The 71,105-nt window shown below is 43.1% G+C and overlaps 5 protein-coding genes, 2 long non-coding RNA genes and 1 pseudogene across 7 annotated transcripts in view; 3 read left to right on the forward strand and 5 right to left on the reverse strand.

Moving 5' to 3' along the window:
* Positions 1-2,641, forward strand: part of LOC144705633 (serine decarboxylase-like) — a 3,420-nt gene extending 779 nt beyond the window's left edge. The window contains exons 3-5 of the mRNA XM_078578406.1: positions 980-1,173; positions 1,247-1,380; positions 1,769-2,641. Of these exons, the coding sequence (XP_078434532.1) occupies positions 980-1,173; positions 1,247-1,380; positions 1,769-2,254 (814 nt within the window). The 3' untranslated portion in view covers positions 2,255-2,641. The remainder of the gene's footprint in view (positions 1-979; positions 1,174-1,246; positions 1,381-1,768) is intronic.
* A 12,295-nt stretch (positions 2,642-14,936) lies between these two features.
* Positions 14,937-17,634, reverse strand: LOC144705469 (uncharacterized). Its single transcript, XM_078578161.1, has one exon. It carries the CDS (start codon positions 17,420-17,422, stop codon positions 16,847-16,849), a length of 576 nt encoding a protein of 191 aa, XP_078434287.1. The 5' UTR covers positions 17,423-17,634; the 3' UTR covers positions 14,937-16,846.
* Positions 17,635-19,150: 1,516 nt separating this feature from the next.
* On the forward strand, positions 19,151-19,784 carry LOC144705550 (BolA-like family protein). Its single transcript, XM_078578289.1, has 3 exons — positions 19,151-19,239; positions 19,356-19,378; positions 19,491-19,784. The coding sequence occupies exons 1-3, from the start codon at positions 19,177-19,179 to the stop codon at positions 19,678-19,680; spliced, it is 276 nt and encodes a 91-aa protein (XP_078434415.1). The 5' UTR covers positions 19,151-19,176; the 3' UTR covers positions 19,681-19,784.
* LOC144705549 (Plastid-lipid associated protein PAP / fibrillin family protein) lies at positions 19,668-22,995 on the reverse strand. Its single transcript, XM_078578288.1, has 6 exons — positions 22,703-22,995; positions 22,178-22,293; positions 21,927-22,049; positions 20,191-20,289; positions 19,964-20,082; positions 19,668-19,888 (listed from the first exon to the last, which is right to left on the reverse strand). Exons 1-6 carry the CDS (start codon positions 22,950-22,952, stop codon positions 19,819-19,821), a joined length of 777 nt encoding a protein of 258 aa, XP_078434414.1. The 5' UTR covers positions 22,953-22,995; the 3' UTR covers positions 19,668-19,818.
* On the reverse strand, positions 20,502-20,556 carry LOC144706231 (U6 spliceosomal RNA; annotated as a pseudogene).
* A 2,031-nt stretch (positions 22,996-25,026) lies between the features above and the next one.
* Positions 25,027-36,342, reverse strand: EMB1974 (NHL domain-containing protein). The gene is made up of 17 exons (XM_078578347.1): positions 36,304-36,342; positions 35,777-35,891; positions 35,388-35,476; positions 35,079-35,241; positions 34,865-35,003; positions 33,868-33,961; positions 31,345-31,482; positions 28,497-28,597; positions 28,290-28,403; positions 27,952-28,172; positions 27,148-27,206; positions 26,907-27,074; positions 26,254-26,377; positions 26,114-26,172; positions 25,890-26,035; positions 25,607-25,771; positions 25,027-25,544 (listed from the first exon to the last, which is right to left on the reverse strand). Exons 2-17 carry the CDS (start codon positions 35,878-35,880, stop codon positions 25,272-25,274), a joined length of 2,157 nt encoding a protein of 718 aa, XP_078434473.1. The 5' UTR covers positions 35,881-35,891; positions 36,304-36,342; the 3' UTR covers positions 25,027-25,271.
* A 389-nt stretch (positions 36,343-36,731) lies between these two features.
* On the forward strand, positions 36,732-40,376 carry LOC144705824 (uncharacterized). The gene is made up of 2 exons (XR_013582120.1): positions 36,732-36,867; positions 40,130-40,376. It is a non-coding gene; the product is annotated as an uncharacterized LOC144705824 (long non-coding RNA).
* A 17,045-nt stretch (positions 40,377-57,421) lies between these two features.
* Positions 57,422-61,426, reverse strand: LOC144706151 (uncharacterized). The gene is made up of 4 exons (XR_013582184.1): positions 61,141-61,426; positions 59,252-59,351; positions 58,309-58,775; positions 57,422-58,189 (listed from the first exon to the last, which is right to left on the reverse strand). It is a non-coding gene; the product is annotated as an uncharacterized LOC144706151 (long non-coding RNA).
* Between the last annotated feature and the right edge of the window lie 9,679 nt (positions 61,427-71,105).

Raw genomic sequence — 71,105 nt, forward strand, 5'->3', positions numbered from 1 at the left:
GTATCTCTCTCATTCCCTCCCTCTCCCTCGCCCTCCCGTCCACCCTCCCTCGTTCCTTGTCCCTTTCTCTTTTCCTCCCGATTTCTCTCCCTTCCTCCCTCGTTCCTCTTTTCTATCTCTTTCCCTCTCTATCTCTCTCCCTCTCCCTCCGTCCCTCGTTCCTCCTTCCTTCCCTCTCCCTCTCTCCCTCCTTCCTCCATTCTTTCTCTTTCCCTCCTCTCTCTCTCTCTCTCTCTCTCTCTCTCTCTCTCTCTCTCTCTCTCTCTCTCTCTCTCTCTCTCTCTCTCTCTCTCTCTCTCTCTCTTTCTCTCTCTCTCTCTCTCTCTTTCTCTCCCTTTCTCTCTCCCTCCCTCTCCCTCCCTCTCTCTCTCTCTCTCTCTCTCTCTCTCTCCCCCTCTCTCTCTCTCTCTCTATCTATCTATGTATGTACCACTCTATCCCACTCTCTCTCTCTCTATCTATCTATGTACCGCTCTATCCGTCTCTATTTTCCTCTCTCTCTATGTACCACTCTATCCGTCTCTATTTCCTCTCTCGATGTACCTCTTTATCGATCCCTTCGTTTTTCCGTCAATCCATCTCTCTATCCACTACTTTCATCTGTACCTCTCTATACATCTTTATATTCCTCTCTCTATGTACCTCTCTATTCGTCTCTCAATCTCTCTAACTCTATGTACCTATCTATCCATCTCTCCTTATTTATGAAACTCTCCATCTTTATCCCCACTCTCTCCCTGTACCTCTCTATCCATATCTATATTTTTCTCTCCGTGTATCTCTCTATCAATCCCTCTATTTTTTGCTCCCTATCTGTATCGCTCAGTCTATCTTTTTAATTTTGTCTCTCTCCCTATATCTCTCTATCTTTCTCTCTCCCTCCCTCGCTCTCTTTCTTTCCGCTGTATGTACCTCTCTCTCTCTTCTCTATGTATCTAATTATCTATCTCTCTCTCTAACATTTTGCTTGGCTTTGGAGGCGGGAGATGTTCACGGATGGAGTCCTGTACGCCTCGACGGAGTCCCACTATGCGGTCTGGAAGGCATCAAGGATCTGCCGGATGCGCTGTGTGAAGGTGAAGACCCTGGAAACCGGCGAGATGGACTGCTCTGACTTCAAAGTAAAACTTTTACAGAACAGAAACCAGCCGGCTATCGTTAACGTGAACATCGGTACGTAACCGCAAGGGCTAGCCCTTTCTCTTGAACCATTGTGCTGTCATCTGAATACTTATTTGCCTCGCAGGAACAACAGTGAAAGGAGCAATTGACGATCTCGATCAAATCATCAAGGTTCTGGAGGAGTCAGGCTTCGAGGGCCGCTTCTATATTCACTGTGACGCCGCTTTGTATGGTCTCATGCTACCCTTCGTGCAACACGTGAGCTCCCTTCAAAAAATCTTGCGTCAGGTTCCTAATGAAGACTTGATAAATTCCACTGATGGTTGATTGATCTCGACAGGCATATGAACTTGGGTAATCTCATAAGAGTAGGGAGAGTTCTCAGATAAGCTCAAGCTTATGACCCAAGGACTGACCCCTTATCCTCTTTAGCACGTCCTTAGAAATCCCATTAGTTTAATTAGGATTACTTAACCTCCAGACATATTATGAGATTGGACATATTCAGAAATAACTTTAACCGCTTTACTGAGATCAATAAGAGAGCTTGTAAGTTACAACAACAAATATTACTTTTCATTGTCTGGAGGAAATTAAAACTCAACGATTAACTCTCTAGATATAATCAAGCTCTTTTTTCTCGCAGGCCCCGAAGGTGACATTTAAGAAGCCAATCGGCAGCGTGAGCGTCTCTGGCCACAAGTTTTTGGGCTGCCCAATGCCCTGTGGAGTACAGATGACGAGGAAGAGCCACATTAAGGCCATTTCTAGGGAAATCGAGTGGATTGCTTCTACAGACTCCACCATTATGGGCAGTCGCAGCGGCCATGCCTCTATCTTCCTCTGGTACGGGCTTAGTAAAAAAGGCCACAGTGGGTTGAAGGAAGACGTAGAGAAGTGCCTTGCAAACGCCAAGTACTTGAAGAACCGACTTGAGGAAGTAGGTATTGTGGCAATGCTTAACGAGTTTAGCAATATAGTAGTGTTCGAACAGCCACGGAGCATGGACTTTGTTCGTAAATGGCAGCTAGTTTGTGAAGGTGAATTCGCCCATGTCGTCGTCATGCCCAACGTTACTCGGGAGAAGCTTAGCGCCTTCATCGATGATCTTTTGGCAAACCGACTTGATTGATATGGCGGTGAAGAGGCTAGTCCATTGTGTCTGCTTGCTAAAATCGTAGCTCTGTCTTGTGGTGGCGAAAGGGTGTAATACATATAAAGTAAAGCTGAACAAATGTCCAATGCATAGAAAAATGTTTGCATAAGTGAATCTGTTGTTGGATTGTTAATCTTGAGTCAGTTAGAGAGTTATTTTTTGAACAATTCAAGAAATAAAAATTCAGCATAGTATAAGGAAGTGTGGAGGGAGGTGCTGATTTTGAGGAGCAAAAGACTGGTGTCTTTGAAGACTAAGCACATGGACAGGTGTGTGGTCAGGGTTTGTTTAAGTCCATAGGGGGGAGTGCCTATAAATATGTATGAGTTTCCTTGTTGTAGTATGCTGTGCGCATCAAGTGGTTCCTTCCTCTCTCAAAGTGTTATTTCTTCTTGTTTCTCTGTGTGAGATCAAGAGAGTGGGAACTTAAATCTTGTTTCTCTGTGTGAGATCAAGAGAGTGGGAACTTAAATCTTGTTTCTCTGTGTGAGATCAAGAGAGTGGGAACTTAAATCTTGTTTCTCTGTGTGAGATCAAGAGAGTGGGAACTTAAATCTTGTTTCTCTGTGTGAGATCAAGAGAGTGAGAACTTAAAATTTTTTTTCTCTGTGTGAGATCAAGAGAGTGAGTGCCTATGCTTCCCTTCTCTATGTGAATTGTTGAAGTGAGAGCTAAGTTCCAACATTTGTCATGCTATAAGCATCCAACTACAAGGATAAATCAAGGTCCAAGGAGTAGGCAACGTTGCCTCTTAAACAGGTGAAATACCAAAAGTTGTACCATCTCATGGTGCTGAATCTTAATAAAAAATTTGAGATGGGTTCTTGATTTTGGAATTTTCCCTCATCAATTGGGAAAAACACAGACGGAAGGACCCTATCTCATACTCATATGCCAAATATTTGGAGTGGGAAAAAACTCTGAACGAACCAGTTGATGACTGTTGTTTCATCTTCGTCATGAAAGACACTCGGCGAGTGTCAAAGTCTAACCATCAGAATATCATTTTACGTATTTTGAAGCCTCATACGGGGAACGCGTACACCTTGGTACGAGGATAAATTCTAATCCATAGTTGAGAAACTAAGAACAAGTTTCAAATATGTGACACATTGACCAATTGTGAATGGATCAATCCATTATTATTATTCAGGATATGTTTGTTTATATGACATTTTCTTTGTCCCTAAAATAGTTCATAAACCATATATATTAAAATAATATATCATTTAGAATTTGTTATTTCTATCTATCATATTTCTTTTTATCTTCACATCCCCTTCTTTCATCTGTATAGATTTTTTTGTTACTGCAATGTATTTTTGTCAAATTTTGGATATTATTTTGTATTAACAGTTTGATTCAACATTTCGAACAATGATTTGATGTGATTTTGATCTGCTGCTGCTGAGGCAGATTTTATGTTTTGTGGCCAATGGTGCCCCCCCCCCTCAATGAACGGAACATCTTGTTACCCTCATAGAGTAAGTAAATAAGATGGAACCATTGATGGTCATTTGGTCTCATCCTGAGTTGAAGTTGTGTGGACACCAGCAACATTTATCTGAAAAATCTCAGCCTAGAGAGGATTTTATGGAATTTTTTTTTGATGAAGTTATACCTTTAATTTTCTTAGAAGCAAAATCAGTGAAATCTTACAAATAAAAAAGAAAATATCATTGCAGGAGGCCGGTATCCCCAACCTAAGCTTGCAAGGGGAAAGATTACAGTTTAGTAGTGTGCAGACTATAACAATTCCTCAAGTTAAGCAGCCTTCAGCCAGAGTATCGACTCCACCCATGTGGGATCATAGTGCCCTCCCACCCACAATAGTCCTATCATAGTGAATCACACATCCTTAATCTTCAACACACGATGCACCTCGTTTACCCCTCTAAGTTTGTGACCTATGCACAGCATCTGGAAGTGTTGGTTCCAAGCATGTAGTCTCCCCACCCCTTGTTGACCCTACTCCTAGTTGGCTTGATATTCGTGCAAGATCAACATGAACTCTATGTTAGTCCCACCAAAGATCACATCAAACATTGTCACCCAAAGTTTGCATGTAATATGTTTGTGATGCAGCTGAATGCATGAGGCTAGTGGGACATGTTTGCTACACATTACCCTACCAGAGCTTGTGTGTGGGCTCGCAGTGCATACAATGGTCACTCTCACCCCTAAGAGTGTATTCCAAGTTGCTGTATCATTCATAACATTAAATTAAGTCTATACAATTGTGTTTTTAGACTTGATTTCTGCCACTTATGCCAAGGATTTTACTTGCATCCTTTGTCATGCAAGGATAAAAGTGAAAAAATTATATATTTTTTATTAATTATAATTTCTCTCTTTAATTGATTTTTTATAGTAACTCCACTTGAATCCATAGAGTTTATTGTTTTTTTTCAAAACTTCTTGGCATGTGATTTGAAATACAAGACATAGGTGAATCAAATTGTGATTTATGGATGAAAATGGGAGAGAAACAGAGGCCCAAGCCACATCTTGAACTAGAATAAAAAATTCAACCAATGGTTGTGGTACTAACCCATAAATTCTTATGTTTAAATTTAAATCCCCTGGGAATTGGATCAAGGATGGAGAAAAGAAATTTTAGCCCTCCAAACTCAGGTATTTAAATTGAAGGTCTAGGAGAGTTGATGAGGGATGACGTCAGAGACGTCGTACAGCGGGCACGTGATCCGCTCGTCCTACTCTGGGACGATAGTCTGGGATCGCACGTTCCGCTCAGTCGGAGGTCCCGGAAAGGTCCTGTGCGGGGTCCTCAATTCGATGATGCCAGGGGGTGTTGCCATCTCCACATGGTCTGCGCCCCACGTGGTAGTCGTCGAGGCGTTGGTAGGCCCGACGACAAGTGGGCGGGCAAATCCGCCGGCTTGATGACGAGACAACGGCGAACGGTACGGCAGCATACGGCGGCCGAGGGCGGCAGCAGGCGGCGGCCAAGGACGGCGGCGGGTGGCGGCCGAGGGCAGCGGCATGCGATGGCCAAGGCGCCGGCGGGCGGCGACCGAGGGCGGCAGCGAGCGGCAACCGAGGGTGGCGGCATGCTGCGGCCAAGGGTGGCAGCGGCGGCGGCTGTGGGCGTTAGAGGCCGAGGGCGGCGGCGGTGGCCGAGGGCGTCAGGGGGTGGCGGCGGGGGGCGACAACCGTGGGCGGCGGCATGCAGCGATCGAGGGCGGCGGTGGCGACGGCGGCGGCGGGTGGCGGCCGAGGGTGGCAGCGGATGGCATCCGGTTGGCGGCGGCAGGCAGGCGGCAAGGCAACAGTGATGGGGTAGACGCTGATGATGATGGCGGCGACGACGGGGGTCGCGAGGCAGTGGCGACGATGGTGGCGGGCGGCAGCCAGAGGTGGCGGCGGGCGGCGACCGTGGCTGGGGCGCAGACTGGACCGCAAAACTGGGTCGCGGTCCCTAGTGGGCTGGCCCCGAAGGCCAACTGGGCCAGCGGCTCAATATGACTGGCCCATCTAGGGGCTAGGGCTGACGTGGCAGCACCTGGGGATGCGTGCGGGGCGTCTAGTTGAAGCGACGCCTAGGGCGCAGGTTGCGGTGCCTCGGGGTGCGTGGTCCAGGCTGGGCTGGGTCTAGTGGGCCTGGTCGGTTGGTGCCAGCCCAATGGGCGGGTTGGCCCACTGGACCGGCCGGTGGAGCCCAAGGCGCGCGACAGCGCTTCCTGGGCTCATGGTGGCATGGCTCGGGGCGCTGCGGATCGACAATGCGGCGCGGTGGCACGGCTCAGGGCGTGGTGGCATGGTTCAGGCGCAGCAGTGCAAAGCGGGCGAGGTGGCATTGCTCGAGTGCGGCGGCGCAGCAATACGGTGCGGCAGCGCCACTCGGGCCGCAGCGGCGGCTTCACAGCTCACGGCCGCGGGCATGCGCGCGGCTGCGGGCGCGGCGTGGCACAGCGGCACGAGCACCGCGGGCTGCGCAGGCGCAGCGGGCTGCGCGAGGCGCGGCAAGGCAACGCAGCGTGGCGGCTTTAGCGCAGCGGCGCGCGAGCGGTGGGACGTCGCAGCGTGGCTGTGCAGCGCGACACGGCGGGCAGCGCGGCGGGGCTGTGCGGTGGATGCACGCGTAGGCGGTGGCTGGAGGGGGGAGCGTACGTGGGCGTCAGTTGGAAGGGGGTCGACGGCGATGGCGCCGCCTTCTTCAAACTCAGTCTAACTCACTCTTGTTCTAAAAAATTTCAATCTCAAAACTTTTCAAAACTTAGATAATTTGAGGGCTTCGTCCATCAATAGTCAGGGCACATCTATTTAAAATATTTTTCCCTGCCTTTGTATCTCATCTTTTTTTAGTATCCCAACTCGTTCTTGTTGACCTAGTGCATCATATTTATTTGATCTGTTCTTTTTCTAGTGAGTGCGGGCGAGAGGCCTTAATTTTGACTAAGATTCTTGGATCAAAGATACCATTCAGCCCTTGGGGAAAGTGACAACAAATTTTGTGTGTTCTCCAGCATGCTTGGTTTGTATTTGATCACCTTTTTCCCAATTTAAATAGTATAGCTGATAATATATATTACAAGCTTTTTGATGCCTCAAACCACACTAAAATGTCCTCATGTAGCAAAATTTATAGCATTTTAGAATGGATTTCACTAATTTATTTCATTTGGTGAAATTTATTCTTGGAAAGTATCTTAAACGTCATAAAATATAAATCATTCAAACATATATTTTAAACAAAATTGAATCTGTAATTACCTTGTCTTTTGGATTCAATCCTTACCTTATTCTAAGGAAAACTTGATAGTTATGGTTGCATAATTCAGAGACTTAAACAAAATATTTTAAGCATAATTTATGACCTAGTATCCATGCTAGTTGCAAGACATCTTGAAGTTCAGAAAGAGGGCTCCATGATGATGTGTAGAATGCCACAATCATACAATATTGAGGGAGCTTGGAGCCCCAATGTGAAGGCTGTACTTCTAAGGTACGGACAGGTGCTTACATAGTGGGGGTCTCACATTTCTAGAGGAGGAACACATGGAACACCAAATGTACTTCAAGTCTTTGACAGAGGTTAACCTATAGCCACACATCTAACTAGGGTTGGTCCTTTGGTGCGACAGGTGCAATTTTAGGCCGATGTGCGGTCTGGTTCAAATTTTCGGACCACACACCAGACAGCGTTATATTAAATCACACAGCACATCGGCCAAGGTCATGTGTGGTGCGATTGTATGGTTTTGGGCCAGCTTTTTTCTAAGGTTTTGAGTAAGGGATTAAGGGTTACGGCATCTGGTGCTCTTCTCTCTCTCTCTCGTTCCTCTCTCTGACACTCTTCTCTTTGTCTCTGGTGCTCTTCTCTCGCTCTCTTGTTCCTCTCTCTCTCGCACTCTTCTCAATCTCTTACTCACTATATTGCTCTTCTCTTTCTCTTTGGTGCTCTTCTCTTTCTCTCTCTCTTGTTCCTCTCTCTATCACTCTTGTTTGTCTCTTTTGGCCTATGGTGTTCTTCTCTTGCTCTCTCATTCCTCTCTCTCCCTCTTTTTTTGATTCTCTCTCGAGCTCTTCTATCTCTAGTTCCTTTCTGTTTCTCTCGTTTAAGACAAACGGACAACGCTTCTCTCTCTCGCGCTCTTCTCTCTCTCTTACTCGCTCTATTGCTCTTCTCTTTATCTCTGGTGCTCTTCTCTTTTTGATGCAGGACAACTACAGGGATGTGATGTAACACGGTAATGCCCGGATTGACGGCGCGTGTTACGTCACAGTGTAAGGTTCGATGCGTGCCAATTATGAAGATGAATGCACGTTCAAAGTCCTCTTAGAGTGACGAGGTCGGGCCGAGGGAGGGGCGATGATTCAGTATACCCCCGCGAGAACGCCTAGATCCAATTCGACTCCGAACGACCCGCGAGAACTACACAATCTAGCACGATGAGAGGGGCGTGTGACGGCCCGGAAGAGTTCACCTTCGACACCTGTGATCAGCTCGTCCATCTCAAAGAATCCTATCACTCGACAAAGGGGTGGCTAACCTATTCAGTTGTTGAAACTAGGCGGCAGCAGAAAATGACAGTGGACGACAGCAATGCAGGGAGTAATGATACTGTAATCGTAATGGGGGATGATGGAGTGGTACCTGGAGATGCTCTGATATCAACTGGCAGGCGAGAAGAACCCACGCCCGCTCACAGGTCAAACAGTCAGCCCAGGACGGAGGGCTGCACTTTGACCGGCGACCAAGGAACAGCAGTCCCAGAGCGCAGCCGCGGTGTCAACACAAGCGGCACGGTCGGCTGGAGCGCGAGCACGCGCGGCAACGTGGCCGACTCCCCATGGAGGGGGGGGGGGGAGGGGAAAGGAGGACGAGGTTGGCGTAGGCGGACCAGGCAGGCCAGGAGGAGGGTGGCGCCCGTGATCCAATAGAGGAGAAAATCACACATCGGCGATCGGGTTAAGCGGAAGACAACAACTGGCTCAGGCCAGGGGAGATTCCACCACGAGCGCGTGGAGGGGCACAACACACTGGCAGCCCTGGAGGTGCTCGTGTGCTGAGAGAGGAAGCGTTGACGGCGCGCGATCAAAGGTCGGGGCGCGATCAAAGGAGGATGCCGGCCGGAGATGCTGATGGACGCCCACGTGAGGGGGAATCACTGGTCACAGGGGCCCAATGGAGGAGAACAGATGCGGGCTCGGTGTACGATCGTAGCTGGCCTAGGTGAACGAAAATTTCAAGCCCTGTACCTGGCGATCTAGGGGAAGACGTACAGGCAACCAGAGGAGGAAGAAGAAGACTTTCTAAATTTGGCTAAAAGATAGAAGACGTGAAGGAAAACATTGCAAAGACCATGTTTCAAAAGGCTCACTTCCTGCTCTTGGGGCAGGCCTTCCCCTTATATAGGGGGGAGGAAGGGTGCCAAGAGCCAAAGGGGGAGGAGGGGTCCGTCGCCTTACGTGGCCCTCCTCGTTACACATAACGATGAGACGGACGAAAAAAAGAAAGGAGGACGAGGTTGGCGTAGGCGGACCAGGCAGGCCAGGAGGAGGGTGGCGCCCGTGATCCAATAGAGGAGAAAATCACAAGACTGATCTGAGGAGGAGGGTGGCGCCCGTGATCACAAGACTGATCTGAGTCGCCGCACAAGGTCTTCCACATTTCCCTGAAATCTGAGTTGTGTTTCCCAGGAGCTCAAGATTGCCAAACTTTTTCAAGAGCTGAAGATCGCCAGATTTTCTTTTCCCGCAGCTGAAAAAAAAAAGCACCAGACTTTCTTACAGGAGTTCAAGATCGCCAGCTTTTTCTTTTCCCGCAGCAGACTTTCTTCCAGGAGTTCAAGATCGCCAGCTTTTTCTTTTCCCACAGCAGACTTTCTTCCAGGAGTTCAAGATCGCCAGTTTTTTTCTTTTCCCGCAGCAGACTTTCTTCCAGGAGTTGAAGATCGCCAGTTTTTTCTTTTCCTGCAGCTGAAAAAAAATCACCAGACTTTCTTTTCCCGCAGCAGACTTTCTTCTCCAGCAGCTGAAAAAAATCACCAGACTTTCTTTTCCCGCAGCAGACTTTCTTCTCCAGCAGCTGAAAAAGATGACCTATTTTTCTCTACATCTTTCTTTTTACACCACTCACGACCAACTACCTTTCCTTTTTAAAAAAAAAAAAATTTCGTGCCTACTTCTCTCTTTTTAAAAAAATATATATATTCCTGCAACTCTAACCATAATAACATTTTTATTTTATCTATGATAAACTAGACACACAAAATCGAAACTTATGGATTTTGAGAAAACTAAACTATATTTTTATTTCTCTTTTACCCAAAACCTAAATCTTGATTATTCTCTATGTTTTGAAATTCATAAAAATTTATAATCAACAATTTTCAGTGGTTTCATGTCACGTCAAGGGGCAGTTCTTGATCTATCGTTGGCGACGTGTCATGACGCGTGATGGGGCGTCCTTAGGTGGAGACGTGCTTAATGTTGGCGCATTGACTTGGTCGGGTAACGGTGGCGGCGTGTCCTCAGCAGCAATGTCGACATCGGATGACGGTGGTGGCGCGTCCGGTGTTGATGTGTTGACGTCGTCGCCACCACTTTCTCTCTCTCTCGCTCTTCTCTCTATCAGTCTCGTCTATCTCTTTGGGCCTTTGGCGTTCTTCTCTCGCTCTCTCATTCCGCTCTCTCCCTCTTTCTTTGATTCTCTCTCGAGCTCTTCTCTCTCTAGTTCCTCTCTATTTCTCTCCTTTAAGACAAATAGACGATGCTCCTCTCTCTCGCGCTCTTCTCTCTTTGGGGTGTCCCTCTCTCTCTCTCTCTCTCTCTCTCTCTCTCTCTCTCTCTCTCTCTCTCTCTCTCTCTCTCTCTCTCTCTCTCTCTCTCTCTCTCTCTCTCTCTCTCTCTCTCTCTCTCTCTCTCCCCCTCTCTCTCTCTCTCTCTCTCTCTCTCTCTCTCTCTCTCTCTCTCTCTCTCTCTCTCTCTCTCTCTCTCTCTCTCTCTCTCTCTCTCTCTCTCTCTCTCTCTCTCTCTCTCTCTCTCTCTCTCTCTCTCTCTCTCTCTCTCTCTCTCTCTCTCTCTCTCTCTCTCTCTCTCTCCCTTTCTCTCTCTCTCTCCCCTCTCTCTCTCTCTCCCTCACTCTTGTCTCTCCCTCTATATCTCTGTCTCTCTTCTCTCTCTTGCTCACTATTCTCTCTCCCGCTCATTCTTCCTTCCTTCTCTTGAGTACGCAGCTCGGTCCTCTCTCGTTCTCTCCTTCTTCCCTCCCGCTCATCTTTTGTCTGATTTTGTGTGATGTGCGGTCTGATTTCATCGCACAAATTTGAACCGCACATTGATCCGTGCTCTTGTGGGATCAAAAAAATCGCACGCCACCGAAAAAATCAGACTGGGCCGCATGACCTTCCCTACATCTTACATCAGTGATGACCTCAAATGGTCCATCGTAGCACTACACAAGCCCTTTCTGCCACTTACTCATATATGAGTTGCATGGTGTGTGCAGGCCTTAGTGCTTGGAGCAGAACACTCAATAGCCTTGATCTCTTGCAGCGGAAGTCTTTGCAATTGCTTAAGATCCCATAGAAGTGGTTAGAGGAGAGTGTGGGGACGCAGCCCCATCGAGGAATAGGGTCATTGCATTATTATCGTAAAAGGTTACATCATAGTCATGATCGTTACATGGGGAAAGACCGGGGATGATACATAGTAACGAGGTGACGTGCATCACGCCGGGGTAGTATCGCCTAACTGCCTTGAGGCCCGTCGCTCAGCCCGCATGCCCACCAGCCTTTCTGCTACACATGTGCCCCCAGGCCGGGCGTCGCGCCCCCGCAGGCATGGCGATCACACACGCCACCCTTGCCTTGACGATCACGCACGCCACCAGCACCCTCGCTAACACCTATCTCGCGCAGACTACATGACGCCACTGCGTTCGGCGCCTCAAGCCGGGTAATATGTGCCCAACACTACCTGTAGGAACGCCACGCGCCCCCATGCCGTCTCCGCGCTCACTATGCGCTAATGCCTTAGTCTCCTAGCAGGATGTCGTCTGCCCCGCGCCCTGCACACGCAATGCGTGTGCTGCCCGCGCGGCCGCTGCGCAGCATCCCACACAACTCCGTGCGCTGCACCCACGGCATGTCGCCCGGCCTGCACATCGCGCGCCTGCGCACGGCACTTGGCGCTCCTATGCGGTGCGTGGCACCCGCACAAAGCGTTGGCACCCGCACATGGCGCTTGGCGTTGGCGTATGGCGCTTGGCACCCGTGCGCACGCACTTGTCGACCTGCGCGCCCAGCACGCACGGACTTCACCTGATCCATTCTATCTAGGCGCGAACGGGCATGCGCATTGTCCGTAGTGTATCACCACATACAGGGGGCGATGGCCTGAAAGATCAGGTTGGGCGTCACCACCCTTAGTGTATCGTAACACTAATTGGACTCACTCGTTCCAGATCGTGAGTCTCCCGCGAACACGCCCTCCCAATAAGCACGCAGGCCTCTGGGCAGGGAATGTCGCCTACTTATGGGCCTAACAGCAGTAGATACAGCTTGTGCTCAAACACATAGAGGATACCTTCCTCCATTGAGAACTCCATGGTCTCACCCATGATGCCACTAATATTATCAAATTCGTAGGATATTAGGCGGTTGTCATGCCAATCACACAACTATGTAATATTTAAGTTCATTGAAATAAACATAAATTTCTAACTATTATTGTGTAATTTTTATGATGAATTCCCTGAATATCTGTAACGACATAGTGAAGTAAGATGGGAAATAATACAGTGATCACTTGTCTTTGAGCATGTATTCTAATTATTCATATTCAATGGATACTTCAAACTAACATCAAACTATCCATATAAATTACAACTTTATGATTCTACCTATACGATATGGCTGGTTAGGTGGCACTTAGTGTGGAAACACTGAGGACAGTGTTGGATTCTGGAGGCCTTGATTTGGACGAACAACTAAAAATGAACTGCAATGTAAGACTTTAACAGAATCGCAACGGCATCATTAAAATCACGAAACGAATTATCCCCAAAACTTAAGTATATCTTCTAACGTTAGAAAAAACCATTTGCGTGTGACCCTCGTGGCCCATGTATCGGTCTAGTAAATGAGTCCACTGCCCCAATATTAATTAATTAACTATATCATAAGAAACATTCATTAATATAATCAATTTAACTCAATCGATAACTCAATCAAGTTTATTCATGTCATGATTGTATAAGTGTCCCATTGACTTGAGGCACTAAGAACATTGTGTGCACATACTGTCATGTTTTGAGTAAAATGTTTGAGTCTCTAATCACAAGATTCAAACATGCCTTAGCTCAGATATAGCACGAAGCACATTAAGTGATTGATTTTTGCGATGGAATCATCCGCCCTAGATATAAAATGAGATTAACACAAGGAAGAAGATGCATTAAATCCCTCACAGAGGCAGAAAAGATAGTAGAAAGTATGTTATCCAATGATCCACTTTACACATTAGTACTAACTAAATAACAGATTGGAGTTTGGTGACTAACTATTCTCTAAGCCATCTGGGGTCTCACACATGTGAAGGATTATGTTTATACAATATCTAATGATGGAAAATATTCTATGATAGAGTTAAATTGCTGCTTTGTGTCTTCATGAGCAGAAACTGTTGGAAGAAAGATGAAGAAAACAACCTTTTATAGGCAAGAAACCCTAATACAGAATTACAAAAATAGCCTGTATTTTTTATAATTACGCATTTGTCATTTTGTACTTCGAAAGACAAATGTTCTTTGGTAGATTTCTACCATACTTGAAGTTTTGAATTATCCGGAATGAAATCATCCATTTTCACCAACAGGGTTTCAGAGCTTCACTTTTACTATCCATTTTGGGTGTCTATTGATCTTTGTTGACAATCCCCACTCAATAGCTTTGGCTAATATTCTCCATGGATTCTGTTTCATCAATGAACACTCATGAAATTCATGTTCTTTGGATTTTGATCTCATCTGTGGAGACTCACAAGAGATTTCTCAAAAACTCTATTTCAGGCAAAAATGTACTGTTCCATTTGTTTTCTGATTATTTTCCTGATATGATTCTGTAAACAGACCTATTTTTTTGGGAAAAGTGAAGACAGCTCGTCAAGATTTATAAAATAGCAGATCTTCTGAGCCGTACTTGCACATCAAAACCCGAGTCTCACTAACAACTCAGAAGATTCAAACTATGATCTTTTAACAATCCGAATGATCATATTTTCTGATGCCCCACATCAAATTTTTATGCTCCAATGATAATGGTGATGATGACATCGTCTTTCTTGAATAAAGATGAGGGACATAGACAGATGGTTATGATTATCCCAAGCCCCATCCAGAGTGTCATCATCATCATTCTCAAAAATATATCGCCCATTGGGATTGTACAACAGAACTGGCTTCTGGAGGCCTGCAAGACCGTCAAAGCACTGAGCTCGGCAAAAGGATAAACAATCAGAGAAGATATAGATATAGAGAGAGATAGAGATAGAGAGATAGAGATGGAGACAGAGAGATAGAGATAGAGATGGAAACAGAGAGTTAGAGATGGAGACAAAGAGATAGAGATGGAGACAGAGATATAGATAGAGATGGAAACAGAGAGATAGAGATTGAGACAGAGAGATAGTTATAGAGATGGAAACAGAGAGTAAGAGATGGAGACAAAGAGATAGAGATTGAAACAGAGAGATAGAGACAGAGATATAGATAGAGATGGAAACAGAGAGTTAGAGATGGAGACAAAGAGATAGAGATGGAGACAGAGAGTTAGAGATGGAGACAAAGAGTTAGAGATGGAGACAAAGAGATAAAGATGGAGACAAAGAGATAGAGATGGAGACAGAGAGTTAGAGATGGAGACAAAGAGTTAGAGATGGAGACAAAGAGATAGAGATGGAGACAAAGAGATAGAGATGGAGACAGAGAGTTAGAGATGGAGACAAAGAGTTAGAGATGGAGACAAAGAGATAGAGATGGAGACAGAGAGATAGAGATGGAGACAGAAAGATAGAGACAAAGAGATAGAGATGGAGACAGAAAGATAGAGACAAAGACATAGAGACGGCGACAGAGAGATAGAGACAGAGACAGAGAGATAGAGACAAAGAGATAGAGATGGAGGCAGAGAGATAGAGACAGAGAGATAGAGATTAGATAGAGATAGAAATAGCGATTACATAGAGATAGAGATAGAGATAGAGATACAGAAAAAAAAAACCATAAGCAGAGAATGATGACGGATCCGGAGACAGCAAGGGCATACTTCAAATTTCATGATGCTCTTCTTGAAACTTGCAGGTTGCAGGCTCAGTGAAAACTACGACGATGATGACGGCGCCATTTTTCTTGAACACAGTAACCCGTCTCCAGGTTTTGACTGAAGACGAGGGTAATCATAAACAAATGATTATAATGATCCCAAGTCCCCTTCTGAGTGTCATCATCATGATAATCATAGAGATATCTCCCATTCAGATTGTACAATTGAACTGCCAACTGGCTTCGTAGAGGCCAACAAGACCCTCCTCCACAGAGCCCCAAAACGTTAAAAAAAAGCAAAGAGATAGAGAGAGAGATAGAGGTAGAGGTAGAGGTTGTGATAGAGATAGAGATAGAGATAGAGACAAAGATAGAGATAGAGAGAGAGAGACAGAGATAGAGATAGAGAGTTGGAGACGGATAGATAGAGATAGAGAGATAGATAGAGAGAGAGAGAGAGATATAGATAGATATAGAGATAGAGAGTTGGAGACGGATAGATAGAGATAGAGACAGAGATAGAGATAGAGAGTTGGAGACGGATAGATAGAGATAGAGACAGAGAGACAGAGAGAGAGATAGATATAGAGATAGAGAGTTGGAGACGGATAGATAGAGAGAGAGATAGAGATAGATATAGAGACAGAGATAGAGATAGAGAGTTGGAGACGGATAGATAGAGATAGAGACAGAGATAGAGAGAGAGAGACAGATAAAGATAGATATAGAGATAGAGAGTTGGAGACGGATAGATAGAGATAGAGACAGAGATAGAGATAGAGAGTTGGAGACGGATAGATAGAGATAGAGACAGAGAGACAGAGAGAGAGATAGATATAGAGATAGAGAGTTGGAGACGGATAGATAGAGAGAGAGATAGAGATAGATATAGAGACAGAGATAGAGATAGAGAGTTGGAGACGGATAGATAGAGATAGAGAGATAGATAGAGAGAGAGAGAGAGAGATATAGATAGATATAGAGATAGAGAGTTGGAGACGGATAGATAGAGATAGAGACAGAGATAGAGATAGAGAGTTGGAGACGGATAGATAGAGATAGAGACAGAGAGAGAGAGAGAGAGAGAGATATAGAGAGAGAGAGTTGGAGACGGAGAGATAGAGAGAGAGATAGAGATAGAGAGTTGGAGACGGATAGATAGAGATAGAGACAGAGATAGAGAGAGAGAGACAGATAAAGATAGATATAGAGATAGAGAGTTGGAGACGGATAGATAGAGATAGAGACAGAGATAGAGGTAGAGATAGAGAGTTGGAGACGGATAGATAGAGATAGAGATAGAGATAGAGATAGAGATAGAGAGTTGGAGACGGATAGATAGAGATAGAGATAGAGATAGAGAGTTGGAGACGGATAGATAGAGATAGAGATAGAGATAGAGACAGAGACAGAGACAGAGATAGAGATAGAGATAGAGATAGAGACAGAGACAGAGATAGAGACAGAGAGAGAGATAGAGATAGAGATAGAGATAGAGACAGAGACAGAGACAGAGACAGAGACAGAGACAGAGACAGAGACAGAGACAGAGACAGAGACAGAGATAGAGATAGAGATAGAGATAGAGATAGAGATAGAGATAGAGATAGAGATAGAGATAGAGATAGAGATAGAGATAGAGATAGAGATAGAGATAGAGATAGAGACAGAGACAGAGACAGAGACAGAGACAGAGATAGAGATAGAGACAGAGACAGAGATAGAGATAGAGGTAGAGGTAGAGATAGAGATAATGCAGAGATAGAGAGAGAAAGAGAGAACTAGAAGCAGAGGATGACAACGGAAGAGGAGACGGCAAGCGCAAAGGTGCAGAGGAGAAACGCAAAATGCAGAGCCCAGTTCCTCTTGAACTTGCAGAGATAGCTCTCCGGCGGCTCCTGGTAATGAACCTCGAGAAGCTCCTCGTCGGCCTCGTCCATGGCGGCCCCGACCCCCGGTCCGAGCCTCAGCTTGAGCTGCTTGAGCCGGTCCGTAGCCAAGGCCAGCGTAAGCTTATGGCACCGCCGCTGGTACTTAAGCCCGTTGATACAGCGCAGAGTCTGAGCCACGGCGACGTAGAAGAGAAGATGGGCAAGCGAGAGTAGCGAGATTGGCGCCCAGCAATGGCGACACTGCAATCGAGCCGGTGGCGCCACCGCCTGACCGGCGAAGATAATCGCTAGAAAGAGAAAGAACGTCTGGAATAGCTTCCACAGCTCTTTCTTCTGCAGGTCTACTCCTCTCTTCTTCTCCAGCGTCTTCTCGAAGTGCAGTTGAATGATGCTGTTCAGAGCCTGCATTGCCGTCTCCTTGGTCACCCCTCCTCCTTGCCTCTGATCCATCCCCATCTCCGCCATTCTCTCTCTAGAACCCTGTTTTCTCTCTCTTGTTTTGGAGGGTTGAGATGAGTGGAGAAGAACCAACCCTCTTTGATCGCCTCTCTCTCTCTAAATCTACCCTTGCGTGGGTGGTTTTTTCTTCTCTTTCTATGTCGGAGAGGAGAAGAGGGGAGAGGGGAAGAACCCTTTTTATCTTCTCTAAGTCTGCGTTTCTCTCTCTAAGTGGGCGACAAGAGGATGAGGGGAAAAGAACCCTTTTTATCTATTCGTCGTATCTATTGTACTGTTTTCTCTCTCTATGTGGGCAAGACGATGATGAGAGAAGAGAGAGAGAGAGACACTATCCATCTGAGTGGGCTTTCTCTCTCTAAGAGGGACAGGTAGATGAGGGAAAAGGAGCCCTTTTTTCATCTCTTCGTCTTCTCTCTCACTGTTCTCTCTCCATCTATGATGACGAGAAGAGAGAGAGACACTCTATCCATCTGAGTGGGCTTTCTCTCTCTAGGAGGGACAGGTAGATGAGGGAAAAGGAGCACTTTTTTCCTCTCTTCGTCTTATCTCTCTCACTGTTCTCTCTCCATCTATGATGAAGCGAAGAAAGATAAATTCTATCCATCTTAGTGGGGCTTTCTCTCTCTAAGAGGGACAGGTAGACGAGGGAAAAGGAGCCCTTTTTTCATCTCTCCGTCTTATATCTCTCACTATTTTCTCTCCATTTATGATGATGAGAAGAGAGAGAGACACTCTATCTATCTGAGTGGGCTTTCTCTCTCTAATTGGGAGACAAGTAGATGAGGGCCAAAAGAACCCTTTTTTTCCTCTCTTCGTCTTATCTCTCTCGCTGTTTTCTCTCCATTTATGATGATGAGAAGAGAGAGAGACACTCTATCCATCTGAGTGGGGCTTTCTCTCTCTAACTGGGAGACAAGTAGACGAGGGCAAAAATAACCCTTTTTATCTCTCTCACTGTTTCCTCATTTTATGATGATGAGAAGAGAGAGAGACACTATCCATCTCTGTACGGGCTTTCTCTCTCTAACTGGGGGACAAGTAGACGAGGGGAGAAGAACCCTTTCTTCATATCTTCATCTTATCTCTCTCTGTTTTCTCTCCATTTATGATGATGAGAGGAGAGAGACATTCTATCCATCTTAGTGGGCATTTCTCTCTCTAACTGGAGTCCAAGTAGATGAGAGATAAATAACACTTTTTTCATCTCTTTGTCTTATCTCTCTCACAGTTACTTGAGACCCTCAGTCCATCTCTGCTGGGGATTTCTCTCTCTACAGTTGAAGGAAACGAGGGGCCTCCCTTCTATCTGGCTTCTTGTCCTCTCTCTAAGTGACCGTTAAGTAATGAGGTGAAACCCTTCTCTCTCTCTCTTCTTTCTCTCTCTACATCAGTCATATTTTCTCTCTCTATACGGGGGGCGCAGGAAGCTCTGCAACTGTTGTCCTCATCAGTCAAAAAGACAAGAGAGCAATGATGGCGCTTTTCAGACCAAGTAATAAATTTTTGTACGTACGTTAACATGCGCTAGGGTCACGTGTCAAGTTCAAGAGATAAAAATACTCCATTTTCATTGGTAGCGCACAGTAGGTGCATCGCACAACTTACGGTTGGTTTATTTAGGATTAATGGGCTTTAGAGGGCATTGGGTTAAATTGGGTTAAATTTATTAATGGGCCTGATCATACGAGCCCATTTAAGCCTGACTTTAGTTCAGACATATATAAATACACCCGAGAGATTGAAGAGAGTAGAATTTGGCGATGGGGATGACGAAGGAGAAGGTGGAAGCGGCGTTGATCTCCGCGCTGGAGCCTGTTCATCTGGTGAGAGATCGATCTTTGATTCTTTCTTTGAATCTGATTCTTTGAAATTCCTCCTGTCGCGATCTGATAGAAGAAATTCATGTCTTTCTCCTCTTCTCCGGCGTTCTCCGGTTCAGCAAGTAGTTGATACCTCCGGAGGGTAATCTAAAATCCACGCTCCTCTCAGATCGCCGATTGTTTGGGTTCGATTGGAGGATCAAGCCGATGGATTAGGGTTTCTGGGTTTCTGATTAGGGTTTCGGCCTCGGCAGGTGCGGGGCGAGCTTCGAGATCGAGATCGTGACGGGGAAATTCGAAGGGAAGAGGCTGCTGGAGCGGCATCGCCTGGTGAACGCTGCTCTGGCGGAGGAACTCAAGCAGATCCACGCGCTGTCCATCCGAAAAGCTCTCGCTCCCTCTCAGTGGAACCCTCCACCGCAAGAACCGGCCGCAGAAACCTAGGTTTTTTTTTCTTCAATTCCCTTCCATCGAATCACGAATCTTATATGTTCTTGAATCGAATCCGATCGCCAATTCAACCAAAAAAAAATCCCCAAAATCGTCCATTTTCATGCTCAAAACTCAACCGACGTCGAATTCTCAAGCTCTCTCCAGGACGAAGACGTTGCCCTTGTCGTCCCTCCCGACCCGGATCGTCTCGTCAACGAACCTGCCAGTCAAAGAGTCAGAAGTCAACGTCTACTGTCAGCGTTGACCAACCAAGCGAGAAAAGTCAACGTCTGACGTGATATCCAGCCAGCCCTCCGGATTGAAGATGGCGAGGAGGAGATCGTAGTTTTTCTGGAAGAGATTGAACAGCTGCGGCGGCGCGATCTCGGAGTCGTCGAACTGGATGTTGACTCTCTGCGGAGGTGCCACGTGGCGAAGTTAGAGACGACGGCGACGACGACGACGATAGGATAGAGAGAGAAAGAGAGAGAATTGGGAAGAGGAGATTTGTGTCGGGTTTACGGTGTCGGTGGCGATGGAGAAGGAAGCAGTTATCGTCAGCTTCCCCGAGATCATCTTCAGTCCCCTGGCATTGAAGCTGATCTCATTGATGGCTTTTCCCTGTTCACAATTTTCCATTTTTAAAGATAGAGATAGAGATAGAGATGGAGATGGAGAGGGAGATAGATATACAGATATAGAAGGAGATAGAGATAGAGATTGAGATCGAGATTAAGATAGAGGTAGAGATAGAGATTGAAATTAAGGTAGATGTAGAGATAGAGATTGTCGAGTCGAATGTGGACGGGGGCCAAGACCATTTCTCGATTTATGCCATGCTAATCTTCTCTGTATCGTTCCAATTTTATCGGATATCACCGAAGGGACAAAAATACGCAATGGACGTGGGTCAAGATCGGTGGAGAAAGAGATAGAGATAGTGATGAACGTAGAGGTGGGATAGATTAATGGATATGAAGATATAGAGGGATGGAGATAGTGGAAGTGAAGGTAGTGGTAGAGATGAAAATAGTGGTAGAGAGGGATATTGGGTTGGATGTGTAAATATAGATAGATGGATATAAAGGTTGAAACGGAGATAGAGATGTGCAATAGTGCAAAATATGCTGGTGGGGATAGTGGTAGAGAATTGCAAGGATATAGATATAGAAGTAGATGTAAAGAGAGATGGAGTTGGGGGTGGAGATGGAGATAGATAAGGAATTCATTTGGAGAACTACCCAGAACTGACATGGGGTAGAAAGAGAAAGTGATAGAGAGAGGACCTCCTTTGGACAACTACGCAGAATTGGCAAGGGGTAGAGAGAGGGAGAGGAACTTCTATAGGCAACAGCCCAAACTTCACATGGGGTAGAGATAGAGAGAGAGAGAGACCCTTTTGGGAACTACCCAGGATTAACATTGGGTTGAGAGAGAGAGAGAGAGGAACTCCTTTGGCCAACTACCCAGAACTAACATGGGGTAGAGAGAGAAAAAAAAACTCTGGAAAACTACCCAGAACTGAGATGGGTCGTAGAGAGAGAAAGAGGAAAACGTAAGGGCAACAACCCAGAATTGAGATGGGGTAGAGAGAGAGAGAGAATTCCTTTGGGCAACTACGCAGAGTTCACGTCATAGGAAATTACATAGAATTGACATGGGTTAGAGAGAGCGAAAGAGGATCCTCCTTTGGGCAGCCAAGCAGAGTTCACAGGGCATATAGAGAGAGAGAGAACCTCGTCTGGGGCAACTATGTAGAATTGACATGGGCTAGAGAGAGAGATAGAAGAACTCCTTTGGGAACTATCCAGAATTAACATGGGTAGAGACTAGAGAGAGGGAGAAAGGAACTTCTTTGGGAACTAGCCAGAAATTAACATAGATAGAGAGAGAGAAAGATAGTCTTTTGGCCAACTACCCAGAACTGAGATGGAGGAGTAGAGGGAAAGATAGCGATAGAGAGAGAAACTCCTTTGGCCAACTACCCAGAACTGAGATGGAGGAGTAGAGGGAAAGATAGAGATAGAGAGAGAAACTCCTTTGGCCAACTACCCAGAACTGAGATGGAGTAGAGGGAAAGATAGAGATACAGAGAGAGAGTCTTTTGGCCAACTACCCAGAACTGAGATGGAGTAGAGGGAAAGATGGAGATAGAGAGAGAGAGAGAGATAAACTCCTTTGGCCACCTACCCAGAACTGAGATGGAGTAGAGAGATAGAGAGAGATAGAGAGAGATAGAGAGAGAGAGAGGATGGGACCTGGGCAACATGGATAGTCTGAATGAAGTCGCCGAGGGAGATGAAATCCCTCAACCCCAGCTTCGTCCGCTTGGCGCCAAGTATGGTGATGCTGCTGTACAGCAGTCTCCACGACCCCTCCACCTACACCCAACCCACCCACCCATCAGCCCCCCCCCCTCTCTCTCTCTATAAACTCCCCCACCAAAAAAAAAATAAAAAAAAAATTCAAAATCAAACGAAACAAGAGCCTAAGATCAAACTCAGCGTGCCACGTGGAGCTTCCCAGTTGGCTGCGGGGTGGGGTTGAGCTGCTCGAGCCGGCTGACGAGCCCCTCGATCTCCCCTCTCTTCTCCGACGCCATCCCGAATACTCCCCTGTCCATCCCTGCCCATCATCAACCAATCAACCTCTTTCTCTCTCTACATCTCTCTAGACTTCTCCTTATCTCTCTCTAGACCTCTCCCTCTCTCTAGACTTCTCTCTATCTCTCTCTTCACCTCTTTCTCTCCGTAGACTTCTCCCCATCTCTCTCTACACCTCTTTCTCTCTCTCTAGCCTTCTCCCTATCTCTGCACTTCTCCCTATCTCTCTCTACACTTCTTTCTCTCTCTAGACTTCTCCCTATCTCGACACTTCTCCCTATCTCTCTCTAGACTTCTCCCTATCTCGACACTTCTCCCTATCTCTCTCTACACTTCTTTCTCTCTCTAGACTTCTCCCTATCTCGACACTTCTCCCTATCTCTCTCTACACCTCTTTCTCTCTCTAGACTTCTCCCTATCTCTCTCTACACCTTGCAGCGCCTGCCGAAGCGCCGCCTTTATCTCTCCGCGCTCCGCTCCTCCGCCGCCGGGATCCGCTCCTCCGCCGCCGGCCTCCCTGATGACGTCCGCCGCACGGCACCGCAGCGATGACGTGGCCGCTCTCCCGCCGTCCATCCCCGGAAAGGCGGCGGCGCTCGCCGGGGATCCGGCGGCGCCGCCCTTCCACCGCCGCTCGCCTCCCGCCCGCGCCGCCGCGTTCACCAGCCGAGCAGCAGACATCTGCGTTTTTTAGTGATAGAGAGAGAAACAACACCGCATAGATCTATCCTTGCCAATATTGGTTGGTCCATTAGAGTCCACCCATCCAACGGACAGGTAGAGCTGTTGGACGAAAACGGATGACGTTTTTGAACTGACGGAATGAGACTGAACGGAATGCCCTTCCGTTATCCGTCCATGGAATTTTGTTTTGTTCGTTTCGTCCTTCGTCACTGTTTCGTCATCGTTATCCTTACCAGTATTCGTCCGTTAGAGAAAACGGAACGGATATCCGACGAATGGATGATGAAGTAGATGGAGAGAGAGAGAGAGGAGAGGGAACGATAGAGAGGGAGAGGGAGAGAGAGGGAGGAACGGAGAAGAAAAGGGAGTGATCGAGAGTAGTCTTTGACATTTTGGACTGGGGAACGGTCGGACCAGACCAAACCGTGACCAGCAGTCCACCATTTCCAGGGGGACCAGCCGGTCGGGTCCAGATTCAGTGTGAAGGTCAGACCGGACCAGTACCGAATTATGTTAATTTTTTTTATAAATTGGTTTTTTTGTTGGTCAACCCCCCCCCCCCATTGCCCGCCCCTAGCGCTCACCATCGCTGCTCCGCGCTCTCAGTGCCTCCACCAACTCCCCCTCGCCTCATGACTAGCAAAATATTTGATGAATGTATGCTCTAGCTGATGAAAGAAATGATGGAGCTATAAAGGATGATGAAGGAGCAGAAATCAATAATGTTAAAGAGGATAGAATCTCTCGTGAAGAGACAAGGGAAGCAGAGCCAACGCAGATATGATCAAACATGATGTTAGGGAGTTGAGATTGACTCCTAAAAGATTCAATTTCAAACTCAAACCCTAGCAATCAGTGAAGATTAGAATGCAACAGATATGAATATAATCTCTAGTGAATACAAATTTTATTTACGTGATTATCATGAATTACTTCTCTGCGGACATTATCAGATTTTGAGAAACCATTCTAAGGCAATAGAGTATTACATAATTTTTTTCATATATTGACTTATATTTGACATGTTCCATTTGTTCATGACAGAACATTTTGAAATAATGAATTTACAGATTTGAGTAATTTTATATTTTGGAATAATTAATTTAAAGTTTTTAAAATGGGTGTAAATATTCTATGAAAGTCGAAGTATAACCAGAAAGAAAAACTCCATATGCGGTGTACATATTTTATAAGACATTCCATCATCAATTAGAAGTGATATATCTTGATCATATTATCATGGTTATTAAAATTGAAAAAATTCAGTTGTATTAGGACCAGACCCGACTGGGACCGAACAAGGCCAGACCGGAACCGAACCTAACTTCAGGTAAGCTTTTAATCCATGCCTAAAAACCAGACCAGACTGGAACCATCAAACCCTAATCAAGGGAGCGAGCGAGCGAGCGAGCTAGCAAGAAAGAGAGAGAGAGAGAGAGAGCGAAGAGAGAGAGAGAGAGAGAGAGGAAGGGAGAGAGAGCAAGGGAGAGAGAGGGAGGGAGAGAGAAAGAGAGAGGAAGAGAGAGGAAGAGAGAGGGAGAGAGAGGGAGAGAGAGAGATGGAGGGAGGGAGGGATGGAGGGAGAGAGAGAGAGAGAGAGAGAGAGAGAGAGGGAGAGAGTGAGGGGGAGAGAGGGAGAGAGTGATGGGGAGAGTGAGGGAGAGAGAGAGAGAGGGAGGGAGGGGGAGAGAGAGAGGGAGGGAGGGAGGGAAGGAGGGAGAGAGAGAGAGAGAGAGAGAGCGAGGGAGAGGGAGAGAGAGAGAGAGCGAGGGAGAGAGAGAGAGAGAGAGAGAGAGAGAGAGAGAGAGGGAGGGAGGGAGGGAGAGAGAGAGAGCAAGGGAGAGAGAGAGAGAGAAGGAGAGGGTGATCGAGAGAAAGAGAGAGAGGGATAGGGAGAGGGAGCGATCGAGAGAGGGAGGGAGATGGAGAGGGAACGATATAGAGAGAGAGAGAGGGAGTGATTGAGAGAGAGAGAAAGTGAGGGAGAAGGAGGGAATGATCGAGAGAGAGAGAGAGGAAGAGGGAGTGATCGAGACAAAGAGAGAAAGAGGGAGTGATTGAGACAAAGAGAGAAAGAGGAAGTGATCTGTCACCAAAATGTCTTCAGTCCATTTTCATCATCCGTTCGGCATTTTCGTCATCCATCATCAGTCACGAATGACGGATGACTAAAAGCTCTCTGTTCAGTCATCCGCCTGTCGCTCCGGACGATGACGGATGACATTTTTAGAACGGACAGATGACCAAACGTTATCCGTACTACAGCTCTACAGAGAGGAATGAATGTTGACTTCCCCCAATGGTCCATGCCTTTGACTATTTAATATGGACTTTGACTTCTAGCTCGCTCTCCGACTGAACCAGCTCTCTGGATGCCGTCGTCGGGTGGTCCCCGCAATCCAACCTTAGCCTCACCCGGGCGGGCTTCACGAAGACGATGTCCTTCCCATCTTTGTGCGAGTCCAGCAGCAGGTCAACGCATGTTTCATGCCTTGACTCTTCTTCTCCGTCAGTCAGCAGTCTTCTCGCCGAATCTCGGACGCGGCAGCCGTCTTCCAGCCTCAGGTATAGGACCGCAGAGATGACCACCTGAGGAATGCATGGGTCAAAGTCAATGGGGAGACCGAGGCAACATGAGTCAAAGAGCAGACCTCGCTTGTTCCGGGGCTGGTGTTGACTGTAGAGTCTATAGTCAGAACTTTGTGGTCGAAAGGGGTTGACTTGCCGTCTTCGTCTTGTGCTTCGGTCAAACCAGAGTCATTGGGGGCGAAGGCGAGGTTGTCGAGCTCGTCGAACCACTGCTGAGCAATGCCAACCTTCAGAAGCCCGGAAAGGAGAATCAGCGAAAATTTTAGGGTTTGGGGTTTTGGGTTTTAATATTTTTTTTTCCACGAAAAATTGACTTTTTTAGAACGGGGAGAAATGGGATGATGCCTTATCCACAGAGGCGGCGGCGAGAGCCGGCGCAGAGATTTCTGTGGCAGCTCCTCTGGCCTGGCACCAGACAGACTGCTTGGACAGCGGCGCCACCAGCACAGTGCCCTCTGGAACATGCACCTTAACCTTTATACTACACCGCCCTGACAATATAAAAATAACAAGTTCCAAAAGTTTTTTCACAGAATCGAAAATGATATTGTTGAAAATGCGCAAAATACCGGGCAGCACGTTAAAATGCTGAGTATGATCACTGGTTTGCGCTCCGCGGTTGTTCCCTCTGCAGATTTCGGTCTTAATGTAGGGTAGAAACCAGGATTTTTTATGGAAATTGTTTTTTTTATACGCCTAAGAATAAAACCTGGAAGCCACGTTTTCAAGAGGGCGTGGGACCCAGTATGGCAGGCCAAGAATGCCAAAATTTGAGAAACGGATGTTTGCCACCTCGTTGGATATCTCATCATATTTGAGAACCCTATGACCAGCTACATAAAAGTAAGATTAAAGTAAGTCTTAACTAGAAAAAGGTTGTTCGGGTGATTCTGTACTGTAGGCAGACATCGCCATCGTCATCCCTAAATTTTGTCATAGTCGTCATCATTCATGTGCCGTTTGGATGAATGTATCTATGACAAATTCATCTTTCACAAATAAATGATGATCATGATGATGATAATGGCCCCTGGAAACTGGACGACAATGAAGATGATGACCACATGATTAGAAACCTATGAATGCTCTATCTTCGCTTAGAAAATCATTGATGTCAATAAATGCCCTCAGAAATTGGATGGTAATAATGACACTCTCCGAAACTGATTGGCGATGATGATGACTATTAATCATTTACCGATGGATGAGACTCCATAGAGATTGTTTATCGGAAACCAGATAACAATTATGATACACCATCATCATCATGACATCGCCGTCATCCTCATCATCATCGTCATGACATTGGCATCTTCATCCTTGATGCCGAACCCTAGATGTTAATTGGGTAGGCCACCATACCTGCATCGCAGAATACTATAGTGCTCTGCAGCTTGACTGCAGCTGACATGAGATGAAGCTGTTGGATCTTCGACTGATCTGGAAGATTCAAGAAAGGCAGAATCTCCTCGAGAGGAGCCGTTCTTGCCATGATTACCTTCTCATGGGTCTCCATGATATTTGCGAATCCTGTTGAGTATTTCCATGCCAGGAGGGATTAGAAATTCGATACATGGGAGACAGAAAGAGAACTGAAACTAACCATTGTATACATGTTTGATCCCCCCATTGGCTGTGCTCATAACCCATAGCATTTCAAAACTGTGGACAGGTGAAAATCAAGCAATGGTGATGTCTTGAATCCGCTTATATGAAAAAAAAGGCAAGAGTTCCACACCAACATCCACAGAGAGAGAGAACAGAGAGTGTGAGAGTGGAGAAGGACCGAGAATGTAGAGAGAGAAAGGAAAGAGAAATGATACGGAAGTATAGTGAGAGTAGGGTTCGCCATTACCTCAGACAAGGACAAAAGGGAGTACAAGAGGGGATGTCGACTTGTCATCATCCTCATCATTAGTCTTCATTGAAATGACAACGATGAATTCATGATCAATCTTACTTCGTCCGGCAGTTGTTGAAGGATGACCACAACATCAGATTCCTTAACCCTCATTAGGGTGCATTACATTGCATTTATAGGGAGGAGAGAGAATGCAAAATGGGCCCATTATCATCAGGGAGATATTAGAAATACAAGAAGAAACCCATTCAATACTTACCATTTTGTCGGTGGCTAGGATGATGACGATGATGGAGATTTCATCCTCGTCATTGTGGTAGGTGAGGAATCATTGACGATGATGAGGACAACTAGGTATCGTATCTTAAGAAAACGAACTTATCATTGACTGTCCCTGGGTGAGAGATAGGGATAAACAGCAAGGAAGAGAGAAGAGAAACAGAAAGAGAAGGAAAGAGCAGAACATGTATAGGGAATAAAAGTAATGAAGAATACCTTCGACCTAAGGGTTAAAGAGGGTTAAGTAAGACAAATGATGAACAATACCCTCGACTGAAGACAAGAAGATCATCCTCTCCAGCCTTCAAAATGTGCCAGGGACATGCAAGAATGCTCTTGTCGGGCTCTTTTTCTGCTCCGCTGATTTTTTTTATAATTCCAATTTTATCTAAAATCCAGGCCCATACACTTGATGCCTTCTTCTCGCTTGGAGGATACAAGGTCTCTACGACTCTTTTCTGCAGATCAGCTCGCCTCACTGCACAATTCTTAAAAAATGGAAAAATAAAAATTACAAAAAACTGAAAACAAGACTATCAACACAAGACTGACCGTATGCTGAAAAAAGAAGGTCGGTAAAATTAAATTAAATAAAGATATTGAACCTCTGCATCCACAAAGTATACGCAATCTTCCTCGACATCGTAAACTGAGCCTGCTGGGCGCAGTAACTTTGAAGTATCAAAATCGCCATCTTCAAAGCCCGGGGAACATCCAATCTGGGAAGGAAAAAATACGTGGATAAGGACAAGCTAATCAAATCACCAATGGTTTTGTATTATTTTTTCATTTATTTCGTTCAATCTGCATACGCAATCCAAAAGCTGCCCATCACCATCAGTGACGATGATTCGGTGGTGGTTTGTGTCAGAAATAAATAGGCGGTTTCCATGATCATCAGCCGAGACAGAACCTGGAAAAGAAAACCAAAGAAAGGATTTTAAGAGGATTTTAAGCTAACGGAGAGGGCAAATTTGGAAAAAAAAACTGAGAGATCTGGTAGATAAAAAATCAGAGAAAATAGATCTGATAAAGGTCAAAATAATTTGTTAAATACAAAAAAAGGAAGCATGGGTATTGTTACAGGGTAACACTTGACTATTGCGTGCTAGAAACTCCTCAAGACAACATCAGACAGTTGTCCTCTCATCCAACTGTTGTCTTAACCTGTCTTAAGGTCTAAAGTGGCATAAGATGGGTCTAATTAGGGAACGGCACGTCCGGGATGTGACGCCCGTGACGTGACGGGGCGGATGACGACCCGTGACGAACGGTGACGTGACGAAATGTTGGTCACGTCACGCGCCCGAGTATTTTCAAAAAAATCCGTCACATACCCGTCACGCGTCCATGCATCCTCGTTCCGTCACGTCACCGTCACGGTGACGGCGTCACTGTCACCGGTGGCTGAAATAATAATATTTATTTTTATCATGTTAATAAACATAGTCGAAGCATAATATTATATATTTTACTATGTTATTATTTATAATATTTATTTTTTTATGTTAATCCGTCACAGCCGTCATCCGTGACGGACCTATCGTCACGTCACGCGTCCAGGGTATCCCATCACCATCACGTCAACGTCATGTACAGCCCGTCATGCGTCACCGTCACCGTCACGCCCCATGCATTCCGTCACCGTCACCGTCACGTCATTCGTCACGTGTCCGTCACGGTGACGTGTGAGGTGACGGATGACGTTTGCCGATCCCTAGGTGCAATGTAACACTTATTTATTGCACCTCAATGTGCATGAGTAATATACGTTACTTGCCCTATTCGGATCTCCCTCCCGTTCATGCTCAACGGGAATCATAAAATGGTATCAGATCTGCCTTTCTGAGGGGACATTCTTTGTCTGATTGATCGGTATTCCTCATTTATCGGTTTTCCTTTTTTGATTGCTTCTCCAAGAGGGGTGACTGGTTCTCCTTGGTTGCGGTGTCATCCCTTTGACCAATTAGCCACTTTTGAATCTTCATGCTATCAGTCTTTGTGTGCTTCTGCATTTGTGCCCTGATCGGTCCTTTACTGAAATGAGAAGGCCCGTGAAGACGGTGGACGAGAAGCCGCTAGTGGACACGCCAACCCGTCAGCCGCCCACGGACCCACCATAGGCCGCTAGTGGACACGCCACAAGTTTCAGCACCAGCTTGAGGACAAGCTGTATTTTCAGGGGGGAAGTATTGATACGACCCCGACGTATCTAGGCATTTTTCATCATTTATCCCAATAGGGGCATTTTGGTCATTTAGACTTCTGTAATCCCTTTAAATAGAGCAGCCCTCCGTTGAGGAGGGCAGCCAAGAAGTATCAGAAGAATGTGTCTGGCTCCCTCCAGCGACGTTCATTCTGCCTGCACTTGTCCTGCCGTAGTCCATCCCGGCACGCCGACGACCATCCCGGCACGCCGACGACCATCCCGGCGTCTGCACCCACCCTCCACCATCTTCTCCCCGGTACCAGGACTCTCCCCAAAATGGGCCTGCCGTGGGCTTCCCTACACTCCAACTTCAGTCCTAAAGAGACCAAGGAATGGCCCCCATTGGGCCTGATCAGGCTCAGTTTTGGCAGCACGGCCAAGGGTCCAGCACTGCATGAACTGACGAAACGTTCCTGGCATCAGCGACCACCCAACCCAAGCAGTGCTGCACAGAATTCTGCCTCACTCCACTGCTTCCACCATGGCCGCCGCCTCCGCTATGACTGCCATTTACCCGGTAGTGCCGCCACATCCTCAAGGACAGTGGAGGGAGGGTGAAGACGCCGGGATGGACTATGGCAGGACAAGGGCAGGAGGAATGGACGTCGCCTACGAGAGGGGTCTGGCAGAAAGGACGTCGCCGGAGGGAGCCAGACACATTCTTGTGATACTTCTTGGCTGCCCTCCTCAAGGGTGGGCTGCTCTATTTAAAGGGATTACAGAAGTCCAAATGACCAAAATTGGGATAAATGACGGAGAAGGCCTAGATACGTCGGGGTCTAATCAGTTTGTGAAACTACTATTGCCTTTTTGAGAAATTTCAGCGCTCCCCTTTCTGAGCAAGAAGTGGTGTTCTATCATATTCCTATGTCATGTCATATCTCCATATCTCTCTCATGTTCATGCTCGACAGGAATCATAACGGGATTATGGTATGAACTGACAAGTTCGTATTGGGGTGATGACAGAAATGGAGGGAGAAGACGCCAGGATGGTCGTCGGCGCAGAGGCAGGGAATGCTAGAGTGGATTAGAGGCAGGCGGAGTGGACGTCGCCTAGGAGAAGGTCCGACGTAGTGGGCATCGCCAGAGAAAGATAGTGGCAGGATGGACATCGCCCGGGAGCCGGACACATTTTGTGATACTTCTTGGCTTCCCTCCTCAAGGGAGGGCTGTCCAATTTAAAGGAATTACATAAGGTCCAAATGACCTAAATGCCCCTATTGGGATGAATGACGGAAGAGACCTAGATACGATGCAAATGTATCAGATTAACACAGAAGAATGGGAGGGATGGCAGCAACATCCTACAACCATCAAGCTCAAAACCAAAATATCTAATATTCATAACCATTAAAAGATATTTCTTCAAAAAAATTATTAGAACCACAAACAGATATGAAGAAAATTTGTACAGGAAAAATCACAAAACATGCTGAGTGAAAATATTACTTGGATAGTAAAAAAGAAGATTCCTAAATGGAGAACAAGCATGTGGTTCATCGATGTTTTCAGCACAGCTTTCCATAAGGTTGCCGGAATCTTTGACAGCCAGCACTCCATTCAAAGAGATCCCACATCGTTCAAGTTCTGTGAGACATGAATATATAAACTGAAATCAGATATTCCACATATCGATTTAGGCACGTCTTATAGAAAATAATTCAAATGCTTGATGAATATTTCAAAGCCCAGCATAAAATGCATTGAAATCATATTTTTCATCCCGTTCAAAAAACCCCAAAAGCAAAATCAATTCTTAAGAGCAGTTCCCAATTTTTTTCAGCGCAGTTATTGTCAGCTCATATTTAAGAAGATTCGCATTCCCATTCCAGAGCAAAAATGATCAGAATAAAAAATCAATTGTAATGACCAACCGCAGCGGAATACTCAGTTTATTGACATTGTAAAAGATCATACAAGATGACTTAATTTACTTCTCACAAACATACATCATTTAGATAACATAAAGTTTATTCTCTAACTATGAGCTTTTAATAACCCAAACGTAACGTCAAAAACCTGGTAACCGTCTTAACTCATGAAGATGGACTATTCTGAGCATGCAAAAATATATGTATGATCAGTGAGATGAAGCATGAATTATTCGGACATAATTCAAATAATGAAGTGCCTCAATTTGATAGAGGCGGAAGGGGTTTGAGAGGGAAACGAACGAGAGATGTCCCCCATGATGGAGAGGATAGGGGGAATGGTTAGAGGAGAGATCAAACATAGGCAGTAGGGATCGACCAAGGACGAGCCGCCCGAAGACCCAGTGAAGAGGAGATGATCACGAGGACGAGAATCGTAACAGGAGAGATGGGACTTGGATGTTGGTCAAAGAAGAGACAAGGAAATCAAATGCCATAATACCTTCTGGCAGAAGATTTACTATTATTAATTTGGAGGGTTCTGGGAATTGTTATAATACCTTCCACCTCGTACCTTGGGATGTATTGTGCCGACCAGTTTGTTTGGGGGGGCTGGAAGTACTGAAATTGCGATATTTCATCCTATCATTACTAACGACGTGGGTGTGCAGACTCATGGACCAGATGCAAGTATGGCCACATGGGTTTCAAAAGACATTTATAGCTCAAGCGTGGACTGGGAGGTTTGTATGGCTCCAAACCAAATGGCCTCCGCATTCTGACAACGGCTGAAGCAGGTATTTCCTTTAGTCTGGGATTTCTTCGAAGCCATACTGGGGGATGGCACGGCTTTTCTTTTTTGGCTAGTCACATGGTACCCCCAAGGCACATTTAAAACAGAATTCCTCACCTGTTCGCCCTTGCACAGATCTCCCATGCCACAGTTTGAGGGTGCTGGGATGGGGCATGGACCCAATGCCTGGGCAACACCCTGTCTGACCAAAGAGTGGAAGATTATATGAAGAGGCAGCAAATCCTAATACACTTACGTCCACTGAGAGGGATACAGGATGAGTGGGAGTGGATAGGTGTATCCTTCTCAGTTCTGGATGCTTATGTGAAGCTTAGCCCCAGACACATAGGGGAAGACCAGATTATCCTCCGCCTGTCACATCATATGGAGAAAAAAGCTCCCTCTAAAGGTGATATTTTTTCTCTTGGCTGCTCCTTCAAAAAAGATTAGTGATGAAGGTCATCCAAAAGACATGGCTCCCAGAAGCTTCAGCGGAGTGTGCTATGTGCACTGATGGCTGCGCCTATCTCTTCTTTGAATGCTTGTTTGCCTGAGCAATGTGGATCCATCAGCCAATCACAGGGTTGGATGCCTCCTGATAGGAGGCCATCATTTGGGACTCTACGGCAGCACACGGCTCGACCCGTCGCCAGTGCCCTGGGAATTATGGCTGAACTGGAACAAAGTAATCTTCAACAAACGGGAAGTATCAATGGATGTTGTGGAACAAGCAGCCGCGGATTTTTCCTCTGCATGGTTTAAAGGCTCGTGGAAAAAGCCTAGGCTGGCATTTTAGGCCTTACATGTACTTAACGTTCATATCTTTCTATCTTATCCAGAGGTTACCAACTTTTCAAATCTCCCCTGTCTTTCTTCAAAAAGTACCGTCTGGCTGCCCTCCTAAATGGAGAACCACTCTATATAAGGTGAACACATAGAACGGACAAGAAGAGTCTACCCTTATGTATGTGTCAGCCAAGATATATCCTTCCCTATTTTGTCCTTCATATGTTTTTTGTCATGTCTTTCCTATTGTCATTATTTCTCTTTATAGACTAATGGACCCAACTAATGGCCCAATATGTGTAAACAAGAATCTGGTATTTAGACCACAAAGAGAATGGAAAAATATGTCGTTGTGCAATACATGAGTTCTCCCTAGGGTTTCTCATGGAGAAGAAACTTGTAGGTGAGGAGCTGAAGACACCAACCCCAAAGCTCACAGTATGGTTGAGGATCGTGGTAGTATGCAGGTCAAACAAATAAGCACAAGAAAAGAAGTCCTGCAAAAAGGCAATGATACCGTACCTTCTTCAATTACTGGCAGTTCAAAAGGCCAACTGATATTGACATAGGGATGATCAAGATCACCAAAAAACAGATAGGAAGGTTCACTAGGGACCTGAAATCATTCAAAACTAACCACTATGAGTGCCAAAAAACATGTATAATCGAGAGAGACAAATTAAGAAATACTTAAATAAACTAAGAGACAAATGATAAAAAAAGACAAATGATCAAAGCTAATATTGAAACAAATGTTAATACAGTTGATGCTTCTGGACTTAAGTTAACTGCATTGTAATATGTACCCGCAATTTTCTCTCGGGGAGAGGATGGGTGGGGAGAAGGGGGGAGTGGGGGCCGGACTTCGGCCTAAGGGGCAGACTAAAAGGTCTGATGAAGTGAAAATCGCCGGAGAAAAGATAGCAACAGAAATCCGCAGAGAAAGGGGATAGATCTCCCTGTGACGAGAGGACTGCGCAGACCGGATTGGTCCAGCACCCGCGCGATGGAGGATCTCCATCGACGAAGTCAGGTACAGCTTTCTTGATGCCTTCAGCTTGAATCTGCCTCTTATTTATAGCCTTTTGTCCTCTTCTTTGGAGTTGTCCTTTTCCCGCCTTATTTCAAACCATCCCGCACGCGGGGTTAGTTCACACGTGCCAGGGTCCCGACCTTTCTTTTCTTCTTTTGGTAAGTTTTCAAGGGACGTTTATCAGCTAGTCCTAGGTATGACAGGGAGAAGGGATCGTATCATTACTCCCCCCCTGGAAAACCCGATTAGGGCTTCCAAGAGGAGGCGCCATGTGCGCTCAATGTCCAAAGGAAAACTAAACCTTGTTCGGCAATGATTGCACTACCGCATCATTGAAAAATAAACAGTTTAAGCATAAGATTAGAAAGCTTCTAGCTAGTTGAAGCTTTATCATTTATGATGTCCAAAAGAAAAGTCTAGAGAGTGAATTTTACGAAGGAATTGAAGTGAGCTTAAAACTGAAAAAATGGGAAATGTATCACTCACCTCATTAAATATATTTTCAGTCAATAATATTGGATAGGTTATGTACTCTTCCATTACAGTCTTCAGAACCTGGCGTTGGGAAGCTGTAGAACAAACTGAGCTGCCAGACTGGAACCCCAAAACCTGAAGTGAAGGATGACTGAAATAGAAACTTTTATTAATTGCAAGGAATCATAGAATGAGATTAAGAAACATAAACTAGAGAATAAGTTACATTTGTTGAAGAGATCTCATAGTCTGAAAGGCAACGATATGCTCACGGGGGGTTTCACTAGCAGAACTGTTAAGAAACGCCCCCACAAGAATGATGAATGGTCTACATTTATTCAGCAACTCCCTTTGCCTTTGGTTTGTATTTAACCAAAGATAATTAGGACCTGTAGGTTCAGAAAATATAAAACGCTGCCTCAGATCTCAGCGTAAAACCAAATGAAATCATTATTTTAATCATCAACAGAATCATTTCTAGATCTAATGATTTATAACCTAGAAACTGAAATCCCCTCTATGGTTACCAGAGTACCTTTTTGTTTATCAATGGCTTCCTTGAAGAATGTAGGGAAAGTATTATCTCTTCGCAGTTTATCAGACGCATCAGATATCGCTGAGAACCTGAAGATTCAACTGCTTGAAGAAAATTACAAAAAAAACCTCACAACTTCATGATAACGTGATTACTAAAATAACGATCTAGATTAAGGTGTTAGCCTGTGCATCATGCATTTTAATCAAAGCTGTGAATTCATTGGATCCGCCAGGATCCAAAAAACAATGGATAAACAAACAGAAACACAATAAACGGGAAGAAATAATTCATTCATAGAAGAAAAACCTTGAAACAGAATAGTCACCATTCATCCAGGGAGACAAGAAGAATAAAACACTAACAATTATTAGGGATGCCACTATTACCTGTATGACTGAGAGCCAAGGCAATGACCTGTGCACCTTTCTCTCTGGAACAGAACAACAAGTACAGACGGCCAAGAAAATTTATGTCTGGATGTGATTCCCATAATTCCTGGCACTGATAAACTCAATGTGAGACTTGATCCAACGGGATAGCCATGATCAATTAAGCAGCCCTGAATTCATTAAGTCATAAGAATACACTAGGGACATTGACATAGGTTTGAGAACGAGGGTAAGAACAACAACACAATAAAGAAAGAGACGGAGATAATTCGATTGATCTGGAGAGAGATCGAGTTTGTTGGAGCAAGCCTGGATGAGGAAGATAACGGGAGAAAATAGAGAAGATAGAATGAGAGAAGATAGAGAAGGAGAGCGTGAATGTTGGAGATTGGGAGAGAAAACAGGGCGATAGAGAAAGGAAGGACGAGCGCGGTAGAGATAGAGAAATAAAGAAGAGAGAAATCTAACGAGAGAGTATTGTAAGGAAGAAGGGAGACAACAGTAATGCCAATAAGGGAACGTACCGGAGAAGCGGCAAGCGACAGAGAAAGAGGGAGAATGTGATAGAGAGAGGGGTTGCGAGAGAAAGAACGGGAAAAGAGAGAGAAAGATTGAGAGAGAGAACGGGAAAAGAGAGAGAGCGATTGAGAGAAAACTAGGAAGAGAGAGACGATTTTAAGAGAGACCATTTTGCCCGTCCCGTTACCGGATGCTGTACCGGATACTGTACCGGATACCGGAAGGGCAAATTCCGGTATCCTGTTTTTTCGATAACCGGATATCGGTGTCGGATATTGGCTGCTACAGTGCCGATATCCAATACCAATATTTGCCTCGATTCGGCATCCGTCTCCGTCTCACGGGGACAGATGCCGGTATCGGATATCGGATGTGGATATCGAAAACCGATATCCACATCGGATCAACCTTTTTCTTAATTTTCGTAAGGTTGACCGTGTATTTTCGATTCAAAATTTTTGAATCGAAAATACTCGGTGACATTCGGTGACTCGGTATCGGGACGGACTCTGTGGAGCTTAGACGGCTTAGACGGCAGAGGACGGCGGAGGACGGCTGCGGCTACAGAGGTAGGTCGTCTGTTCATTTCCTGCTGCTTTCATCTCGTAGCGCAATGAAATCCTGTTGAATGATCTCCTTATTTCCACTTTGTAATTTTTTATACTGCGATGCGAAACTTTGTTCTTGATCTTAGAATGGAAAATAGAGAAAGTAAAACTCAAAAGATGAAAAAAATCTTGTCACGCAATGATCTTCTTATTTTCGCTTTGTTAATTTGTTGAAATCTGATCCGTGACTTTGTTCTTGATCTTCGAATGGAAAGGAGACAAAGTAGTAATTTAATGAGAAAGAGGATCCATCACAAGTAGGTGTCGTGCTGAGAATGCCAAGTTTCTTTCTTCTGCTATGCTTGAATTTTTTTTTTTAATTATGCTTGAATTATTCTTGAGCGGAATTATTCTTATTTCTTGAGCGGAATTTCTTTCCTTATTCTCTCTTACTCTCTCATTCTTACTATCCTTTTTTCGTTCTCAAATTACATTTCACTGGAATTATTCCTCTAATTCTCCTCCTCTTCTCTCATTCCATCGCAGTCTATGTTTCTTTCTATCTTCTAATATTTAACTCTTCCTTTCTTCTCTCATTCTCTCCTACTGTGATTAATTCTTTCTCCCGATTTTCTTTCTTTCGCCCTTTATCTCACTCTGTGACTCTCCCTTTCTCTCATCCAATTCCAGTGTAATTCTTTCTCTAATTCTCCCTTTCTTATCGAATTCTATCACATTCTCTGTTCCTCTTTATATTTCTATCTCTATAAGTCTCCCTCCCTTCTCACATTCTCCCTTACTCCCTACTCATTTCTCTCAATTTTCTCTCTTCCACCCTCTCTCTCACTCTGTCACTCACCTTTTCTGTCATTCCATTGAAGTGGAATGACACTTTGGATCGTTCCCCTGATCCTATCACACTCTTTGAATCTTTCCATGTTCTTTCTCTTATTCTTATTCTTTATTTTCCTATTCTACCGTTTTAATCTCTTCTTTTTTCACTTTCTCCTTTTTCTCTTCTTGTTTTTTTTCCTCCTCTGCGTCTTCTTTGTTTTTTTCGTCTTCTACTTCTTTTTTATTTACCTATTCTATGTTTTTTTTCTCTTCTTTTTTCTCCTCCTCGTTTTTCTCTTCTTTGGTTTTTTTCTTCTCTTCTTCTCCATATTTTTCTTCTTCTTCTTGTTTCTTCTCTTATTCCTAATAATTGATCTTCTTCTTCTATTTTTCTCTTATTCTTCTTCTTATTTTCCAACTCTACCGCTTTAATCTCTTCTTTTTTCACTTTCTCCATTTTCTCTTCTTGGTTTTTATTCTCTTCTTCCTCTTCTTTGTTTTTTCCCTCTTCTTCCTCTTCTTTATTTACTTCTCCCACGTTCTTACTCTCTTTTTTTTTCCCACTCGTTTTTCTCTTCTTCTTCTTTAATTTCATCCTATACCTTTTACTTCCCTTTTCTTGTTTTTTTCTCTTCTTCTTCTTCTTTTCTCTTATTCTTCTTCTTATTTTTTCAACTCTACCACTTTTATCTCTTCTTTTTTCACTTTCTCCTTTTTCTCTTCTTGGTTTTTATTCTCTTCTTCCTCTTCTTTGTTTTTTCCCTCTTCTTCCTCTTCCTTATTTACTTCTCCCACGTTCTTACTCTCTTCTTTTTCCCCCTCATTTTTCTCTTCTTCTTCTTCTTAAGTTCATCCTCTACCTTTTACTTCCCTTTTCTTGTTTTTTCCTCTTCTTCTTCTTTTTTTCTCTTACTCTTCTTCTTATTTTCCAACTCTACCGCTTTAATCTCTTCTTTTTTCACTTTCTCCTTTTTCTCTTCTTGGTTTTTATTCTCTTCTTCCTCTTCTTTGTTTTTTCCCTCTTCTTCCTCTTCTTTATTTACTTCTCCCACGTTCTTACTCTCTTTTTTTTTCCCCCTCGTTTTTCTCTTCTTCTTCTTCTTTAAGTTCATCCTCTACCTTTTACTTCCCTTTTCTTGTTTTTTCCTCTTCTTCTTCTTTTTTTCTCTTACTCTTCTTCTTATTTTTCCAACTCTACCGCTTTAATCTCTTCTTTTTTCACTTTCTCCTTTTTCTCTTCTTGGTTTTTATTCTCTTCTTCCTCTTCTTTGTTTTTTCCCTCTTCTTACTCTTCTTTATTTGCTTCTCCCACGTTCTTACTCTCTTTTTTTTTCCCCCTCGTTTTTCTCTTCTTCTTCTTCTTTAATTTCATCCTCTACCTTTTACTTCCCTTTTCTTGTTTTTTTCTCTTCTTCTTCTTCTTTAAATTCCTATTCGATCTTTTTATTCTGTATTTTCTTCTCTTCTTCGATTTTCTCTTCTTCATTTTTTCCCCTCCTCTTTCTCTTCTTTTTTTGTGCCATTCTGCATTTACTCTCTTTGTCCTCTTCTCTGGTTTTTCACTCTTCTTCATCTTCTTCATTTACTTGTTCCACGCTTTTATTCTCCCCCTTCCCCCCCCCTCGTTTTTCTCTTCTTCTTTTACTTTAATTTCTTCGTCAACCCTTTTCTTCCCTTTTCTTCTTATTTACGCTTCTTCTTATTCTTTAATTTCCTTTTCTACATTCCTCTGCTCTATTTTTATCTTCCTCCTCTTTCTCCTCTTTGTTTTTTTCCCTCGCTTGGCATCCCTCACGTTCTGACCCCGCCTCTTTAACTGTATAAATGTGCATTCTTCCTCGCACCTCAATCTCAATATTGCTGGTATATCTAACGTTCTTCCTTTATCAATATATTCCATTCTCCTTTGGTTCACTATTTATTTGATTGTGGTATTCGTTGCATCTGTTACTTAATTCATGGTTTAAATCGCAGTTTGGCATCATGTGATGCCGTTCTCTCCCTTGTTTTTCTCTCCTTCTTCATCTTCAATATCCTCCTCTACCCTTTTCTTCCCTTCTTCCCCATATTCTTCTTCTACTTTCTTCTCTTATGATTATTAATTTATCTTCCAACCTCCAACTCTCCCTCACTCTTTTCTGACCATCTATAACTCTCCACCTCTACATCTCCCATCTCGTTCTCTCCCCCATCTTATGTTCTCTCCCCCCTCTTCAATTCTATAATTCTGCTTTCTTCATCTCACCTCATTATCATGCTCTCTGTCTCAATAATTCTTGCTTGAATATCTATCATTCTTCCTTTACTTGTATATTCCATTCTCCTTTTTTCACTATTTATTAAATTGTCATATTTATTGCACCCATTACGTAATTCATAGCTTAAATCGCAGTTTGGCATCATGTGATGCCGTTGTGTTGACTTTTTGCTTACCAAATTATGACATCAGAAACATGAACACACCCGGAGGCAATGACCCAGCCCAAGAAAGATCTAGGTCAGGAGTTGTAGGCCCCCAACGTACGGAGGTGGGAACTTCTCGTGCCGTACAGAGTCAACCTCGTTCGAATCGTTCAGTCATCATTGACTACTTCGAACAAATGGAAGATGGATACTATATGTTGAGGTTTTTGTGTTTTAATGTACACTAAATTACATTAACATCATGAATTTATAATTAAGAAACTAATTTATAATTAGAGCTTAAAATATTTTAAGATTATGTTTTTTAAATGTGTTAAAACTATAAAATAAACTAGAATAATCATAAAGTACTTGGGAGAATGAAAATTGTTTTTTAAAGTTTCTGAAAATAGTTTTAAAGTATTAAAATGTTATTTTAATACTTTAAAATATTTTAAAAGGTCATTTCATATTTAACGTATGTTGAAATTATTTTCAGAAGCCTTAGAAATATTTTTAAATACTTTAAAAATATTATAAACATTTTTCTGAATTTTTTAAACAATTAAAAGTATTTTAAATAGTGCAAAATTGACTCCTAAATAAATTTCTGGCATTTTAGTTCATTTAAGAAGGGCCCAATAAGGCCTAAATGGGCGGAGCCCATTAGCCTTAGTGGCAGACCTAACGGGCGGATTTAACCAGTTAAATCCGAGGTCGGGTCCGCTACTAAAGTTTGAATTAAATATATATATATATATGGGGTAAACGAGATTTGAACCCAAGACCTCCGCCTCAGTAATGAAGCGATTTACCACTGCGCCAGAAGTCATCTCTTAGTGTAGAAATAAATTATTTATATATAATGTACTTTGGACCCGAAAAATCGAATTAGGAAATTCGATTTATTCCAAAGGTCGGGTCCGACGGTTGACTTTCCAAAATCATTTCTTATTTCTAAAAATCGTATTTTTTCCGACTTTTGAAATTCCTATATTAAACCTAACTACTTTAATTAGCATTAATTACTATAATTAATTTTTTAATTAAGGAAACTTTCTATAAAACTTTGAAAAAATCATAAAAAATTAATTACATCTCCTTTTGAGCTCGATTTTTTTCTAAAATTCTCAGAACATTACAATCTACCCCTTTACCCCTATAAATACCCCTTCAGAGCAAGGGTTGAGGCATCCTCTTTGAAAACCATCTCTCTTGAGCTCTTTGTGTGTGAAGAAAGTGCTCCTCTTTGTGAAGTTCTTCCCCTGTAATTGGTGTGGCTGTGCTTCTCTACTCATAAGGGAAGTTTTTCATTTTGATCATTCACTCATTTAATGAAAAGGTTGATAGATTCCTTCACAATCATAGTCTTAGTGGTGATTTTTCATATAGTATTGTGAAGGATAGTGGAATTTTGATCTTGATCTTTTGAAAGAAATATTTGAAGTTGATTTCTGTGATCTGAGAGAGATTTTTGATAGTAATTTGATCTGAGATTTAAAAAAGATTTGATTCTTGTGCTTGTGATATTATCATATACTCATCCATCATTGAGTGCAGTGATTGATTGTTGAATCAATCACAGGGAGTGGCATTGTTTTCCTTTTTACTAATCTGAGCAGGTGAAGAAGATTCAGAAGGCGGGGAGGTGACGTGGGTGGCATCAAGGACGTGACAGTGACAAGAGAAGTAGGCGTACGAGGAAGTGCCCGTGACGGTCTACCCGAAGGCGTTCGGGGTTGAAGCTCGTGCACCAAGGAACAAGAAGTGCCACCGGAAGACTCCTCAGCAACTCTGTAAGTTGGGTGAGGGTACCTTACAAGGGAGGATCCTTGATAAGGATATCCTGAGTCCTAGTTTGGACTCGAAGGGGGACCTTGGATTGACTCGATCACTTAGCGGATCGAGGAACCAAGTAAACTTGGTATCTTAGAGAAAGGAGGTGAGAGTTAAAACAAGGAATCATTAAAAGGTATTTAGATAATATAAAATCAGAAAAGCTAATTCACCCCCCCTCTTAGCTTCCAACACTATACATGCTTACTGTGCGAGGAGTTGAACCCACATAGTGAGAGGAAACCCATAAAGAGGCAAGCCGACAAAAGCACAAACGTATTTTGGCGACACTTTAAATCCTGCCATCCAGCTCGTCACGCAGAACTGAAGGACGAAGCCCCTGAAGACCCTGGTTAGACACGCATCACTGACAGAATGCAGAGCAAACAACAGGGCGAGCCTAGCCGACGGGGGCCGATCAGTAGGCACACTCTAGATGAGACGAAGAATTTCATTTCACGATTCGTATGCCTGACTGATTCACCCTGGAGCATTGTTGACAATGTCGCCTTCAAAGAAATGTGGCGTTACGCGATGCTTATCGACTTGGATCCTCCAAGTGCGAATGTCATAAAGAGGTGGACCATCCAAATGCACGACCGAATGAAACATGATGTGAGGAAGCTTTGGGAGAGTGTGGCCCGAGTGTCACTCACCATAGATGCATGGACTGTGGAGAACGAGACTGGATTGCTAGGCATCACCGTCCACTGGGTGGATGACACATGGACGTATAGAGAGCGGGTACTTGCCATCCGAGAAATCGTAGACAAGCACGATGGGGAGAACATGGCGTCCATTGTTCTCCAAGCACTAGATGAATTCTGTCTGCAGACGAAGGTCAGCACTCAGCGTCTATCTCATTTTATTAGTTGAACTTGTGCCTTTAAATGTGCAACGTAATTATGCAGGTCTACGCCGTTACTACTGACAATGCCACGGCAAATAAGAGGATGTTAGCATTGATGGCGAGAAAGTTGAAGAGCGTAAACCCGACGATTACCGCCAGGAGGCACGTCCCATGTGTGGCACACATTCTAAATATTGTTGTGCAAGTGGCGATAAAAAGCTTTGGTATTCCTTCGGCCCAGGGTGTAGAACTCGAAGAAGGCGACATGACGAGGACAACAGAGCACTACAACAGCGACCACGACAATGATCTCGGTGATATATACTCAGTGTCTGATGACAATGAGGGACCACGCAAGCCGTTATGTTTGGGTGATGCAGTTGCAAAGGTACGCACTCTAGTGCGGAGTATTCAGAGCTCTACGCAACTGAGAGAACTCTATACAGAGGCCTGTGAAGACGACCCCGAAGTTGGGGACTCCAACATGGTCGTCTTAGACTGTCCAACCCGATGGAACAACACGTACACTATGTTGGCGGCCGCCGTGAAGAAGCGTGATGTACTTGACAAAGTCTCAACGGCTTTTGGCCGGAAGGAGACGTCGTCGAAGTTGTTGAAGGACGAGTGAGATTTGGTAAAAGAGTTCTGCCGTATCAATTGATCATGTTTGCAAGATAGTGATGCCGGCGATCTGCGATCTCCTATATCTCATAGACGGCCTCAAGGTTCACATGGAGGAAGTGGTCCAGCAAATTGAAGATGGAACATTCTTCACATCCGTTCGACGCTTGCATGAAGGAGATCGTTCGAACATGGCGCAGGCGTGTAGAGCGATGCATTACAAGCTTGCACAGTATGCTGAGATATTGTGGGAGAATGAGACGATCACGGCCGCGGCATTGATGGATCCAATCCACAAAGGGTCAATGCTCCGCCTGGGCATCCAAGAAGCGACCATCGCATACGTACGGTCGTTGTTACCCGGTGACTGGTCAAGCCATGGCCCGAGAGGGGCCGCTGAGGAGAGGCAGCCAAGAGGTGAAGAGTTGGAAGAGTTGGCACTATGTGGCACGTGCAACCGGCACCGGTGACAATGAGGTCGGCGTGGAACGAGTTCAACCAGTTCCTTGCAAAGACTGTGCCAAATGAGGGTGTGTTCACTCCACTATCTTGGTGGGCCACGACGGGGTCGTAGCGTTTCCCCTTACTTGCGGCCGTTGCAAGGGACCTATTATCCATATGTTCGACGAGCACCCCTACCGAGCGCATGTTCTCAGTTGGCAATGCTATTGTCACATACAAGCGATCGCGTCTGTCGCCAATAAGCATCGAAACAATAATCACTGTGAAGTGTTGGTTCCGTGCAGACAACAAACGGTGGTACAATGACATTGAGCTAGATGAGGATGCTGACGACGAAGAAGAGGGTGTGGTCACATGTGCTCGAGGTACACATCACATAACTGAACCAGATGTTCTTATTTCTATGTAATTATTGTTACTGATCTCTTATCTTCTGCAACACAGGTGATGATCAAGTGAGCACAAATCTCTGACAGAGCCGTTGGGACTACGTTTTTTTTACAGAGCCACAGTCATAACATACATATGAATTTTGCTACAAATGTCGAATTAACGGCGTGTATGGATTCTTTTGAATTTATTTAAATTTTGATACATTTTCCAAAAATGTAATTGAATATCCCTAAATTACTACGACAATTCAAATGAATCCATAATATTAAATTTTATATCAATTTAAATAGACACTTTCAGTTCTTGTTATAAATTTATATCTGGCATTACTATATTCCTCCAACTATCCATTAAATAATCTTAATATCAGTCAAAAAAATTAATCCCTGTAATTAAATATACTGCCAAGAAGTATACTTACTCGTCTATTAAATTTATTAACTATATTACACAATTTTATTCTCTTAAAATAACAGCATATTAATTTCTTCATAACATTAGTTGTTAGTTAAAAATAACAATTCTACAACTATCTAGTTATGGTATTACATATTTTCTGCAGTTTTATTCACATAAAAATATAGTTTACTAATTTCAATAAAACATTAGTTGTCACTTTTCAGGCATTCTCATAACCATTCCACTAATATATTACACTCTACCCTAGTAACCTTATTAACTTTATGCAGAATTTTATTTTACTATAATTAAAAATATATTAATTTCTTAATAACATTAGTTTTTAGTTAATATTAAATTTATTATTCAAATTATTAACTATATAACACAATTTTATTTTCTTAAAATGACAATATATAAATTTCTTCATAACATTAGTTGTTAGGTCATATTAAAGTTATTATTCCATTTCTTAACTATATAACGCAATTTTGTTTTCTTAAAATAACAATATATTAATTTCTTAATAACATTAATTGTTATGTAAGATTAAATTTATTGTTATTTTTATTAACTATATTACACAATTTTATTTACTTAAAATGACAATATATTAATTACCTGATAACATTAGTTGTTCAGTCATATTAAATTTATTATTCCATTTATTAACTATATTACGCAATTTTATTTCCTTAAAATGACAATATATTAATTACCTAATAACATTAGTTGTTAGGTCATATTAAATTTATTATTCCATTTATTAACTATGTAACGCAATTTTGTTTACTTAAAATAATAATATATTAATTTCTTAATAACATTAGTTGTTATGTAAGATTAAATTTATTGTTATTTTTCTTAACTATATCACGCAATTTTATTTCCTTAAAATGACAATATATTAATTGCCTAATAACATTAGTTGTTAGGTCATATTAAATTTATTATTCCATTTATTAACTATATAATGCAATTTTGTTTTCTTAAAATAACAATATATTAATTTCTTAATAACATTAGTTATTATGTAATAATAAATTTATTGTTATTTTTATTAACTATATTACGCAATTTTATTTCCTTAAAATGACAATATATTAATTACCTAATAACATTAGTTGTTAGGTCATATTAAATTTATTATTCCATTTATTAACTATATAACACAATTTTGTTTTCTTAAAATAACAATATATTAATTTCTTAATAACATTAGGTGCTATGTAATATTAAATTTATTGTTATTTTTATTAACTATACTACGCAATTTTACCCTCGTTATCATGATATTTAAAATTTTTAAAATTACATGAGGTATTATCTGTGGGCGGCGAGCTGGCGAAGATGAGAATTAACTGTAAGATGGCTGGGGAGAATATAAAGTCCCAAGGAAATTAGAATTTTTCCATATGGGATTGCAGACGACTGAAAAAAGATTGCCGGATATCGGTTTTCGATATCCGGATATCGAAAACTGATATTCGGCGTCTGAGATACGTCTCGTCCCTCCCCCTCCGATATCCGGTACCGATATCCATCTAACCACTGATAGACGGATATCGCCTGATATCCGATATCCGATATCTGATATCCAGAACCATCCAATTTTTTTCCGGATATCGGATATCGGTTGTCCGATACCGGATATTGGATGGATATCGGGACGACGAATACAAAAGAGTGCGAATGAGAGGGGGATCTAGAAAGAGGGAGGATCGAGAGAGATAACGGGGAAAGAGAGAGCGATTGAGAGAGCGAAACAATCCGTCGGAGGAGAAAGAACGGCCCGATTGAGATAAAGAACAATGGAGATGGCAGCAGGAGGGTCTCCCCTCAGCGACGGCGGCGGCGTCACTTCCGGCGGCGACAACGGCGGCGGCTGAGGAGAAACCGATGGGCGAGATTTCTCGAAGTAATATTTTCTTCAAATTAAAATCGCCATCGAAAACAATGAAAGTCTTGGGATCTTATAGATCCATAGAGGGAAAGAAGAAAGTGGGAAGTGTGGGGGGGGGGGGAAGAAGAGGGTGGCGGAGGTTGCTTGATGGCGAGGACGCCAACACATCGCCGTCGAACGCGTCACCACGATCAACCAGAGTCAACACGCCTGCTATGGACCCGACGGCGAAGTCAACCGAAGTCAACCCGCCACGGTCAATCGGAGTAAACACCAAAGTCAACACGCCGCAACCGTCGACTAGCACGTCTCCACCTGCGCACGTCCCTACGCGCATCATGACACGACGCCAAAGGCAGATCCACAACTGCCCTTTGGCGTGACACGGCGCACGTCTTTACTTTCTCGTCAATTTCTCTTTCCTCCAAGGCCTATATATAGGCCATTGTTTTCAAGAAACATTAGGCAGTCATAATTTCAAGAATTGAGTTTCAGTTAAACTCTTCTTGGAGGACTGCCCTGCCTCCCTCTACCCTCAAATCCTAGCCGTCGCCGTCGCCGCCGCCGCCGCCGCCGTCGCGTTGCCGGTCACCACCTCTCCCCATCTATCTTCTTCCCTTCCACCTCTCCACATCCATCTTCTTCCCTTCCTTGTTTCTCCCACTTTCTCTCTCTCTCTCACGGCTGCCTCAGGCGCCCTTCCAAGGCCACCCAAGGCAGCCACCCAGGACGCCCAGGGGTGCCGCCCAAGGCCACCCAAGGCTGCCGCCTCAGGCCGCCCCGTGCTGCCCAGGCCGCCACAACTAGACCGCCCAGGCTCCGCCCAGGGCCGCCCCTACCAGGGCCGCCCAGGCCACGCCCAAGGCCGCCCCTTGCCAGGGCCGCCCAAGGCTGCCAAGGCCGCCCCCGCCAGGCCACCCAGGGCCGCCCAAGGCCGCCTAGGCCGCCCTAGCCAGGCCACCACGCCCCAGCCAGGACCGCCCAAGGCTGCCCAGGCCGCCCCAGCCAGGCCGCTCAGGCCCGCCCAGGGCCGCCCCTGCCAAGGCCGCCCAAGGCTGCCCAGGAAGCCCCAGCCAGGCCGCCAGGCCGCCTAGGCCACCAAGCCGCCGCGCCAGCCGCTGCCACGTGCTGATGCGCCCGAGCGTTCTGCCGCCGGTCATCGTCGACGCCGTCCGACGCTTCGAGCCGCGCACGCTACGCACGCTCTGGGTGCGCTCCGCCACACTCCGAGCGCTCGCTGGCGCTCCGCGCTCTCAGCGCCCGCTCGCGCTGCTCCGCGCACCCTACGCGCGCTTCACGCGCGCGGGTATTCGCCTACGCTTGACTTTGCGACAACAACATCTAGTCTCAACCAGGGCCATTCAACGCTTGGAGTGCCCAGATCCCGTCGTTTAGTGGGCCTCTCAACGCCCGTATTCGCCGAGCTTCGTCACGATCTGAATTTCCCGCAACCTCTTCACGCACTACGGTGTCGAGGTACACCTGAACTCTTTGGTGTCGAAGTGTTCTCCGTTCAGTGTTTTCTCGAGAAGTTTCCACCGCCGTTCGAATTAGATTTGGTTTAGATTTTCTACTTCTCCCTCTTTCTCGAGTGTTTCCTCGTGACGCGAATTCGGGTATTGATTTTGGTGCTTAGGCATCATCGCGGTGGGGGAAGACGGTACTCCAGCCCTCAATAAGGGTCGGAGCTGCACCACCAGATTTCATCGGTGTTAAAGTCTGAATCCGACCGTGTGAATTTCTGTGGACTGTTTTATCCCTCCCTACAAACCCGTCTATCACCCTTTACCTGTCGTCGACCCATCTGTCTCCTCAGTCGCTCTTTTTCTTAGTCGTCCATTCCTCAGTCGTCCATTCCGTAGCCGTCCTACGTCATTGCTTCTCCAACGGCCACAAACGTGGTGTCTTTCATCGTGCAATCTCCACCACAATGTGAGACTTGATCCAACGGGATAGCCATGATAAATTAAGCAGATATGAATTCATTAAGTCATAAGAATATACTTGGGACATTGACATAGGTTTTTATTTAGTGGAAGGATTCTTCCAAGGAAGAACAAAATTATAGATTCATAGGGTTAGAGCATGTGATACACCCTATCAGCCGTTACAAGTACAAGGTTGTATGTATATACATACTACCGTTTTCAATGAAAATTTCTCGTCCTTCTCTATTCTCTTCCACCAACTCCACAATCTTGGCAAGGTATCAGAGCTATCTTGAGCTCAAATGAAGCTTACCGTGGGAAGGAGCTGGATCTGAAGAACTGGACGCTGACGACTTACCGTTGGCCAAATCTTCCTCCTCTCTGTGTTCCTCTCCAGCAACTTACCGCTGGACGCATCTTGCTCAGGACGGAGCTGATTGTCACCTTGGCGGCTTTGCTGGTGACCTAGTTTTGAGAAGAAGGCGACCACGATACGAGTTGACGAACCTCGTTGACGTTGACGGAATTGGTTGACAATGGACATGGACGGGATGATTATTTCATCCCGGGACAAAAAAATTTTCCCCTCCAAGGATATGGACGAATTTTGGGACGAACATTCGTCCCGGGGACCACTGGACGGGACGGTTTTCGTCCCGTGGGACGAAAAACCGTCCGTCCGGAGGTCTAGGACAATGGACGGACGGAGACGAAAAACCGTCGGATTTACATCCAACAGTTGACATCTCGCCATGTGGCCTTTCTATGACAGATTGGATTAAGGTCCTTGTGTTTTTTCTGCACACGCAAAATGACGTCGCTCAGAATTACTTGTATATATCTCCATTTGCATTCTCTCTCCTCCATATTTCCCTTAAAATACATAGAAAAATCAATATTAATATATTTAAAATATAAAATGGGTTTTTTTCGTCCAGGACAAATTTCGGGACAAAAAAATTTGTCCCGGGAGGCCTGGACAGGATGAAAAACCGTCCCGAGATTATTGGACGGGACGGTGTTTTTGTCGGCGGATGAAAAATTGTCCCGTCCTTCATCCCAGAGCTAACATCGGACGTAGGATGGGATGAAATTCATCCACGTCTGGGACGATCCGGATCTATATTGACAATACCCATTGAGGAAGACAAATTTCATTGACGTTGACGATGACACCTGGACGTTGACAACTTGGACGATGGCGATACTTCATCTGTGATTATTCTTCTGAACTGGGTTGGACAACGATATTCTTCTGAACCAGGTGCGACGTTCCAATTTATTCCAGCTGAATTTACTTTTCTTGCTCATCATAGCATTTGAATTATACGGCTAAAGGAGAAGCCAAATATGGGATGAATGGTGGTCCTAGTGGTGGACAGCTTCATCTAGGAGAGAGATGGTACACTCATCTCCTAGTTATTGCGCCCCGCAACCTATTCACAGGACACAATTTATATCAATGGACTAAGTACGTTCAAGTTATATTTAGACCACATGGGCAACTCTATCACCTAACAGAGCTCCCATGGCGGAATCTGATTCATCCTATCAGAAATGGCGTTGCGAGGAGGATGTTTTGCTTACATGGACTTTGACACTGTCAAAAATGTATGGGATCATGATCAGAAACACTAATCAATGCGGGAAGATGAATCTCATATGGCAGACCTGGTTGATTGCTCCATGTGACTTATGCAAGAAAATCGGACAGCTTTAGCCTATGCTAACGAACTACAGACATTATGGAAAGAGATAGATTTTTATCGGCCCCCTTCTAGAAACTCCGTGGATTGTGGTTATATCCTATGAGATTGAATTTATCGTTATCTTAATGGTCTGCGACCGGAGTTTGAATCTATCCGTGCATAGTTATTCAACTGCGAAAATAAAGTGAATTTCGAAGATACGGTGATTCAAGTGTGCAAAGAGGAAAGTCGACTCGAGAACCATGGATCGGCTGAGAGTACTGCATGTGTTGTGCAACAATCTTCTACTAGAAGTAAGACACATCAGAGAAAGCAAGCACAATATGGACCGGGCAATCAAGGTGGATGCCAGCCAAAACCCCCTCGAAGAGATGACAAGGATCATCTCCTGTGCAGTCATTGTGGATGTTCATGCCACACGAAGGAGAAATGTTGGAAAATACATGGTCATCCTGCCGGGGAGACAAACCAAGTGGGCAAAAGTCATAATGTTAACTCAACAAGTAAAGAACTCAAAGTGACTGAGCCGAAGGAGACTGGATCTCTGGAACAAATTTTTAGTCTTAGTAGAGAGGAACTAATTCAACTCAAGAACTCAAAGGCCAAAGAAAAAACTGACATTATTGGTTCAACATCTCTTGCTCTCTCAGATAACTCTTTATGCTATGCTTTATCTGGAGTGCTGGTTCATCAGTCGAATGGATGGATTCTTGACTCGGGAGCCACTGATCACATGACTCCCTCTTGAGAGTTTTTTAAAACCTATGAACCTTGTACAAGTAATCAGAGGGTTCAAACAACCGATGGTATCCTACTTCCTGTAGTTGGCAATGTAGAATAGAGGTTGCTCCGATAGGAACTCTTACCTCTATCCTCCATGTTCCAAAGTTATGTGTCAGTTTACTTTCTGTTCAGCGTCTTGCCTTTTTTCTTGGAACTTGACTAATTTAGTGTACAATATCTGTCATTTGGATAAACATAAGTGCACCACTTATCCTACTTCTTTCCATAATGCCACAAACGTTTTAGAACTAATACACTACGATGTATGGGGACCAACTCCATTATCAGATCTTCATGGCTTCTGACGGTTTTTTATTTTTATAGATAATGTCAGTCATTTTTCCTGGATTCATCTTATGAGACACAAATCCGAAGTACCTAATATTATCCGCTCATAAGTATGGTTTATCGTGAGTTTCAGGTGACAATTAAAAGGTTACACACTGATAATGGAAGTGAATTTATTAACTCTGATATGATACATATGCTTCATGATCAAGGGATAATTCTTGAAACCTCATGTCCCTATACACCTCAACAAACCATGTGTCCAATCCAGAGTGATTAATATCCAGAGCTGATGTTAGGACATATTTTGGAAAAAATTAGAGCCCTTAATATCCAGAGCGATACTCCAAAAACAATTTGGGGTGAAGCTGCTATGCACGCGGTTCATCTTATAAATCGCTTACCATCTCCAACTCTTAATGGAATAACCCCCTTAGTAATAATGCAAAGAACTTATCCAAATACATGTATCCAATCCCCCCTTTGAGCTATGTCTCTTTGGATGTGAATGATATGTTCATCTCCATCCACATCAAACAAATAAGTTATCTCCCCATGCCTTAACCTGTGTGTTTGTCGGATACTCTAATACGCAAAAGGGATTTGAATGCTATCATCCCCCTATGAGGCGTATCCTTGAACCCAAAGATGTTACATTCAAATGAACTTAAATTTTATTATTATAAATCAAATGATGATGCAGATAATAACCCAAGGATTCTTGATTTGAAGGAGTTCCTCTCTACTAAGATTAAAGCTTTAATCTTAGTATCCTCCTCGGCCACTTATTTATCACCTTTTGACCCACTAAGTACTGACATTCCACACTCGGAGCCAGTTGATGATTCCCTTAGGAATTCCCTTCCCTTGGATGTTCCAGAACATCCATTAGTGGAACCTGTTCCTTCACTTACTTGAGTGCAACCGTATCTGTTCCATGATACTCGTCAGCGAAATAGATCTAAGCCTAGAGATCAACAAAATGGTCTCCACGGTTCTAGTACTACGTCAAACGAACCAGTCACTGTCCCCGATATACCTGAGTCAATTCAGGACAATACTCAACTCTGTCATACCACAACCTTTCCATTAAGTGATCTTCTTACCTACCAGAATGTCCCACCAACTCATAAGATGTTTCTGATGAATCTCCAACAAATGACTATTCCCAAGTCTCACTCTGAAGCCTTGTCTCATCCTCAATGGCGTACTGCTATGGATGTCGAGATGGAGGCTCTTAACACGAATAACATTTTGGAACTTACATTCTTACCAGCAGGCAAACGAGCTATAGGCTATTGATGGTTGTACACAGTAAAATACAACGCCGATGGTATACTTGAATGGTACAAAGCAAGACTGGTTGCTCAAGGATATGCACAACAGTATGGTATTGATTACAAGGAAACACTTGCTCCTGTAGCAAAAATGAATACTATACGCCTTCGGATCTCATTAGCAGTGTGTTACGACTGACAATTGACTCAATAAAAATGCATTTCTGCATGGTGACCTACAAGAGGAAGTGTACATGAAATCGCCTCCAGGATATGATACACCTTTTGGACAAGTTTGTCGCCTTCGTAAGGCATTCTATGGACTAAAACAATCTCCCTGCGTCTGGTTTGCCAAGTTTACCAAGGCTATGACTGATCTTAACTGTTACCTTTGGAAACTCCCCTTGATCCACCTGCCTAAACCCTAGCCACCTGAGACAAAACTCAAAAGAAACTTCATTTTATTTCAGTCGTAGAACCCCAATATTCATATTGGGTTATAATGTTATTGGGTCTCTGGGACCCAATACGATGGATCCAATAAGATGGATCTCATAAGGGCATTTCTACAATATTGGGAGTTGTAGGGTTTTAACAAAAATCAAGACAAGAAATAAGAAAAGATGGTATCGTGTGACATTAACTATAGTGAATGTGATCGTGATCATACTCTATTCTACAACCATAGTAACTCTGGCAAGATTGTTCTTCTTATTGTAACTGGAAATGATTCTAGTGGTATTGATACTTTAAGTCAACATCTTAAAGCAAACTTTGACATCAAAAATTTAGGACCTCTTACTTAGGCATTGAGGTAGCCTATACTCTGTATGGCGTCATTTTGTCTCAACAAAAAAATATTTATGATTTACTCAATGAGACCGGCCACCTACAATGCCAACCTTTATCCACCCCTATGGAGGTAAATTTAAAGCTTACTATTGAAGCTACTGAACCTAATATGGATATTCTCTCTTATCAAAGACTTGTGGGCAAACTTATATATTTAGCCCATACTTGACCGGATATCTCGTACACTGTTAACATACCTGGTCAATTTATGACATGTCCTAAAATATCGGGTACTCCATTATCTCAAGGGCATCATTGGGCTTGGACTGACCTTCCAACAACCTAAGTCACCACTCCTTGAAGTATACATTGATGCTGATTTTTCTGGCTCGCAGGTTGATCGGAAATCGACTACGGGATACTGTACCTTTCTATGTGGGAACCTTGTTACTTAGGCGAAGCAAGAAGCAAAAAGCCATCTCTCTTTCTAGCACAGAAGCAGAATTTTGTGCTCTTGTTAAGGGCATCTGTGAGACACTTTGGATTCAGAATCTTATTCAAGAATTGAAGTTGTCACTTTACCAACCAGCTACAATATGCTGTGACAACAAGACTGCAATTAGTCTGGCCCATGATCTTGTCCAACATGAAGGAACCAAGCATTTGGGGCTGCGTCGACACTTCATCAAACAACACCTAGATCAGAGGACACTTACGATTCATTATGTACCTAAGAAGCACCAACGATCAGATATGCTTACTAAAGGCCAGACTAAGTTGCAGCGTGACTATCTTGTATCCAAGCTGGGCATGAATAATATCCATTCTCCAGATTGCAGGGAGGTGTTAGAGCGTATCACGTGAGTACAGCACGTGATACGCCCAACTAGCTGTTACAGGGCTACATGAATACATACTACCGTTTTCAATGAAAATATTATCTGTTTTTGTGCTCCCGTTCTTGTCACCCTAAGGGCTTCTTCTTTCTTGTTCTTCTCTATTCTCTTCCACCAACTCCACAATCTTGGTACATAGATTGCAAATGAGACGACAGACATAGTTTGTTAGTCAGACACTCTCTCTTTCCTATCTCTCATCCTTCTCTCACTAATCACCAAAAAGTGGCTGTCTCAATGGCACACCCATCTTCCTCAATCTGGGATCCTCTTGGCCTCAGAACAGACATAGTTCTGTTCTCTTCTCATCCCCATCCTTCTTCCTCACCCCTGACTCTTCGTCTGCATCATGATATGTTCCTCAGGAGATGTATTAACTTAAATGTAACTTAAATGATGAAATACACCAATTCTTTTAAGACAGTATGGAGCTGAAGGAGAAATGTGCGAAAGAGCGGGGGAGAAGAGAATAAGAATCGTCAAGGAAGAGGCTGAAAGGAGGATGTTAGGATCCCTGCCAGATTCTGTCATCTTCCACACTAACACCTGTCGGCTAGGGTTTGGAGAAAGAAGAAAAAGAAAATGCTCATAGATACAGGTTACATCTGTAATGGGCCTAGCCTAGTGATTAACAAGCACAGGAAAATGGAAAATAGAAAGAAAAAGAAAGGCATAGGATAATGGATAACTGGCAAACAACCCCCCCCCCCTCCCCGCAAGTTGGGTATGTATGCTGGCCATGCCCAGCTTGGTAACTAGCCTGTGTACTCCCGGACCAGGTAGTCCCTCAGTGAAGCTGTATGCTACCTGATTAGCAGATCATACATAGGCAATAGTAATAATCCCAGCTTCCACCTTCTCCTTGATAAAGTGTTAGTCAATCTCAATATGTTTAGTCTTCTCATGTTAACAATGTTGTTTACAATAGCAATTACTGACTTATTTTCACAATACACTTTAATTGAATCTCCGTGCCTGATTCATAGCTCTGTCAAGATGACTTTCATCCACAGTCCTCCACATATGCCCCGGAAAGTGCTCTGAGTTCTGACTCTTCACTTGATCTCAAAACAACTTTATGTTTCTTACTTCCCCATGTTACTAAGCTCACACCAATGCAGGAAAAGTACCAGAGGTTGACCTCCGATCAACCATTGACTCCGCAAAGTATACATCCGTGGAAAATTTTAGTGATACGTCACCAATTTGTCGAAATAAAAGTCCTTCCCAACTGTCCTCTTCAGGTACACAAAGACTCGATGAGCTGTCTGTAGATGAATCTTTCTAAGAACATTCGTGTGCTGACTCAATACTCTCACCAGGAAGGCAACGTCTGGCCAAGTGCGATTCAGATAAATCATCCTCCCAGTAAGTCTTTGGTAAGCTTCTCATTTAACTGGTGCACTGCCCTCCCCCTTCCCCAGTTTCAAAATGGGGTCAATGGGACTAGATACAGGTTTTCAAGCAGTTTTGTCAGTTTCCTCTGACAAGTAAAGCATGTGCTTGTGTTATGATAGGCAGATATCTTCCACGAAATGAGCCACTTCTATTCCCAGGTAATAGCGTAAGACCCCAAGTGATTTAATGGTCAACTCCTAAGATAAGAGTCATCAACCTGGCTAGTAGAAGATTTAATTTTCCATCTGTACAATGCTTGAAAAACATAGTACGACCCCCATTACTTTGGAGATATCCCAGCTGCTTCATAAACCTCATTAACCTCCCAAACCAAGGTCAAGGAAATTGTTTGGGTCCATATAGAGCCTTCTTCAGTTTACACCATTTTTCTATCATCAGATAGCTTGTATCCAGGTGGAGGGGACATATACACTTCTTCATCAAGTTCAGCAAGTAGAAACGCATTCTTAACGTAATGCTGAGATATCTCCCAGCTGAAATGAGCTGCAAGTGCAATAAGCATCTTGACTGTAATTGATTTCACCACTGGTGCAAATGTTTCAAAGTAGTCATCCGATAAGACATAGTAAAGCCTTTTGCCAGCTGGCAGGTGTGAAGGATCTATCACGGGTTTACCAAAGCAAGGTCGAAGGAGTCACGCCAAGTCACGTGCAGGATATCTCCAAATGATCTTGTCACGCCAAGTCACGCCAAGTTACTCAGTTCATCTTGCATTTGTATTCCGACGTACTCTACTCGTCCTGTTCTTGTTTCTACAACTATTGCACAATAAACGACACCCATATTCTGGATCTGGTTTGATTTCTATTCTGTAATCATTCCTGGTGGAGTTTAATTTAATTCAATCGTCAATCCTTGATACACTCGAGGAATTGTAACAGCAGACCTTATAGCTCTCCGATGTTCCATCAAAGTTGTACTGTGGTGCGTACACCCATCTAAATCACACCACTTTGTTTCCTGTTGATCACTGTATTAGGTCCCATGTATTATTGCCTCCTTGGGCCTGTATCTCAAGATCCATTGCTGCTTTTTTGGATGGGAAAATGATTCAAACTCCTCCAAGAGTTACTGGAGGAGGTGGAAGGCAAATGCAACTCAAACAGACTTTAGGAGGGAAAAATGACATAAATAGGGACGACATCCACAACATTCAAGAATTCAAACTGCCTTAAGTGGCAGGAAGCTGAGATCCTCCAACTTATAGGAACGAGGCCGGTCTGGTTGAGCTCTATCTCCCAGTCCAACATTTCTCTCTCAACTCCATCCATTACTTTAGTAGTTTCCTCTCCTCCCTCAAGCTCTAAGTGGATCACGTACTTTAAGCAACTCACATTCCTATCAAACATCTTACTCATAAGTGGGCCACATTTGAATTAGAGGCAGCCATGGTCCCACTTTTATTCTAAAAGGGCAATAATGCCCACGGATCCCTATCTTATTTTACACAGGCTTAAGTAAAATAATCTCGCATGGAAAATAATCCTGCTAAATTGGACCACATCACCCAATAGTCAAGTGACTTATTTCTCACGTGGAATATGAATAACTTACGTAATTTTTTTTGAAGAAAAAGAGGGAAGATCACCTGAAATCAGTGATCAACTGGAAATTAATTCTACATACGACGATGGAAAATACATGACCGACCAACCCAGTCCACTTTCCGTCCTTCACTCCCAACTAAACCAGCAGGAGATACAATTCTCCACACCATGTAGTATCTTGTGACATTGCCCTTCACATAATTCTTGAATCAAGATCAATGAATAGCCAAGTAGGTTCATCAACAAAAGGTTCCACAAATAGAAAGATCACCAAGAATAATCTTCTCTTTAGAGCATTAAAGAAAGGGAGAGTGAGAGAGAGACAGGTTGAGAAGCAGAGTGTGATCAAGGATGCAGAACGAGAATATCGAAGATACAGATAGAGAGGCAAACCGAATCAGTCTCTTCTCAATAGATGACGAGGACTGATCGAATCAACCCTTGCTCATCCTGGTTAGGGAGAATCTCCTCTCTCCACCAGATGTCAACTACCCCTATCTTGAAGAATGAATTGAGACCCCTTTGAATAACTCCCACTGTTATTTATAGATGGCACTTCCCATTCCTGGTCTTTTTTTTGAAGTTTACATGAACTAGTCAGATTGTGAGCCTGCGGCCTCTATGCTGTCTCTTTGTATTGTAAAGGGATCTTATCAGTCCACCCCATCATACACTGCTGACAAAATCCTCCACCCCATCATACACTACTGACAAAATCCACCCCGTCGGACCCTCTTCCCACAGTGATATTCATTCTACCAGTGTCTCTGTCTCCTCCTCTGCAACGTTCATCCCTCTAGCGTTTCTCCTTCTATCTAGTTCCACAATATGAACCATTATGCATCTGTTCATATCACAATCCCCAGTTCCTAGACTTCTCCCCACCCATCAGGTCAACTCCAAGTAGCTCCAGGTGGCTCAAATGCTTGTCAACTCCGAGTGGCTCACATAGCAGGCGTATACCTCTTTCCCGTAGCTTTCATTTTTTCTCCTCTAGCTTCTTCTGTAAGCACAAAGAGGGATAGTATGAGGATCCTAAGCCTTTTTATGCCACAAAAATATGACTCTAAATGTACATAAATCTGCAATGTAAACGTAACGCTAAAGTGATCAAAGGATAACCAAATTCGCCTTTGTTGGGTAGGATGATAGCGAGATCTCTTGAATGCGGGTCTCAAGAACCTTGGGCGAGCAACACAAAAGCAGATAGCCATGAACCACAGAAAAGCAGTCAAAAAGGTCGACAAAAATCTATTGCAGAACAGTGTATCAGCTGCCGGTGGATAGAGTTAAAACTCTGAAATTTCAAATAAGAGTTCTTATAAAAACATCCATCACATAACATAGTATGCTAAATTCCAATCAAGAATTGTTTTTGTCTTTTGAAGAGATCCAATGATGATAAATGAATACTCATTCCAGAATGATTAAATTTAGCAGCAAATCCCTGAACAAGAACTGGGTCAATTAGAGATACAATAGAGTAAGAGATCTCCACACGAGCCATAACAAACTTCTTGGTAATGATTTGATGGTGCCCTTTTCTCCTCCTTCCCCTTACTTAAAGATCTCCACACAAGCCAGTTTCTCTGCACATGAATCCATCTGTCAGGCCCGCCACTTAAGCCTTTTGCAATGCATTCTCGAAAAGAATGTATCAAAACACAGACACGATAAAACATTATCTTATGCTTCCTTTTGGTTTGTAATGCCTTTTCAGTTATATCTATTTCTCTTTGGTACGCCCAGTGTGAACGGGCCTCGGGTTATAGGCGGCCCACAAAATTGTTAAAGTACTTTCTTGTAACTTTTTCCCCGTGTAAAATAAGAGACACTTTGTATAAGCCAGCATATAATTGGCTGAGTGTTTTTTAGGGTTGTCCCTAACCCGAACAGTACAGGTGGCTGGTAGCGACAGGAGGGAAGAAGGTGAATCAGAAATTAAAACTTCCAAATAAACACTGGAATTCAATTATCTCAGGCATTTATATTTAACAGATAGATAATATAATTCCAAATCACTGAATAATCAAAACTACAGTTCAAAGGAAGATTTGTTTCTTACCATTCGCTGTCACAGAAGAAAAGGATGCTGCGTCAGCTCTGGCCGCAGATGAACGCACAAAATCACGAAAACTTTGTAGAGTGCCGTGACTTTTACAGACCTTTGCAATTATTGAAGAAAAAGAAAACAGGTCATCAAAAAGATAAAGATGCAGATATAAGGAAGAAAATATAAGTCATAATCTTCAGAAGGGCATCATGCATTGTGACAATGTTTTTCATAAAGACTGATTCACCTGAACAAAGGTATAGACATATTCAAAGCATTAAAGGCCAGACAATTTCTTAATAGAATGTTTGTTGCAGGAAGTATTAAAGACCCGATTCGCACTTTCCATTAGAAGGACTTCAAGGGAAATACGTGAATCACAAGAGAGGCATGTGTCTATCCGTATGGTGTGATTCTCCCTCTGACAAAACGTTGGCTCACATCAAATGATGTGCAATCTCTTTATATGGGCACGTTTCTAACTATGCAATAATTAAGATGTCATCAGATGGGATTCTCAAAGTTCTATCTAGAGAAACTGGCAAAAGCCACAGAGCAAGAGAATGTCGACAAACCATAAGATAGAATAGAGTGAGAAATATTGAGCACAACTGACATGTCACAAACACGTCAAGTAAAGAGAGTGACACAAGTAAGACTAGAGAAAAAGGATTAAATTCGGACAGTCATAACTTCGAAAGAAAATTTCTGACAGTCACGCAACAGGTTTCTTCCACGATCTTGGAAGAAATTTACAGGCCCTCGTCTTCATAATATTTTAAGCCTCCACACAAAAGATGCACGTGAGGAAGAAGCAACAGCTCAAGACCATGTGAGGTGGACAGCTCACGTGAAGCCAAAATGATTAAAGAAGTTTAAAACTAGGGATGAAGAATGTCAGCTGAAAACCTCCAACGGGGAAATCTTCCTATATTTCTCCCACCTGTTCACGTGGGAGCTCTTTAATTGTCAGTCCAGGTTCTCACCATAATTACAATCGTTATCCAACCGAGAAAAAAAACCAAAATATGAGTCCATATTTCTGGGATTTTTAGGTGGCATTCTTCCCATAAAAATTCTGCATACCATATCACACTATTATCTCGATGAAACAGTACCGGTGACTCTTGCCAATAGAAGTTCAAAGATTATTCACAAATCCATCATAAATAGAACCCCCGCCAACATCAAATCAAAGGTTGAAAAATAACAACTGATGTTTCAAATAAATGACAATCAGAGATATAGAAAGCTTTACATTCGTGATGCGAGGGGACATCTTTGTTTCAGAATTTCATAGATTCTCAGGGGACATCTTTGTTTCAGGATGTAACGTGGATATCCCTTATCTTCGTTATAACGTAGATGTAATTTCTTTGCTTTTTTGAGATAACTGTGCAAGGAATTATTCAAGTCTAAAAATAATAATTCTTTTCGTAATTTTCTTGCACGTATTTAGCGATAACTTTTACGTTTTCAAGAGCCATAAAAATGCGACTAAAATAAAAAAATCGATGTAATTCAGAAAATAGCTCAGTCTAGAATAAATATCGGCGGGACACATACATTATCAAGAATCCCAACTGAAAAGTGAGCAGCCAGTGTATTTTTTCACAAAGCAGCTCACTCTCGACCGAGAAAGAAGTCAAATGTCTCATAAAGGAGAGAATGTTAACTTTTGGGGAATGGGGAAACACCAAGGGAAATTCAAGGAAAATTTCGAAACTTGTCCAAGAGATCATCACATTTCAATCAAATATTGTCAACATAATATGAAAAAAGAGAGAAGGTGGAAGACAGCAAGGGAAATTCTACGGAAAGCCCAAAAAATTTCAAGGGAACATCACATGTCAACCAAATATTTTCAACATAACATGAAACAAGAGAGAAAGGTTGCAAACTTTTCTCAGCCGAGGGCGTAGGAGACAGCCGAATGCCATGAAGATCGCCAATGACTAATCCCACTTCCGCGAAGTGCAAGCAATTTTTGGAAAAGTTATAGAGATGGAATGTCTGCTCCCATCACTAGAGTCCGATCAACCACGACGATTAAAGAGAAGAGTTAGACTCGATTTCCCAAAGCGTAGGGCTTAACGAGGGGTTTGTATAGGCTTCGGGAGAGGATGATAGTCCGTCATCCGTCACAAAGCTTGCCATTTTGTTTCATTCTCGGGTTGGACGGAACGGATGACGAAATGGATGACGAAACCGTTACTATAAATCTCAGGCTATAGTTTTTGTTCCAACTAGACATGGTTGTTCTGTTATGTTCATTTGAGACATTTACACAGGGCCTTGTTCTATGTTCTGTATTTTTTTAACAAAAACGAACAAAATTCACACATTCGCACAAAACTAGAACAAAATTTGCTCAAAGAGAACAAAAGAACCGCACACGAGTCTGCGTGATGTTCTGTTTGAATTTGTTTTTGTACTTTTCAGAAAACCGAACAGAACGAATAATGCGCACAAATTCGCACATAAAGAACATAATGACCACGTCTAGTTCCAACTTGCATGCCTTTTTTGGGTCATCCCAAACCTTCATGTCGTAGACCGCCCCGTCCAAAAATTGTCCTGTGACGAAGCGTCTTGTCGGGCACGAGAACACCCCAAGTGTCCCAATTTCGTATACCGTCTGAAATGAAAAAATAATTTTTGATTTTGATAGAAAAATAATTGTGATCCTAGGCATTTCAAATCTCCTCCTCCACCTAGACAAGCCCACGCTCCATCATCATCATCACATCATCTCGATTGCATCTTTATGTAGATGAGCCAAAGAGAGAAGGGATAAGAATGGAAGGGTCGTAAACAATTCTGCCCTATGCGAGTCATGTACAAACCTGCCTTTATTTATACTAGTTCATTTTTTCATGAAAATCTCCAAGCTTCAAAAATTCATCCAAAGGCCAAAAGACTATTTGTGCGTAACATGTCTATCATCGGTTACCGTGTACGGATAGTCCATCATTTTTGTGGTGCTTCTAGGATGACTTATGGTATGTTCAACTATTAAACCCTGATCGGTTATTCTAGTTTGCACTAATGCCTTTGAAATTCATAAGAGAACTCTCTAATATTCCACTACATTAGCCAAGGACTCCACATCTTCTTCCTTGAAATGTCTACTCTTATTCCAAAGGTGGACTATGAGACACCTTAATATATTCAGGTTTTACAGTGGTGAATGTGCACCTAACATCTACACTAGCAATGCTGCTGCCATGCAAGGGCCTTGGTTGCCCACGGGCGCACGCCTTGGAGATGTTGCTCATGAACACTTATATCTCCATTAGTATCATAGCAATAGATCATTATTTATTCTGATAAATTGATATCAAACATTTGGTAAGAAGTAAGTTATGTCGAAAATTAGAATAAGATCAGAGTGTGATTTGATTAGAATCAAGTCTCAACATAAGCAACTAATGTTCATAATAAAACCTCTAATCATTTTCAAGATTAAATTGTGACCATCATTTGATCCCTATCATCTATACTCTGGAATATTACTCTAATGGGAGTTGAATTATGATCAATGTCCATATCTACTATAAAGTTAAATATGATCAAAATCACAGTTTGACCGTAATATGATTACCATGATTCTATACTCTTGATAAACAATTTTTCAACTATTTTTTAACTTATTTCCAGTTTTTGGTCTTTATCTAACTTTTTTGAGAGCATATGTAATCATCAACTCAATGAAAAACCCTAATGGAGAGCTTTCTCCTTTCATTCAAATGATTAGATCTAGATTAAAGAGTATTGTCCTTGAAACCTGAAAGACTTATTCATTTACCAGATGCTGTGTTCCATTATTAAAAATTTTATATTGTTTTGAATGCATATCAGGCCATATTCTTAACTTAGATTTCAGGAAATTCATGTATATCAATACAAATTCGGAAATTCATCAATGATTTCAAATGAGTATTCAAGGTAATGTTTCATTTCACAAGCATCTCAAGTGTTCAAACAATGATGCAATAGTGAATGCTGATATGTTATCAAATAAATGTCTACAAAACCTTAGGACAACATCCATTGAATATAAGATGAAGAAATATGTGGCTAGAAAGTCAATCATACATTTCATATCTCATTCATATTCATCAATACAATGCATTCATTATAGTGCAAGTGAGATGCATAAAATGAATTCCATGAATATGTGATATGAGATGGTGAATTGTGGTGAGATCGTAATATGGAGATCGCTAGTTTTTAAGTGAGTGTTATAAGTATTCTTATTCGAATGATACTAAGGAGGACATAAAAGTATATGGATATAATATCACTATCTAGTCTCGTTCATATAATGAGTAAAGTGGGTCACGTAGTCATAAGTGTGGATATAATAATGGTGGATAGCTGGTATTCTTTAGTGGAAAAAGTTTATTAGTTTGCGTGCAACAAGAAGTTAACAAACATTATTCATTGGTCAAGATGGGATTTCCTACCCTCGATATAAGAGGAGACTGATGGCAAGGACACCAACATCTCATCGACAAACACGTCACCACGGTCAACCGGAGTCAACATGCATGCTTTGGACCATGGTCAACAGAAGTCAACCAAAGTCAACCTGCCACGGTCAACCGACGTCAACCCTAAAGCCGACACGCCACAACCGCCAACTTGCACGTCTCCACCCGCGCACACCTCTACGCGCGTCATGATACGACGCCAAAGGCAGATTCACTACTGCCCTTTGGCATGACACGGCGTACGTCTTTATTTTCTCGTCTTTACTTTCTCGTCAATTTCTCTTTCCTCCAAGGCCTATATAAAGGCCATTGTTTTCAAGAAACTTTTAGGCAGTCATAATTTCAAGAATTGAGTTTCAGTTTAACTCTTCTTGGAGGACTGCCCAGCCTCCCCTACCCCTCCTAACCCTAGCTGTCGCCGCCGTCGCCGCCGTCGCCGCCATCGCCGCCGTCGCCGCCGCCGCCGCTGCTGCCGCGGCTGCTGCCCCCGCCGCCGCCGCCGCCAGCGACGTCGGCCTTCCACCCTCTCTCCTTTCTCTCTCTCTTTCTCCCTCTCCCTCTCACCCTCTCTCTCGCCCAAGGCCGCCCAGCCCAGGTAGCCCCGCTAGGGCCACCCAAGCCGCCCCAGCCAAGGCCGCCCAAGCAGCCCCGCCAGGGCCGCCCAGGACACCCCAGCCAAGGTCGCCCAAGCAGCCCCGCTAGGGCCGCCCAGGCCGCCCCAGCCAAGGCTGCCCAAGCAGCCCTGCCAGGGCCGCCCAGGCCAACCCCAGCCAAGACCGCCCGGGCGCCTGGTCGCCCGCGCATGCCGCGTGCCGACCGCTTGTCCGCACCGCGCACGCGGCCGCCCGCAATGTCACACGCCGGCCACCAACGTCGTCGAGGCCGTCCAATGGTTTATCGTAGACGCCGTCGACGCTTCGAGCCGCGCGCGAAGCGCGCGTAGGGTGCGCTCCGCCGCACGCGTGCCAGCGCTCTGCGCCCTCCGCACGCTCAGCGCTCGCGCGCGCTGCTCTGCGTGCTCCGTGCGCTCCGTGCACCCTACGCGCGCTTTGCGTGCGCGGGTATTCGCCCACGCCTGACTCTGAGACAACATCATCTAGTCTCTACCAAGGCCATTCAACGCCCGGAGCGCCTAGGATCATCCCGTCCAGTGGGCCGCTCAACGCACGGATTCACCTAGCCTCATCACGATTGGAATTTCCTGCATCCTCTTCACGCACTACGGTGCCGAGGTACGCCTGAACTCTTTGGAGTCGAAGTGTTCTCCGTTCAGTGTTTTCTCGAGAAGTTTCCACCGCCGTCAAAATTAGATTTGGATAGGGATTTTATACTTTTTCTCCCTCTTTCTCGTGTGTTTCCTCACGACGTGAATTCGGGTATTGATTTCGATGCTTAGGCATCGTCGCGGTGGGGGAAGACAGTACTCCCGCCCTCGATAAGGGTCGGAGCTGCACCACCAGATTTTCATCGGTTTTAAAGTCAGAAATCGTTCATGTGAATTTCTATGGATTGTTTTGTCCCTCCCTACAAACCCGTCTATCACCCTTTACCCGTCGTCAACCCATCCGTCTCCTTAGTCGCCCTATTCCATAGTCGTCCTACGTCAGAGACACTTTGAGGAAGAAGACGGGGCATTCATTTCCCAAGGTAATACAATATTGGTGAAGAGTTCTCTGATGATTTTCAAACTGATTAGTTCTAACTCGGATGACCAACTAGGGTTTGAAAGTTGAACAGTCTCTAAGCACCAAGTGGAATAGGGACTATATTTACACAGTAGTTGATAACAGATATGTTCCATGAGTGAGTTGATACACACCTTTTATAATGCACAAGGTGTAGTTTAACACCCCATGGCTTGGAGACTCGACCTCTCAATTGGGTTAAACCACTATGTAAGTAATTAATGTATATGATGATATACATAATTATTTTGGAAGACAAATAAAAGTTACTGGGCCGTTGGAATGGTTAAGTTTATTGATACATGGGCCTAGATGCTCACATGTAAATGGTTTTTAAGACATCGGAAAATATACTTAAAGTCTGAGGAGTTTTATGAAAAATAGCCATTTAGTATAAAAAGATGAAGGCCCTAAAAGAAATTCACCAGGCCAAAATTGTTTGCAGCTCTTCCCCTTATTCCTTCCCACTATTTCTTCATTCTCGATGTGATTGGGACAATGTAACGATGGCAATGAAGTGTGAAAAATACTCGTCAAGGTGAAGGAGAAGATTAAACATGTCAGGGGTCATGTGTATACATCTAGGGGTTGCACAATCCAACAACTCAATATGTCTCACTCAAAAATTATTCATGGTTTTGTTGATATCATTTTGATTTCATTATTTTTCTTTTGTTCTAAATCGTTTTAAGTTTTCATCTAGATCAAGGACCTAGAACCCAATATATAAGAGACAACTAGAAAGATATTTCATTTGAACTTAGTTTCTAATGTTATTGAAATAAAGCTGACTTTTTATAGGATGATCAATCATTATAAGAAAGTTTTTTCAATCTAAAATTTATGTCATATTAGACTAATTACGAATACATAGATTTTTATCATCCATGATCCAAAATACCATAGATAATGTGAATATAGAATCAGATAAGATAAAATGTACATTCACATTTTTATTATAAATTTAAAATATGAAAATTATTTATATCATTAATATTGATTATGGTATTAATGAAGGAAAAAATGATGTTTGCTAGGAAATGATTCTTAGGAATGAGATGATGGTTAATAATATATGGATATTATATGAAAGATACACATTTGATGGACATGGAAATGCAGAAACTAACATAAAAGGATAATTTTAGGTATTTTTTGTACTTCAAGGTCTAAACATTAATTCACATGACTAATAAAAATTGGCGTATGACATCATCCACCAAATGTAGGGATAAATTGAAGGAATTTTCACCTAATACTTAGTATTCATGTTAATAAAAAAATGTTGACTTTTGATGACATGATTAATCATTGAACAAACCTTTTTTACCTTAAAATTATATCATAAGAAGCTGTATGTTGTGTTACAGTGTTTCAAGGGAGAAATTAACTTGAATGTTTATTAATTTTTCTGCCTTGTCGTAGACCATTGACATTAAAGTAAATAATTAAAAAACATGGAAGAACATTTATTTACTTTGATCTTATATGTACAATATTAAAAAATATCTTTTAATTGTCTTTATTGTAAGACTTTTAACAACACTAATGATCAGCATATGTGTTGACTACAATATGTTAACTTCGTATATTCAACTAGATTTTTTGTTAATTATTAAAAATCAAAAATCAAATCAAACATATGAAGGAAATATTAAGAACTTTTAGATAAAAAATACCCCTAAACTTCAGAAAATATTTGTTTTGCTCATTTTTGGGTGTTTTCATAAGCACTTGTGAATTTAATAGAAAAATGAAAGGGGTGGTGATAAGCAGTAATGAATTTTTTTTTCTCATTTATATGTGATTATCATGAATTTTCTATATTTAATTGAACAAAATTGATTCTATATGCATGTTATCAATCTCAAAATAATAAAAAATACTTTTAGAATGATGTTATTATTTATCTGGGTTTTTGGGATACTTTTATGGATTTTTTTAACATATCATATTCACGGAAAAAACAAGTAGCTGAGTTCAAATATAATTTTTTGTAACTTTCTGACATTAAATTTGATGAGGTGTTATTTTAAGGTCAAAAATATATCTTTGTAAGATCATATGAATTGAAATATATTTATATAATCGTTTAACAAATTTTATGTCTTTTCAGATTTCTGAAACTTTCGATTCACTCTAGTAATCTATAGAGAGTAAATGGGGGGGAAATAAAATCAGAGGGTTAATAATGGTTTGACTTCAACTTGGGATATTCAGAAAGAGGTTGGGCTGAATTGTTTAATGTATCTTTATCTTTTCATTTTCTTCCTAGCAATATGGTTGGATCTAAGTATAATTTTTGATTCGTCTTGAAATTTCTCTGACTCTAGCTGGGCTAGTGAAAGAAAGTGATTTCATGGTCCATCAAATTTTCTGTGTTCTTCATCGATTTAACTTGGAAAGTGAAACAGAAGAGAAGTGGAGAGGATATCCAACTCTCACAAACTTCCTTGATATTGGCAGAATATATGATGAGTCTTTTGTGTTTACTTAATTGTCTTGCTCGACATCATTCACATATATCAACATCTCTCTCACCCATAACATCCTTACACATCATCTGTCCATGTCCTATTTATCTATCTTCATCATTGGCCGCACCCATTGATTCCATTAATTTATCTCCATATATATATTGTAAATATATCTTTAACTATCAGCCTTCTCATCTCCATACATATATTATTTAATAAATTATCTATCTTATTCCCCAATCACCATAATATTATTTCTGATATCCATTCCATGTTGAGACGACCCTTGCTCATTACTAACTAGTCAAAGTCTTTTACGAGTCAAGATTTATCAATATTTTTTGGTTAACTTAAATAACAAAGACATATTGTTACCTTAAATGTGAAGGGGGGTGCTCATACCAATTTACATATGTATCTAGTTTGACACAAATAATTCAGCCTGGTCAAGCATCATAAGGTGCTAAGATGGTGATTTTGACCAATCTCTAATTGCTAAGGGTACATTTATAGGACATATGATGTTTCATGCTTCACAAATGATAAATTTTTTGGTTTTGAAATGTATTTGACCTTGGAAATGCTCATAGTTCCACATCTTCCATGCCTTTTATGTGGCCTGCAATGGGAGAGTGGGATACCAGCTTTGTACCTTTGCATGGATAGAAAGAAATTTACATTAAATTCATAATTTTATTTTTTATGTTTCCAATATGGGATAAATTGCCACATGGTTTCCATTTTTTGTCTTAATGGTGCTAGTATATCATCTTTTGAAATGACATTGTAAAACTGTTATTTACATATAAATCTCAAATGAATTAAATAAAAGCATCTTATGATCACATTTATAGGTCATCATTAGTAGGGTCACAAAGCCTTCATGGAAGGGGATTTATAGTGCAACTCACATTGTCCAAGCCTTTCATATTTTCTGATACCTGGACATAAGATATCAGACATCCAATATCTGCGATAGTACCAATATATGATATTTGCTACACCCATAGGGCAGAGAGATCTATCTAGATATCAAATATTTTCTATAATGTCGATATATGGTGATGTCCAATATTGGCATCATACACCATCCAATTGTTCCCCAATGCGAGACATTATATTTCTTAATGCACTAATTCATAGTTTATTGCTCCATCAATATATGCATTGGCCACATTATCTAACAAGGAAAAAAAATGAAAATGGCCGCTGATTTATCAACCATCACGTACTAAGTCTAGCCATACCACACACATGACTATCATCCACTATGGACCAAGACCTGCCAATCCCCGATCATGTTTAAATGCAACACAAATCATTTGGCTTGGACCTGTAATGTCGGACGTCGTTGCCGGTGTCGTCCGGACCAGTATCGAGATGATGCTCTGACACCCATATGAGTTAGACGTCATCGGGGACATAGTTCGACAGTACCGGAATGAAACCCTGATAACAATATGATGTCGGGCGTCGTCGATGACATCGTCCGACAGGTAAATTCCCTAAGGTAATGAAACTGTGTGATGCGATGAACCCTAGGTGGAAATACACGCAAGCCCCAACTTGTGGGAATTTGCCTAACTCCAAGATTGGGGGTGGGCAACCGGTGACAGTGACGGTGATGGTGACGGTGACCTTCCGACCCTTGTCAGAGTGACAACGATGACTATGATGTCAAATAGAATAATTCTTTTGCCCCTCGCACATAACAAACGGGTTCAACCCGTACGTAGGAAATCACTCAATCTGTAGTTTTTGATAGACAGACTCTCACCTAATTCTAACCTGAGTGTGGTGGAGTGCAGCATAAAATATAATGAAGAAAGTAATGTAACTAACGAGTGAAGGGGAACAATGTACCTCATCGGTGGAGGCATTTGTCGTTAGTGTCTTTGTCGGTGCACCAGCCGGTACAGGTAGGTGTGGTGGAATGGTGCCAGAGACAGGCATAGTGTAGCTCGACATGTGGTGAAGGTGCGGTGCTGGAATGATAGTTGGAGAGCGGAGGCAAGGAGTTGGAAGAGACGTTTGATGGCAAAGCAGCTCAAACAATCGGCTAGATCCAACGGAGCTACCTGACAATAGGTCGGTACGGGCAGAGTCGAGTAGCGCATGCGAGCAGATAGCGCATCAGCACACTGACTCAAGGGTGATAAGTGTTGTGGCACGGAGAAGCAATCAACCGAGTAGGTAGAGTGTAGTCGCGGGCTGTCCAATAGTGGCCTCATGAGGTGTCATGCGAAGTGGGGCACGGTGCAAACAAGACTAGGAGTCCAGGCATCGACTGCACGGACCTGACGTTCGTTGCACGAACCCGGCATTGGGGGGGGGGGGATGGGGACTAGTGGCTCGTGCCGACGTGAAGCTTTTTCGTAGCCTGCATCGACGACGTCTGTCAGGGTTTTGAGCAAGCCGCGTCAGGGTCGGCGGGGTGGCGTCACGATTCACTGCCGTGAGCCGCGTTGATTAGATGCGGGGCGGCACAATCCACATTCCTAGATGGAGAGGACGATGCAGATTGCACGTTACGACGACTTGATGCTTGCCGTTGTCACAAGTCTGTGTACAAGGAAGGAGTATGAATGGGCGTGGCAACACTATGGGCACCGTGCGGACCTCCCTTCTCTTTCTTCCTCACCTCCTCCTTTTCTCCTTCCTCCTACGTGAGACCAAGCAATAAAAAAACTTCCAAATTGATAATACCTGGTCTATATGCTAGGGCACCATTGTGCCCCCTTTTATAGGGGCACTGATAACATGCAAATACGATCTGATAAACTATTAATTTCATCATATTTTTGGGTTTTTAATGCTTTAAAACATTAATTTTAATGCATGTTATCATGATTTTAGGTTAAAAGAAGAATTTCCATAAATTTCAAATTAAGTTAATTTATACATTTTAAACATTTTTAAAAAGAATTTTTTAAAAAATTAAATGTTTAATTGACCTATCTCTATAAATAAAAAGAAAATAAACAAATAAAATGAATTTTAAAAATTAATAAAATCATTTTTTGGCATTAATACACTTTTTTAGGATTTATTTTAAGTGTTTCTTCAATAAAAATGTTTTGTATTGAAACTAGCCCGCATTGGGCTAGGTTAAACGCTAAAGTGTGTTTAGTGCGCACAGAAACACGCCGAAGAGAGCGCCAGCCAATCTGAACGCACGCTCGGGCTTCGATGCGTGCCACACACGCAT

Source organism: Wolffia australiana, chromosome 7 (genome assembly GCF_029677425.1).
Source record: "Wolffia australiana isolate 7733 chromosome 7, ASM2967742v1".
Lineage (NCBI taxonomy): Eukaryota > Viridiplantae > Streptophyta > Magnoliopsida > Alismatales > Araceae > Wolffia > Wolffia australiana.

Coding starts and splice junctions, on each gene's coding strand:
- LOC144705469 (XM_078578161.1), bottom strand. CDS start 17,422: ATGGCGGAGATGGGGATGGATCAGAGGCAAGGAGGAGGGGTGACCAAG.
- LOC144705550 (XM_078578289.1), top strand. CDS start 19,177: ATGGGGATGACGAAGGAGAAGGTGGAAGCGGCGTTGATCTCCGCGCTG. Junction 19,240..19,355: donor CGCTGGAGCCTGTTCATCTG/GTGAGAGATCGA, acceptor TCTCCGGTTCAG/CAAGTAGTTGATACCTCCGG. Junction 19,379..19,490: donor GTAGTTGATACCTCCGGAGG/GTAATCTAAAAT, acceptor CGGCCTCGGCAG/GTGCGGGGCGAGCTTCGAGA.
- LOC144705549 (XM_078578288.1), bottom strand. CDS start 22,952: ATGTCTGCTGCTCGGCTGGTGAACGCGGCGGCGCGGGCGGGAGGCGAG. Junction 22,294..22,702: donor GCTTCGGCAGGCGCTGCAAG/GTGTAGAGAGAG, acceptor GATGATGGGCAG/GGATGGACAGGGGAGTATTC. Junction 22,050..22,177: donor CAACTGGGAAGCTCCACGTG/GCACGCTGAGTT, acceptor GGTTGGGTGTAG/GTGGAGGGGTCGTGGAGACT.
- EMB1974 (XM_078578347.1), bottom strand. CDS start 35,880: ATGGGAATCACATCCAGACATAAATTTTCTTGGCCGTCTGTACTTGTT. Junction 31,483..33,867: donor ACTGCCAGTAATTGAAGAAG/GTACGGTATCAT, acceptor CATGTCTCACAG/AACTTGAACGATGTGGGATC. Junction 28,404..28,496: donor ATGGGCAGCTTTTGGATTGC/GTATGCAGATTG, acceptor TTTCCTTCCCAG/ATTGGATGTTCCCCGGGCTT.